The sequence below is a fragment of the Oncorhynchus kisutch genome, linkage group LG12 (genome assembly GCF_002021735.2).
Source record: "Oncorhynchus kisutch isolate 150728-3 linkage group LG12, Okis_V2, whole genome shotgun sequence".
NCBI classification, from domain to species: Eukaryota; Metazoa; Chordata; class Actinopteri; order Salmoniformes; family Salmonidae; genus Oncorhynchus; species Oncorhynchus kisutch.
In genome coordinates this window covers 40108111-40171484 of record NC_034185.2, presented here as the reverse complement: position 1 = coordinate 40171484, position 63374 = coordinate 40108111, and the positions used below count along the sequence as shown (strand labels likewise).

Below are 63374 nucleotides of genomic sequence, written 5' to 3'. Positions count from 1 at the left end.
TGTTCCTATCTCTGTGTTAGTTTGCACTAGTTTAGGCTGTTTCGGTTTTCACGTTACGTTTATTGTTTTTGTATTGATCGTGTTTCATCTTCATTAAAGATGTATCGAATTAACCACGCTGCATTTTGGTCCGACTCTCTTTCACCCGAAGAAAACCGTAACACCATGTGTAAACACGGGACCTCCACATCTGACTTCTTCACCTGCGGGATAGACTGAGGTGGAAGGGATGAGGTTGCTGGGGAGAATTTATATCTGTAATAAAGCCCTTTGACTGGGCCTGGCTCCCCAGTGGGTGGGCTTGTTTCCCAGGTGGGTGGGCCTCTGCCCAGTCATGTGAAATCCGTAAATTAGGGCCTGATAAATTTATTTCAATTGAGTTTTAATATTTCAATTTAATTTTAATTGAGTTAAGAAAATAATTTTCTTGAGTAAAGCAGCTCCAAAATGCAGGTGTTTCAGCCTAGCTCAGTGTTTTCTGTGGTGGTGGGGGCAAGCCAGCAGAGAATATTGAGTTGCGCCGTGATTGACTCAGTGTTCTATCACTCATGGGGACACTAAATCACCGCCACGTCTAAGGGTAGAGCTAGAAAATTCAAGCTGGGTGCTGCCATAGAGTTACATTAGAAGTGCCCATCCAAGAAGGGTCAAGGTCAGTGGCCACAGATAACATTACGTCAAATCACATTATATCTACAGTAGCTTTGATTGGACTGATCATGTCAACATCATACTTTCAAAATCTTAGCTAGCAGTCATCATCATGAATGAAGTCGACAATCTACTGGCAAATCCTTTTTAATCCTTGTATATGAAGAGTATTAATGAAGAGAAATTATAGATAAAATGTATCGGTGCTCATCATCCATTGGACATAAACATTACACAACAAGTTGGAAATCACAAATTCAAACAATGAATGATTTGGAAGGAATCAGTGTGGCTAACTGCAAGCATTGCAAAGCAACCATTAGCCTGCTATTCAGTGGAGTGGCTGTGTGGTCCCAAGTCTAAGATTAAGGCTCTCTTTAACTATTTTAAAATGATAAATATTCAACATTGGCCAAGGTGTCAATGAAGCATGATTTGTTCAGCGCTCAAAACAACTGTTAACTCGTAACTGCAAAATTGTTAACTCGGAACTGCAGACTTTAGTGAGTTCAAGACTACTGGGAACTAGGGAAAAAAATGAGCTACGACTGGGAAAATACGTTTGTGTATGGACAGACGCTGGGAGATGTGAAGCAAGCACAGGGAGTGAATATTTAATAAATAACAGACATGAAACAAAACACGGATAGCTTCTGGACAAGGGAAACATAACATTAATGCTGACACAGGGATCAAACTGAGGAATAGACAAATATACTCTAGAGGAGGCAATCAATAAAGTAATGGAGTCCAGGTGAGTCCAATGAAGCGCTGATGCACGTAATTATGGTGACAGTTTTGCGTAAGGATGGGCGGCCTGGCGCCTTCGAGCGTAAGAGAGGGGGAGCAGAAGCAGGCATGACAGTTTGGAACTTTCATCCAACTCGGAATTGTAAATTCGGAACTCGGGCCTCTTTCTAGATCTACGTCCTGAAGATCACTGATGTCATCATGATTCAACTGTTTTTTCCCCCAGTTGTCTTGAAAGCACCATAAATCCAGAGAATGCCAGACTTTGATGGCAAAGTTTGCCTACGTATGGCCGCCACGCCACCTTCCTGTTCAAGTGAGCACAACAAGGTGACTCCAAAAATGTGTTGTATGCTGCTGCATAAATGATGTCATATGCCAAGGGGATATGTAATACTAAGTGTATGTTGTGTAGCCCATGTGCCTCACTCTAATAATTTGGTCTATTTTCACCTCTTAATTTCGCCTAATGTTCTGACTTGATGGTGCACATGTAGCCTACAACCTGTTTTTGAGAAATGTAATCATTGAATATTGTAAGTGCTTTCATTGTCTGCTTATATGCAGCCTTTATTTATCCTACCGTTCTGACTTTGTGTACAGGGAGAACACTGTAAGAACGGCCCATGTTCTGAATTCTGTCGCTGTACATTTCAAAAGTGCTGAACAAATAGTTGTATTGACTACGTTCGTCCTAGATTGCTCATTGTCTTAATTGAAATTACGGATGGCCTCTTATCCGCTTGTTGTCCCCTTACGCCATAGTATCTACATCTCAATTGTCAGTAGAAGCCACATTTGTTTAAGCAAGTCAGCCATGTCAGCAATGTTTTTTTTAAAGGCTGTAAATGAGGCTGAATGAACTGTTTCGCTGCCAACAAGGCTCCGCTGATCGCCAGGTGTCACAGTGGTAAGGTGTTGAGCCTGCTTGTTGGGACAGCTTTATGTAGGCCCTAACAGTTTGTGGGCAGCGTTTGTCACCATTATAGTGAAATTCATGCATTGTTTAGTTTTGTGTTGTGTAGTGGCTTTGCTGGCATTCCCATATGTTTTGTTTTTTTGCCTGTCAAGGTGTACATGCCAAAATCGACACTGCCTATAGGATCCTAAATTATACTTTTTTATTTCCAATACTTGAAAATGTAGGCATAAACAATACATATGGTACAGTACAATAGGGAAAATAGAATAGATGCTCCTCCCCTTTGATCTGAAAACAACGCGCTCTGTGTAGCAGGTAGAAAGTCACAGTGACACGATGCTGCTACCAAATTAAGTGATTATGCAACGCTTGCTATTGCACACTGGCCTTGGCCATGTTGTAGGGAGGGGAGGAGCGGGGTCCTAAAAGAGTTCGCTGCCTCTCACGTTTTATCACTTGAGCGCTCGTCTCGGTCCTAGGACGCATTTTAGGCGCGTGGATGCATACTTGCTATCACTGACTACCTTTTTTTAAATTGCTTTTATCGCATTTGCCGTGGTTTCCGGACGAGCAGGAGCCAAAGAGTTGAAATAAGTGCGGTTTTCGCTATGGGAGCACAGACCTCAGCGCATCGGGACGGGAAGAGCCAAGAGGATGCTTCAGCCGAGAATCTGAGATCAGCGGTGAACGCGATTTCGGAGGGAGATAGCGTCGTCGAATCCAAGGTAAAACAACGGTACCCAGTAATGGCCACTTTACAGCTGACAATGTCAATATCTACTACCCTCAGGCTTAGCCTACACCCCATGTTTATGAACATATTTTAGTTTATTTTGATAGAAAAACAAAGTATAAAATATTGGGCATCAATGTTGAATATCTTTGAGAAATTATAAACTCACGATGCTGGGATGCAGTGCAACTTTTTTTTGCTGAGTAATGCTATGAGGTGCCTGTGGTCGCTGCAGTTAGCCTGTCTGTAGTAGGCTGTAGTAGTGGACTAAACTCTACTCCCGCAGTAATAAAAACGCCAACTGTGGTCTGCCGTGGTCACGATTTACGGCTCAATACCACGGGCTCACGGCATCAACAGTCCCTGTGTGCGTTTCAATAGCCTATAGCAGCCTAACATGGATCTGCTGCTGCTGATGATGGAGAATGATACGAAGAAGAATAAAACAGATGTATTAAACATGTATATTCATAACACACATGCAGTCACAATACAGGCTGCAATATTTTGTGGCTTGTAATGAATGGCACTCCCCAAGTTGATTGACAGCGGCACGTCTTGGTCTTCAGATTTAGCCTCCACATCTAGATAGTTTCCTGCACGTTTTGAAACATATTCAAAGATACCTTAGATAAAATGATGAAAATCATAAAAAAGGTATTGGCCAGTAATAACCTTTTAGCTTTTTGTGTCACATGATAATGCCATGTTTTGATTCCAATGTGCTTGTCCCAGCTCATACATAGCTGTCAAATCAAAACATGTGCTGGTCCCATGTTAGTATGTAGGGTGCATAACTGTCACATCTGTGTTATATTGCGAACAATGAACCATGTTGACAACAAGGTCCATATGACTGACACGGATTCTGCTGTGGTGGACAGTGCAGTGCCCCGAGACTCAGCAGCGCTGGGAAGGCATGTCTCAATTTTCACCTTGTGAAAAGAAAAATGACAAGAGCACAGCAAATGTCCAAGGGGGTGCCTGGCTGGTTCTGACTTAAGATCCAGACGCACCGACGCAAACATGCGCACACACGCGCGCACACACAGACACACACACACACCTTAATTTAATTAGGCATAACAATCATTCTTTTACTGTGGCTGGTGTTCTAGAAGCCAGGCGTGGCACAGTGGGTGTCCAACACGATACACTCTGCAGCTGGGAGCTGTGGATAGGCATCAGTGATGTTTTTGTTCTACTGTAAGATAAGAGGAGATAGGCCCACTGACTCCAGATGGGTTATGGATATATTGCCTCTGTGTGAACGCTTCTGTAGGTTATGCGTGAATAATTCAGCTTTAGGAGGACTTGGCTTGGTACAAGCAGTTAATGGCTTGGTACATTTGGCCACCTGCTGTTTTTGAAGCACCATTAAACATAATGCATTTCTTGACCTTTTAGTAGCCAGAAGGTGTAAAGTCAAGTTGATCTTTATTTTGTTGTATTTTACAGGTCAACAGCTACTTCAAAGAGTATTTTAATATTACCATTCTATGCTGAACATAAAATGAATAGTAAATATTAGAGACTTTCAAAGATCCATTTCCCTTATATTTTGATGCAGCTGTATAGCACAAACTAAGCATTCCCTCAAGCTTGTTTTTCTGTGTGCTCCTGATGTCATGGTGTGGTGAGGGTATTGTGATTTGTGATTTTAGCAAGAACAGAGAAATAGGCATGTATGTATTTTGGATGACAATATGTACCCCACTGTTGCAGCTTTGTAGGACTTTTCAAGCAACTTGCTACTTCAAACATTTTTGCTTTCTCACCAATCTCAAATTTTAGTAACTTCTTGCATTTTTACTCGATATTTGACTCCTAGTATCGATTTATAAAAAGCTAGTGATAACTACCGCTAGTTGGCACTACTTGCACTGAAACTCTGTTATTTTTCATCCTATCCTTGTTCTCCATCTTCTTTTTAAATAATGATCCAACATGTTTTCAGTACTTTTATTTCCCTGACTGATAAAAACGTATTTTCTCATGCTCTCTCATCTCTCTGTAGCAGACATATAGTGAGCAATCTGTTTGGACCATCAAATTGCAATAGAATCGCTGTATCGTCTCGCAATACATATAGAATCGTGAGAATCGCAATACATATCGTATCGGCACCTAAGTATTGTGACAATATTGTATCGTGAGGTCGCTGGCAATTCCCAGCCCTACTAAATACATTGTTTTTCTCCTGACACACAATATCTGTGTCATTCAAGAAATGTATATAGCATGAACATTCCTTACACAGCACCATCCATCCGTAAGCACATACATGCATTCATAAAAACATTGTTTACACGTGCCTGTGTCATGCTACATGCAGTTCACAATAGAGGGCCATTCACTTGCTCTCAGCAGAACACAGTAGCAGGTGATTATACACATTTACATGGGAAATGTTATGTAATGTAATGAGTAGATCGCTTAAAGGCCCATACGTTCTTTTATAATGATCTTTGGCTGGTCTAGCTCCGTTATGACTTTTATTATTCTGTTTAGGACTGAAGGACGAGGCAGGCATAGAGGGATGGGAGTGGGTAGGGAGGAGGGGAGGGCGTAAAGCCAAATTGAGGAGCCATTGAGGATTGGCTGAGGGAGACAGGCTTGATTGTGCACCAGCCCAAAACAGCCAGGAAGGAGAGTGTTTTGGGTGGGGGGATGGAGGGATGAGAGACAGAGAGTGGGAGAGAGAGGTAGAGAGCGAGACCGAGAGGTGGAGTGAAATGGGGACCTGCCAGGGTGACATAAAGACCGATGAATCGGGTGATTGTTCTTGGTCCCCTTGGTTAAAAGGACCCTGATGAAAGCAGGGGTAGAGAGTGAAACAGACTCAGGTAAAGAAAGAGTCTAATGGGGAGATCTAGGCAGCCAGGCAACCCGTGATACAAGTCAGTATTCATCGTTCATCCATGTCTGAGCAAGTTGGAAGATGACGTGGAAACTGGCCACTAGGGGCAACAATGAGTAGCGTTACCTTCAAGTAGATTTCAATTTTTGATTGTAGATGGTGTTGGCAGATGGGCATAAGCATCTGCCTCTGATTCCAAATCCAGCAATAGAAAGTTGTTTTTTGAATTTTCTGTTTTAAGCATATCCCAAACCTTAACACTTACCTTGACCATTTGGAGTTAATGCATAAACTTTTTTATATTTATTTAACAAGGCAAGTCAGTTAAGAACAAATTCTTATATACAATAACGGCCTACCCTGGCGGCGCTGGGCCAATTGTGACTATGGGACACCCAATCACGGCCGGTTGTGATGACAGCCTAGAATCGTACCAGGATCTGTAGTGATGCCTCTAGCACTGAGATGCAGTGCCTTAGACCGCTGCATCACTTGGGAGCCCGAACCTAACCCTTACAATTTCAGAGTTATTGCCTTAACTTAAACACTTCAAAATGTGATGTTTGCAACAACATCGAAATTTGACGTTTGAGAAACATAGATGAACGTCTAATTCTGACATGAGACTGAGAGCTAGTTGGATCGAGTACCTCTTCTCTCATCTGCAGCTATGGGTTAATGCGAGAGTTTGGACTAAGTAGGAGTCTGTAGCTAGGTCCAAATAATCTCTCAAGGCCTCCCTCCGTTCCCCAACTTCTTCTCTTCATGACAACTGAGGGGTGGAAGGACTGGATAGGATGCAACAATATAGCATTAACCTGTCCAGGCCTGTCAGATCTTTGATCACAAAGGAAAGACAATGACAGTTTGCTATTGAAGACTACTGGGACATGCATGCCTTAGATTCAACCTTTCATTGACTAGGTTCATGTTATAGGAGCCTCACCTGATTACATAATTCAGTTAAACAATAATGGAAGAGGCTTCTGGAGGTCAAAAAAAGCCCTTTTTACATCAGCTGATGTCACAAAGTTCTGTACAGAAACCCAGACTAAAACCCCAAACAATGCAGATGTAGAAGCACAGTGGCTAGGAAAAACTCCCTAGAAAAGGCAGGAACCTAGGAAGAAACAAAGAGAGGACCCAGGCTCTGAGGAGTGGCCAGTTCTCTTCTGGCTCTGCTGGGTGGAGATTATAACAGAAGATGGCCAAGATGTTCAAATGTTCATAGATGACCAGCAGGATCAAATAATAATAATTATAGTGGTTGTAGAGGGTGCCAAAGGTCAGGTGCAGTAGAGAGAGAGTCGGAAACAGCATGTCCAGGACAGGTAGCATGTCTGGTGAACAGGTCAGGGTTCCATAGCCGCAGGCAGAAAAGCTGAAACTGGAGCAGCAGCACGAGCAGGTGGACTGGGACAGCAAGGAGTCATCAGGCCAGGTAGTTCTGAAGCATGGTCCTCCGAGAGAGGGAGAAAGAGAATTAGATGGAGGATACTTAAATTCACACAGGACACCGGGTAAGACAGGAGAAATACTCGATATACAGTGCCTTGCAAAATATACAAATAAATGGAAAAGGGGTGCATGCATATGCATTTGCTATGAAGCCCCTAATGAAGATTTAGTGCAACCAATTACCTTCAGAAGTCACAAAATGAGTTAAATGAAGTCCACCTGTGTGCAATTTAAGTGTCACATGACCTGTCACCCAATTTTTTTTTTTTTTAAATGGCTGAAAAGTCAAACTAGTACTGTATTTGTCATTTTTAGTTTCCACTGAAATAATTCAGACATAGAGCAGGATTAGCTCAGTTTCAAAAGGTGTTGATTAAAATAATAGGTCTCCCCCAAGAGACCCTTGCCGGGATACCGTCTTCTGGGCTCCGGGTCTTGCTACATCCTGTGGGGATCAAAAACTGAACTCCCTCCTGTTACCTCTGGCACCGTCCCCAACTATACGTGTGTCCAACACGTTTGGCGTTCGCTAAAAGGCATGTGGGAGACTCCCCAAATGTATGGAAGAAGGTACTCTGGTCAGATGAGACTAAAATTGAGCTGTTTGGCCTTCAAGGAAAACGCTATGTATGGCGCAAACCCAACACCTCTCATCACCCCGAGAATACCATCCCCACAGTGAAGCATGGTGGGGGCAACATCATCGGCAGGGACTTGGAAACTGGTCAGAATTGAAGGAATGATGGATAGCACTAAACACAAGGAAATTCTTGGGGGAAACCTGTTTCAGTCTTTCAGAGATTTGAGACTGGGACAGAGGTTCACCTTCCAGCAGGACAATGAGCCTAAGCATACTGCTAAAGCAACACTCGAGTGGTTTAAGGGGAAATATTTAAATGTCTTGGAATGGCCTAGTCAAAGCCCAGACCTCAATCCACTCGAGAATCTGTGGTATAACTTAAAGATTGCTGTACACCAGTGGAACCCATCCAACTTGAAGGACCTGGAGCAGTTTTGTCTTGAATAATGGGCAAATATCCCAGTAGCTAGATGTACCAAGCTTATCGAGACATACCCCAAGAGACTTGCAGCTGTAATTGCTGAAAAAGGTGGCTCTACAAAGTATTGACTTTGGGGGGGTTGAATAGTTATGCACGCTCAGGATTACTGTTTTTTTGTCTTATTTGTTTGTTTCACAATAAAAAATATTTTGCATTTTCAAAGTGGTAGGGATGTCTTGTTAATCAAATGATACAAACCCCCCCAAAATATATTTTAATTCCAGGTTGTATGCAACAAAATAGGAAAAATGCCAAGGGGGTGAATACTTTCACAAGCCACTGTAAAAGACTGACGCTATCCCCCTGACACAAACTGTTTGTAGCATAATTACTGTAGACTGAGACAGGAGGGGTCGGGGGACACTGTGGCCCCGTCCGTCGAAACCCCTGGACAGGGCCAACATGGCAGGATATAACCCCACCCACTTTGCCAGAGCACTGCCCCCACACCACTCGAGGGATATATGGAGGTAGCCTAATTTGTTAAGATTGAACTGAGATGTATGCACGAGACAGAATGCACGTGCAACACGTATACAGTCCATTTGCGATGGTACCTTTCTCATGTGCATATCAGTGCACAAGATTGTGTTGTCTATGTATTTGATTGCCATTTTCCCCCAGGAAAACTGAGCATTCCATAATTTTAGTGTCACCTCCCAAAGTGATAAGTTGTTCCCTCCTCACGTAAATAGGTCCCTGCAAACATCTCCATCTCAGCCCAATATAAGCCAAACCATGCATAGAATGCATAGATAATTGTAAGGTGATTAGAGGTGCAAAGATCAATCGCTATGGACACTAGAATGGGGATGAGTGATTGGAATTGCTCCCTTGGTTGTCAACAGAAACCAGAATTAGGGAAGGGGATTGGCCTAATTCTTTATGAAAGGCAAAAGCAGTTTGGGAAGGGAAATAGAATTCGAATTGCCTTTATCTTACAGTGCCTTGCGAAAGTATTCGGCCCCCTTGAACTTTGCGACCTGCACATGCCACAGTGCAGGTGCATTTATACGGAGACTTGATTACACACAGGTTGATTGTATTTATCATCATTAGTCATTTAGGTCAACATTGGATCATTCAGAGATCCTCACTGAACTTCTGGAGAGAGTTTGCTGCACTGAAAGTAAAGGGGCTGAATAATTTTGCACGCCCAATTTTTCAGTTTTTGATTTGTTAAAAAAGTTTGAAATATCCAATAAATGTCGCTCCACTTCATGATTGTGTCCCACTTGTTGTTGATTCTTCACAAAAAAATACAGTTTTATATCTTTATGTTTGAAGCCTGAAATGTGGCAAAAGGTCGCAAAGTTCAAGGGGGCCGAATACTTCCGCAAGGCACTGTATCTGATATGCTTATTTTCTCCCTGATTGGGAGTATTGTTGTCATCAAACATGTCTTGTTTTATTTAAACTAGTAACTAGGGTTGCAAAGGGTCGGAAACGTTCCGGAAATTTTCAATGGGAAGTTAAGCCCTGGAATTTTGGGAATTTTTCTTAAATTCATGAAAAAAGTAAGCTTATAAGAGCAAACATTTTTTGTGGGACACACATAAGGTACTTCTAGGTCTTGTGCCATATTTTGGTTTAACTATCCCCAATTCAATGGAATTGCAACCCTCTGCATGCACAGTGCATTCGTCCATCACACGTTCAGTACACTCTTCCATCACATGTACAGCTGATTCTTAAGATCTTGCACACTAATGAGATGCTATTGAGTCCACACTACTACGCTTTCTGGTAAGTTTAGATTACAATACTGGGTGGGGTGAATATATTTTATATGTGTCGTGGAAATTTCCTCTATTTACCAAATCATGAGAGCAAACCACACACAAGTCAGAGTTAGTTATAAAAGTCCATCTTTAATTATATGAGCTCTATCATAACCCTGTGACTCTCAGATCAATTCAGTGTCTATCAATGAATTCTCTGAGAGTTCCTTACACATTGCAGCTGAGATCCTTTAATAGCAAAAAACACACATAGTCAGACAGCATAGACATAATAAATCGTTCAGCTTTGTCTCCTAAACTATGTTATTTTCTCAAACTCAGAACCATAAACCAATCCTCCATATCAACAGGCATATATCAAATCCATCCTATCTTGACAAGATCACTGACTGGCACACATACATTGTGAAGCCAAGAGATACACGCTTGACCTCTCCCCTTTCTCTGGCCCAAGCAACTTAGTCTTGACATAGAACAGATACTGCAACCCCGCCACAGTATTATACAAAAAAACATTCTGATGAGATGTAACTTACAAACATATGATGAATATAAAACATCTTACCTATGTTACCAACCAATTCTGATTATTCCCCAACATACGACAAACATGATTTTTTGTTAACTAGTAAATAGAGCTCTACAACAAAGTGTGTTTAAATCATTTCTAAACAATTTCTGCTACTTAGTTTTTGCTACCATGTGGGTTTTAGCTTGCTTGAGCCTGCTAACTGAGGAGTGTTAATTCACCTGTTTCCATACGTGTTTCATTTTAAAACCGTTTTCTTACAAAGGAGTTGTCTAACTGCTTAACTATTTATCTGTACATGGAATTGTATTTTTATTTTTTTTACAGACAGGAATAATTAACTACATCATCTCCACCCCTCAACCAGTATTCTACAAGAGCACAGACACAAGGGACAACAGACACATCGGTCTCTACATTGCAGCTGAGCTTAAGGCAGTCATCAATAACCTTGGACCACAGAAGGTATTTGCACTGGTGACAGACAATACTGCGAACATGAAGGCTACTTGGTCTAAAGTGGAAGAGTCCTACCCTGACATCACACCCATTGGCTGTGCTGCTCATGCATTGAATCTGCTCCTCAATGACATTATGGCACTGAAAACAATGGATACACTCTACAAGAGAGCACCACATTGAAGCTGTTGGGGTGGTGTTGTCATCATGTTTGACAGTCTCCTGGAGGGGAAGGAGTCTTTCCAAGAAATGGCATATCACAGTCTACCGATATGGACAGCCCCATCAAGAGGATCCTCCTGGATGATGTATTTTGGGAGAGGTAAGCAGCCTGAAACTCCTGAAACCTATATAGCAGTAGCCATTGCACGGATTGAGGGAGACAATGCCATCCTGTCTGATGACTCTGCTTGCAGATGTAAGAGAATAAATCTTTACCACCCTGCCCACTTCCCTGTTGCGCCAAGCAGAGGAAACTGCAGTTCTGAAATACATTAAAAAACGTGAAGACTTCTGCCTGAAGCCCATACACGCCACAGCGTACATGTTGGACCCCAAGTATGCTAGCAAGAGCATCCTGTCTGGTGCAGAGATCAACAAGGCCTATGGTGTCATCACTACCGTGTCTCGCCACCTTGGCTTGGATGAGGGAAAGGTTCTTTGTTGTCTGGCGAAGTACACTTCCAAGCAAGGGCTTTGGGATGGAGATGCAATATGGCAGTTGTGTCAACATATCTCATCAACCACCTGGTGGAAGGGACTTCGTGGATCTGAGGCCCTTTCTCATTTTCCTCCATCATCCTCCAAATCCCACCAACAGACACCAAAGCCCGCAACAGGCTGACCAATACAAGGGTAAAAAAACTGGTGTTCATCCGGGCAAATGTGAGGCTTTTTGAACCTGACAACCAGCCTTCCACAACAAGGTAGGAAAGTGACAGTGAAGATGAGGACTCAGAGTCTGATGTTCAAGTGGTGGACATTGTTGTGGTCCAGGGAGAAGACATGAATGCCTGAGAGGAAGACAACCAAAGTGTTAGTTTCTAGACTATCATTTTACAGAATTGAATAATTTGCTATTATGTCTACTTATGATAAGGTAAAATGTTTGTTTTTCTCTCCATGTGATATGGCAAATATATCCAATGCAAAAAAATCTACATTTAAATGAGATTCGTATTAAGTTGCATATATTTCCGTTAATTCCCATATATTCCCGTTAATTCCCACGGATGTTTCCACCTCTGAATATAACCCAAAATGTGCAACCCTACTAGTAACGCTACAATGTTCTCTTCCCAGAGTGTCTACTTTGTGTTGTTTTGGTCTTTATGTCTCACTGCTCTGTACGAGCTCTCCTCTCCTGCCTCTCTTTCTCTCTTAATGGAGGAGAAATGGGAAGAAGCTTGTGTGTAATTAGAGTTTGTCCTCCATCCCCCCATTTCAGCCATGTCAGATCCACTGCCAGCTCAGCTCTGAAAATAATGGACTTGTGTATTTGGGCTTTTAAAAAGGAGAGGAGGCTCTTGTTCTTTTGTAAGTTTCTCACCCCTCGCTCCCTCTGACGGGGATTTCAATCCCGTTACATGATAATGAGTTTCAGGGAAACCCGGAATAACAAAACGGCAACAAAATAAACAAGGAACATAACAATCTGAAAAATCTATGAATATAATTACATAAATTATATTATAATTATCTTAAAATGTTCCTGAAATAGGCTTACCCCCTCTTTGGAGGCCATCCTTGAGACAGCATGAGTGTCTGTCGGTGTTTCTCTGTTAGTTATTTTGCGTTATAGGGATAAGGGAAACATCACATGGAGAGCCGTCTGGTCTGTGGCTCTCTAATCTAACAGGTTGTCTTTTGTTCTAGTCCTGTTATATTTTACACACAGCACCGGACAGGTTTATTCCACTGTGTCTGTGGATTCTCCAGTTCAGATGTCTGGTTATTCATCTGTTTATTATTGACAGATTAATCACAACATTTTTGCAATATTTTTTAAATTGTTGTAGTCTTGTCACTGTGATAAATGTGCATTAGAAAGTGTGGCATGACCCAACATAGTTACAATAAACAGCTTTGTCTTGAAGTAGGCCTAAAGATTGGCTTGTAATGAATTATCATTTTATGTACAGTAGTACCATTTTCAAGTAGGCCTTAGGGACAAGTGCACCTCTGGATCGGCACTCAGAGCTGGTTTTCCCACCGGACGCTGGAACGCTTTCTATTCAAATCCTATGGAAAATAAACACATCGCTATCTGCTTTCATTCTTGGGAAAAGGGGAAAAGGGAATTTAGATGGGTGTGGGTTTTTTTCTATCTTGGCAGCAGAGTACTGTTAACTCATGCAATGTTCCCACATTTATGTCTCTATGTAAAATACCCTGTCCCTCATTCCATCAGTCATGCCAATGTTATTTAGATTACATTAATTTGATTATAATATACCCCAGCTAGATATGGTATACCCTAACCTTTGGGGTTTAACATACAGTATTGGAAAACAGCCATTTACAGCCATATATGGTATAAATGGTATCCCAGTGAACACATAGATGCAGAATGACACAGCAGAATGCCTCGCTGTATGTCTCTCTCAAATGTCAATATGCCTTGTATACTGTTGTTCAGGTTAGTTATCATTGTTTTAGTTCACAATGGAGCCCCTAGTTCCACTCTTCATGCCCCTGATAACTCCTTTGTCCCACCTCCCACACATGCGGTGACCTCACCCATTACTACCAGCATGTCCAGAGATACAACCTCTCTCATCATCACCCAGTGCCTGGGCTTACCTCCGCTGTACCCGCACCCCACCATACCCCTGTCTGCGCATTATGCCCTGAATATATTCTACCATGCCCAGAAACCTGCTCCTCTTATTCTCTGTCCCCAACGCTCTAGGCGACCAGTTTTGATAGCCTTTAGCCGCACCCTCATACTACTCCTTCTCTGTTCCGCGGGTGATGTGGAGGTAAACCCAGGCCCTGCATGTCCCCAGGCACCCTCATTTGTTGACTTCTGTGATCGAAAAAGCCTTGGTTTCATGCATGTCAACATCAGAAGCCTCCTCCCTAAGTTTGTTTTAATCACTGCTTTAGCACACTCTGCTAACCCTGATGTCCTTGCTGTGTCTGAATCCTGGCTCAGGAAGGCCACCAAAAATTCAGAGATTTCCATACCCAACTATAAAATCTTCCGTCAAGATAGAACTGCCAAAGGGGGAGGAGTTAGCCTGCAAAGTAATGTCATACTTTCCAGGTCCATACCCAAACAGTTCGAACTACTAATTTTGAAAATTACTCTCTCCAGAAATAAGTCTCTCACGGTTGCCGCCTGCTACCGACCCCCCTCAGCTCCCAGCTGTGCCCTGGACACCATTTGTGAATTGATCGCCCCCCATCTAGCTTCAGAGTTTGTTCTGTTAGGTGACCTAAACTGGGATATGCTTAACACCCCGCCAGTCCTACAATCTAAGCTAGATGCCCTCAATCTCACACAAATCATCAAGGAACCCACCAGGTACAACCCTAACTCTGTAAACAAGGGCACCCTCATAGACGTCATCCTGACCAACTGGCCCTCCAAATACACCTCCGCTGTCTTCAACCAGGATCTCAGCGATCACTGCCTCATTGCCTGTATCCGCTACGGAGCCGCAGTCAAACGACCACCCCTCATCACTGTCAAACGCTCCCTAAAACACTTCTGTGAGCAGGCCTTTCTAATCGACCTGGCCCGGGTATCCTGGAAGGACATTGACCTCATCCCGTCAGTTGAGGATGCCTGGTCATTCTTTAAAAGTAACTTCCTCACCATTTTAGATAAGCATGCTCCGTTCAAAAAATGCAGAACTAAGAACAGATACAGCCCTTGGTTCACCCCAGACCTGACTGCCCTCGACCAGCACAAAAACATCCTGTGGCGGACTGCAATAGCATCGAATAGTCCCCGTGATATGCAACTGTTCAGGGAAGTCCGGAACCAATACACGCAGTCAGTCAGGAAAGCTAAGGCCAGCTTCTTCAGGCAGAAGTTTGCATCCTGTAGCTCCAACTCCAAAAAGTTCTGGGACACCGTGAAGTCCATGGAGAACAAGAGCACCTCCTCCCAGCTGCCCACTGCACTGAGGCTAGGTAACACGGTCACCACTGATAAATCCATGATTATCGAAAACTTCAATAAGCATTTCTCAACGGCTGGCCATGCCTTCCGCCTGGGTACTTCAACCTCGGCCAACAGCTCCGCCCCCCCCCCGCAGCTCCTCGCCCAAGCCTCTCCAGGTTCTCCTTTAACCAAATCCAGATAGCAGATGTTCTGAAAGAGCTGCAAAACCTGGACCCGTACAAATCAGCTGGGCTTGACAATCTGGACCCTCTATTTCTGAAACTATCTGCCACCATTGTCGCAACCCCTATTACCAGCCTGTTCAACCTCTCTTTCATATCGTCTGAGATCCCCAAGGATTGGAAAGCTGCCGCAGTCATCCCCCTCTTCAAAGGGGGAGACACCCTGGACCCAAACTGTTACAGACCTATATCCATCCTGCCCTGCCTATCTAAGGTCTTCGAAAGCCAAGTCAACAAACAGGTCACTGACCATCTCGAATCCCACCGTACCTTCTCCGCTGTGCAATCTGGTTTCCGAGCCGGTCATGGGTGCACCTCAGCCACACTCAAGGTACTCAACGATATCATAACCGCCATCGATAAAAGACAGTACTGTGCAGCCGTCTTCATCGACCTTGCCAAGGCTTTCGACTCTGTCAATCACCATATTCTTATCGGCAGACTCAGGAGCCTCGGTTTTTCGGATGACTGCCTTGCCTGGTTCACCAATTACTTTGCAGACAGAGTTCAGTGCGTCAAATCGGAGGGCATGCTGTCTGGTCCTCTGGCAGTCTCTATGGGGGTGCCACAGGGTTAAATTCTCGGGCCGACTCTTTTCTCTGTGTATATCAATGATGTTGCTCTTGCTGCGGGCGATTCCCTGATCCACCTCTACGCAGACGACACCATTCTATATACTTTCGGCCCGTCATTGGACACTGTGCTATCTAACCTCCAAACAAGCTTCAATGCCATACAGCACTCCTTCCGTGGCCTCCAACTGCTCTTAAACGCTAGTAAAACCAAATGCATGCTTTTCAACCGGTCGCTGCCTGCACCCGCATGCCCGACTAGCATCACCACCCTGGATGGTTCCGACCTAGAATATGTGGACGTCTATAAGTACCTAGGTGTCTGGCTAGACTGCAAACTCTCCTTCCAGACTCATATCAAACATCTCCAATCGAAAATCAAATCAAGAGTCGGCTTTCTATTCCGCAACAAAGCCTCCTTCACTCACGCCGCCAAGCTTACCCTAGTAAAACTGACTATCCTACCGATCCTCGACTTCGGCGATGTCATCTACAAAATGGCTTCCGACACTCTACTCAGCAAACTGGATGCAGTTTATCACAGTGCCATCCGTTTTGTCACTAAAGCACTAAAGTACCACCCACCACTGCGACTTGTATGCTCTAGTCGGCTGGCCCTCGCTACATATTCGTCGCCAGACCCACTGGCTCCAGGTCATCTACAAGTCCATGCTAGGTAAAGCTCCGCCTTATCTCAGCTCACTGGTCACGATGGCAACACCCATCCGTAGCACGCGCTCCAGCAGGTGTATCTCACTGATCATCCCTAAAGCCAACACCTCATTTGGCCGCCTTTTGTTCCAGTACTCTGCTGCCTGTGACTGGAACGAATTGCAAAAATCGCTGAAGTTGGAGACTTTTATCTCCCTCACCAACTTCAAACATCAGCTATCTGAGCAGCTAACCGATCGCTGCAGCTGTACATAGTCTATTGGTAAATAGCCCACCCTTTTTCACCTACCTCATCCCCATACTGTTCTTGTTTATTTACTTTTCTGCTCTTTTGCACACCAATATCTCTACCTGTACATGACCATCTGATCATTCATCACTCCAGTGTTAATCTGCAAAATTGTAATTATTTGCCTACCTCCTCATGCCTTTTGCACACATTGTATATAGACTCCCCCTTTGTTTTCTACTGTGTTATTGACTTGTTAATTGTTTACTCCATGTGTAACTCTTTGTTGTCTGCTCACACTGCTATGCTTTATCTTGGCCAGGTCGCAGTTGCAAATGAGAACTTGTTCTCAACTAGCCTACCTAGTTAAATAAAGGTGAAATAAAAAAAATAAAAAAAAGAAGCAGCATGCCCCCATGAAGAGAGTCATACTGGGGAGACATGCTCATCATCTCTAGTTTGCAGGAAGGATGTGTGTGGGATCTGATGGGAAAATGTTTCCCTCCGCCCAGCTATGGTTCCAGTCAACTTAATACTGTAAGTAGGAAGAGATCTTTGGATTGATCCATTGTTATACACTTAAACACACATCCAAATATGAATCTACTCCCTCCTCCTCCCCAACACACGTCAAATGATGGATGGTATCCCTTCGAAGAATCTAATTGATTTGTCTCCCATGTTTTAATCTCAAAAGTAATGAGACCAGATGCTGAGGTATTGGGCAGTGGGGGGGGATTTGCCTGCTCTGGACATTTGGGAGACATTGTCCTGTGATGAGGATGCGCACAGGTCTGGCCAGTGAGGGGTGCACCCTCTGCTGTTTCCTGAAGTCCACGATCATCTCCTTTGTTTTGTTGACGTTGAGTGAGAGGTTGTTTTCCAGGCACCACATTCCCAGAGCCCTCACCTCCTCCCTGTAGGCTGTCTCGTCATTGTTGGTATTCAAGCCTACTACTGTTGTGTCGTCTGCAAACTTGATGATTGAGTTGGAGACGTGCTTGGCCACGCAGTCATGGGTGAACAGGGAGTACAGGAGGGGGCTGAGAACGCACCCTTTTGGGGTCCCAGTGTTGACAATCAGCGGAGTGGAGGTGATGTTTCCTACCTTCACCACCTGGGGGCTGCCCATCAGGAAGTCCAGGACCCAGTTGCACAGGGCTCAGACACAGGGCCTCGAGCTTAATGATGAGCTTGGAGGGTACTATGGTGTTGAATGCTGAGCTATAGTTAATAAACAGCATTCTTACATAGGTATTCCACTTGCTCAGATGGGATAGGGCAGTGTGCAGAGCGATGACGCTTGCAACATCTGTGGATCTATTGGGGCGGTAAGCAAATTGAAGTGGGTCTAGGGTGACAGGTGAGGTAGAGGTGATATGATCCTCGACTAGTCTCTCAAAGCACTTCATGATGCCAGAGGTGAGTGCTACTGGGCTATAGTGATTTACCTGTTCCTTCTTGGGTACAGGAACAATGGTGGCCATCTTGAAGCATGTGGAGACAGCACACGGGGATAGGGAGATATTGAAGATGCCCGTAAACACACCAGCCAGCTGGTCTGCGCATGCTTTGAGGACGCGGCTAGGGGTGCCGTCTTTACCTTGTAGCCTTGTGAGGGTTAACACGTTTACATTTTTTTCTCACATCGGGCCACGTTGGTTGCACTGTGTTATCCTCACAGCATTTGAAGAATGTGTTTAGCCTGTCCGGAAGCAAGACGTCGGTCTTGGCGACGTGGCTGGTTTTCCTTTTATAGTCCATGATTTTCTGTTGTCCCTGCCACAAACAACTCGTGTCTGAGCAGTTGAATTGCGACTCCATTTAGAGTAAAACACATACATTTGGTTCCAACTTTGGTCTACAACCAAACTCGAACGTATAACTAGGGGAAAGAGGAGGAAGGGAAGCGCTACTAAGGTACACAATAGTACATTTTGGTAGATAGAAGGTGCTCTTTGGTAAAAGGGGTAAATTGGTCATCAAAAAGAAAGGAGGCCCAAGGCACTCTTCATATAATTGATTAAAATGCCTTTATTTAACTAGGCAAGTCAGTTAAGAACAAATTCTTATTTTCAATGGCGGCCTAGGAACAGTTCAGGGGCAGAACGAAAGATTTGTACCTTTTCAGCTCAGGGGTTTTGAACTTGCAACCTTCCGGTTACTAGTCCAACGCTCTAACCACTAGACTACCCTGCCGAATGTTCAATAGAAACAACGTTTTTAAAAACCGACACGTTTCGGCTGCATGGCCTTCGTCAGGGAGACCAAAAAAAAAGGAATACAATGTCCTCTTTTAAACAGCTTTTCAATTAGCCCTAATTGGAAGAGGGAGTGGTTACACAATTGATTGGACACACCTAGTAAGCAGTACTATACACATTAAAAGGTGAAATACTGTAGCTATGCTATCATAAAAATACAACTCCAAGATAGAAGTATCAGAACACTAAAAGGTAGTTCTAACCTTAAATATGACTAGGAGAAGTGTCAAGAATAAGAAAGCAATATATTCCATAGTACACTAGAACCCAGCAAAACATGAACAACAGTCTAAACATAGCTGAGGGCAATTGAGCAAAATGTCCACTAGATGACAGCAAATGGACCCATCACGACCCCACAGGAAGGGTGAGAAATCCATATCAGGGTATTTAGTGGCCTGTAGTTTTTAAATCCCAAGACTTTCCCTTTGGTTTAACTGTTTAAGACAGTCCCCTTTTCTAATAGAGGCCGGAATATGATCAATACCCATAGCTTGTAGGGAGGCAGGGTTGCCATGGTGTAGGGACTTGTAGTGCCTTGCCATGGGGTAGTCTTCATTGCCTATCCGTATGGCGTACTTGTGTTCTGCTAAGCGGTCATGAAGGCGTCTCTTTGTCCGTCCAATGTAGAACACCTTGCACTGTGGACATTCCAATCTATAGATGACATGAGTGGTTTTACAGTTAATGAAATGCTTGATGTAATACTCCATTTTGGAAGCTGTGTCAACAAAATACTTCTTCTGTGCAATATTACTGCAATGGTTGCATGGTTACATTTAAAAGAGCCCTTGGGTTTGTGGTCAATCCAAGTTTTTTGAGAGTCACCCGGAAGATAACTGTGGACTAATTTGTCATTTAGGGTAGGACATCTCTTAAAGCTTATGGCTGGTGGCTCAGCAAAGACTTGGCGTAGTAGCGTATCACTTTGGATGATTCCCCAATTATTTTTAATGATTCTTTTAATGTTCTCTCCTTCAGTGCTGTATTTTGTAACAAAATACACTCTCTCCGATGTGTCACGAGGCTCTCCCCTTCACAACAAGTTCTCTCTGTCAAGTAATCCAGCCCTTATACCGGCATCTTTCAGGACCTGAACGCTGTAGCCCCGATTCAAGAAGCGATTCTCAAATTCAGCAGATTTGATACTGTAGTCTGTTTCCTGATCACAAATTCTGCGGACTCTTTGGAATTGGCCATATGGAATATTCTCTTTTAGCCTTTTGGGGTGAAAGCTGTCTGCCCTCAGAATGGTATTCCCATCTGTAGGCTTTCCTAAAGAGTGATGTGTGCAAACAACATTTGTCATTTTTACTAATGTCGAGGTAAATAAAATGAATGACATCCTTGCTGTACTCCATAGTTAGTTTGATGTTAGGGTTAATGTTGTTAAGGTATTGGTGGAATGAAATAAGTTCATCTTCTGAGCCGGACCAAAACAGGAAAACATCATCAGTATAGCGTATAACGTATAACTGTTGGGATTGGCTGAAAACATGCCCTCTTTTCCAGCCATGTCTTTAATACATAAAATACATAAAATGCTGTTTGTCCAGTAGATTGGTCAGACCATCGTTTAATAGTAAGAAGCACGGGCACTTCCTGTTTGAGTTTCTTCCTATAGGATGGGAAGAGCAAGATGGAGTCGTGGTTAGATTTGCCTAAAGGATGACTCGGGGAAGGCCTTGTAAGCATCCCGGAAGTATAAATAGCAATGTTTGAGAGTCTTAGTAGAGCGAGTAGGTCAGTCAATATGTTGATCTAATTTCGGCAGCCTAGTCCTCAGATTTGCTTTGTTAAAATCCCCAGATACAATAAATGCAGTCTCAGGATATGTGGTTTCCAATTTGCATAAATCCAGTGTTCTTTGAGGGCCATTGAGGTTTTGGCTATAGATGGGGTGTAAATGGCCATGGCGATGATGGAGGAGGATTCTCTTGGGAGATAATATGGTCGCCATTTAATAGTGAGGTATTCTAGGTCAGGTGAACAAAATTACTTTAGTTCCTGCATATTCCTAGAATTACACCATGAGTCGTTAATCATGAAACCCCCCCACCCCTGCCCTTCTGCTTCCCGGAGAGACATTGTTTCCTGTCTAAACGAATCCTGCTGGCTTTACCGACTCCTACAGAGTATTAAGAGAGAGCCATGTTTCCGTGAAACAAAGTACGTTACAGGCCCTCCTGGACACCTACAGCACCCGATGTCACAAGAAGGCCAAAAAGATCATCAAAGACAACGACCACCCGAGCCACTGCCTGGTCACCCTGCCGAGGTCAGAACAGCTGCATCAAAGCTGGGACCGAGAGACTAAAAATCAGCTTCTGTCTCAAGGCCATCAGACTGTTAAAGAAGAAGTTACAGGTCTGTGAGAGCCAGAAATCTTGCTTGTTTGTAGGTGATCAAATACTTATTTTCCACCATAATTTGCAAATAAATTGAAAGTTGAAAGTCCGTGTTGCCCAGAAACAGCCCCAAAACATCACTGCTCTAGAGGAGATCTGCATGGAGGAATGGGCCAAAATACCAGCAACAGTGTGTGAAAACCTTGTGAAGACTTACAGAAAATGTTTGACCTCTGTCATTGCCAACAAAGGGTATATAACAAAGTATTGAAATAAACTTTTGTTATTGACCAAATACTTATTTTCCACCATAATTTGCAAATTAATTAATTAAAAATCCTACAATGTGATTTTCTGGATTTTTTTCTTCTCATTTTGTCTGTCATAGTTGAATTGTACCTATGATGAAAATTACAGGCCTCTCTCATCTTTTTAAGTGGGAGAACTTGCACAATTGGTGGCTGACTAAATACTTTTTTGCCCCACTGTATGCATATTCTAGCATCTGGTCCTGAGAAATAGGCGGTTTACTTTGAGAATGTTATTTTTCAAAAGAGGTTAAGACACTCCTCCTCTCCAATCCAATCCAATCCTTACATTTTATGGTTCTACAGGAAGCTAATAAAGAGGGTAACAGGATACCAAACCTTTATTGCTCATTAAGTGAATCTGTCCTCACCTCAACCCCTCCATCTAATCCACAGAGGTCCATCTGTCTCTCCTGTTTCACACGTTGCTCTCCTCTCATAGGACACATTCCACAGCTATGTCTTTCTACAGAGACCTAGTCTCTTTCACTTCTTAATATACTATGCGTCTGATCTATCATGTCTTTAATATCCCAGTGTTCCAAATGTCGAACCCAACAGTCCCTCCTCTTGAACAATAGCATCCTATTGTTCAATTCATATAAACATGGAAATGACTAATACATGTATAAACAATGATAATAAAACATAAAAAACTAAAAGGATTATAAAACAAGAATTTTAAAAACAAACAAATGAACAAACTTTTACCGCGAGGTGTACCAATTCAGAGACTTATGGCCTCCGAACTATGATCACACAACAAAATGCCATTCCAGCTGAATCTGCGGTCTCATTCAATGGCACGTGGAGCAGCTTTTAGTTTCTCCACTTCCCTTTTCTGGTTCCTAAGAGAGTGATAGCACAAGACTTGGAAAGCAACAAAAAGACACACAAAACATAACATTATTAACGATGTGATAAGCAATGCGTAAATATATATGCATGACAACCAAAGTCTAAGACCATGACAATTCCCGCTCTCTCTTCACCTGACTCTATGCCTCCAGGATACTTTCCTGCTGGGTTCCACAGAAATGAAAGCTCTAAAAAGCTTCCTCATGCTTTTGCCCTGTCTTTAGGACCCAGGTCCCAAGAGGTGTTCCCAAGTCATGTTGCCACTTTGTTGCCCATCTTCTCGATTTCACCTGATAGGCACAACACCTGATATGCAAGTGCGTATCCGTAATCCATGTTCCATCCTCTTGAGGTAAAACAGCATTGTATATGCTTTCAGATCAATGCCTTCAACATTTTGTTCACAGTACAATGGACAATCCTCTATCATATGATGCGTTAACCCATAAAGCAGTTAAACCCCAAACCAACTATGATGTTTATAGTAGTTCCCAGAACCAATCTATCCGTATGTCTTACAGTGGAATCTAGTCTCTCTCTCGCTCCGCTTTCTCTGTCATGGTGTCTTCACTCACCCATTATGCAGTTGGACCTCACTTCATGTGAGAACTATGCACCCCTCAAGGAGAGACATGACGATCTTAACCACTGCAGGTACTATTCGTAGTAGTGTGTCTCTCAAACCAAGGCTGTTCCAACAACCCCGCCTGGTGTCTCTTGATGAAGTTGATCATTCTTCATTAGGAATTTTTAATATTCAGGGCTTTCGACCCATTTAAAATGTTTCCTTTCCATTTCTTTCCCTGTCCTTTCGGAAACCCATTTAAATACCTCTTCAAAACAGTTCATCCTCTTCTCTGTAACCATCATACCACATTAAAAAAATAAAAGTTCATTTTAGGTTTGGTAACACCAATGCTAATTCCTCGTGACCCCTCCACCATTTCGTCCATTCTAGAATCCCATTCCAGAATAAGACGACATCAAACATGAATGTATTTAAAAATAAAACCACACAAAATGCCTACTGATTTAAACAAACCCTAAAAACTTCTGAATTTGCAAGGAGTATTTGGCCATATCATTTAAATGTGTTCCCTTTAGAATCCATTCCCCTGGCATTTCGCCTAAAATCTTCAACCCAAAATACGTTTTCGTGTGGCAAATTTAGCCAATTTCTCATTGTAGGGAATACGCGGTTCTATAACACTTTCTCTCACCAAGGCAGCCGCCTTAACCATTTTGTCTGCTTTACGATTGCCTATGGCGATTGTATCTGTACGACTAGTATGAGCTTCACAATTTCACCACTGCTAATTTACTGGTTAACTGACATTCTTCTGTCGCTGTTAACTTCTTGCGTCGAGCAATCCCGTATCCGGGAGCGTAATCATAGCCTCAAGCTCATTACCATAACGCAACGTTAACTATTCATGAAAATCGCAAATGAAATGAAAGAAATATATTCACTCACAAGCTTAGCCTTTTGTTAACAACACTGTCATCTCAGATTTTCAAAATATGCTTTTCAACCATAGCTACACAAGCATTTGTGTAAGAGTATTGATAGCTAGCATAGCATTAAGCCTAGCATTCAGCAGGCAACATTTTCACAAAAACAAGAAAAGCATTCAAATAAAATAATTTACCTTTGAAGAACTTTGGATGTTTTCAATGAGGAGACTCTCAGTTAGATAGCAAATGTTCAGTTTTTCCAAAAAGATTATTTGTGTAGGAGAAATCGCTCCGTTTTGTTCATCACGTTTGGCTAAGAAAAAAAACTGAAAATTCAGTCATTACAATGCCGAATTTTTTTCCAAATTTACTCCATAATATCGACAGAAACATGGCAAACGTTGTTTAGAATCAATCCTCAAGGTGTTTTTCACATATCTATTCGATGATAAATCATTTGTGGCAGTTGGGTTTCTCCTCTGAAGCAAATGGAAAAATACACGCAGCTGGAGATTACGCAATAATTGCGACGGAGGACACCAAGCGAGCACCTGGTAGATGTAGTGTAAAATGGTCAATCAATGATATGCCTACAAATACGGCACAATGCTGCAGACACCTTGGGGAAACGACAGAAAGTGTAAGCTCATTCCTTGCGCATTCACAGCCATATAAGGAGACATTGGAACACAGCGCCTTCAAAATCTGGGGCATTTCCTGTTTTGAAATTTCATCTTGGTTTCGCCTGTAGCATCAGTTCTGTGGCACTCACAGATAATATCTTTGCAGTTTTGGAAACGTCAGAGTGTTTTCTTTCCAAAGCTGTCAATTATATGCATAGTCGAGCATCTTTTCGTGACAAAATATCTTGTTTAAAACGGGAACATTTTTTTATCCAAAAATTAAAAGAGCGCCCCCTATATCGAAGAAGTTAACATGCCCCGTGATGACCACAATGTACCGAAATCATGATCTACTCGAAATGCATACCACACACAGCCTACCCCGCTACTCTATTCTCGTCTGTGTTCATGTAACTAGAGCCATCTTTATACAATATTTTTCCCTCTTGCAAATCAGGTCTAGGTTTTGGAGTCATTTGATCTGGGTCACATGTATGCGATTCACCTTCCCCATGCAACGGCATTAATAACGCAGGATTCAAAGCACCAATCTTGTAGATTTTCCCCATTTAACGTTAATTCCCATTTTGTCCATCTTGCACTATTAACATGTTGTGCTTTCATGCTGTTCACTATGGTTGCTACTGCGTGTGGTATATACATATCTACTTTTTGACCCATTGTAATGGAAGCCATGTTATGCAACACCATTTCAGTCGCCTGTATCGCTCTAAGGCACGGTGTGACATTCCTTTTGCCACCGAGTCTAGCGATTTACTCCAGTACATTACTGGTCTTTCTCTACCCCCATGATTTTGCATAACCACTGCTCTACAATGTCCCTCTTGTTCATGAACACATTTTTTAAATGTCATTTTAGGTTTAGCAATCCCAATGCTGGCGCTTGACACAATTGCTTCTTTACCTCGACAAACACTTCATCTTCTCATGTGGACCCTTCCCCCCTTACGTCAACTCTGTAAGCGGCTCAGCAATTTCAGAGAATGATGGAATAAAATGTTGAACAAAATTGAAAACTCCTAAAGTTTTCCTGAGAAAAAATGGAAAACCCCAAAATATGTTACCTTTTGCTTTGGTAGTTGTGCTTTGTCATACGATGCTTTATGACCCCGTTCCACCAAATTGTCTACTAATCTGGTGCGGTCTCGCATGTGAGTTTCTTTCATCCACGTATTGTACCAACACAGAACCTACAATTGACACCCTTTTAACGATTGTTTCAATGCAAAATGATACCAGGTGGGACTGTTTTTAAATCCCATCAGTACTCTACTAAAAATGAGGTAAAACGTGATCTTATACGTCTTCCATCACATAGAAACCGTAATCTCTAATCTCTTTGAAAAAGATGCAAACTCTTGTATAGCTGCATTTCCTGCTAATGCCAATGCCCGATTGTCCCACATCTAAAACAGGGAGCCATCTCCTTACACTTTGATGTTTTTTTCGCTACGTTTCTTAGTTTTATCCTGGCCATTGAAACTATAGTTAGTGATTTCCTCTATGGCTCTACTAACCCTTCACAGGTCTGTGAGGCGAGCGGAGTCATATTCCACTCTCAAAACATTGTCTCGAATTAAATTTACTACCCCCGCAATTATCGTTTTGATCACAGGGTTCAACCCCGTCATAAAAGCAGAAGCGCAAATTCTATTCAATTCACTCCCGTTCCCAGGCCTTCTATAGTAAAGTACCGGTGTTACACTTTCTGGGTTTATCATTATGCAGTTTCTGTTAATAGAATGCTGACATTAGAACTCTGGTATATTGAGCTTTTGATTCTGGTTTTATGTCCTTGTGCCAAGTCATAATTGCCTCCCAGAATTCTTTATTTGATTTGAATTCACCGTCAGCAGGAAAATATTGTCCAATTTGATCTAATTTGCTAAATTTCTCCCATATTCCAGCCGAAATGGTATAATGCTCGTGCACTTCTTTTAGCGCCTCCATGGCTTTATTACATTTCGCTATTGTAACGGGTGTCGTCATCGGGTGAGGATGAATCGGACCAAAGCGCAGCGTGGTAAGTGTTCATGACTTTTATTTAACTGAACACTGAAACAAAAAGAACAAAGTGCAAAACGAAACCGAAACAGTGCTGTCAGGTGCAGAAAACACTAAACAGAAAACTTCCCACAAAACATAGGTGGGAAAAAGCTACCTAAGTATGGTTCCAAATCAGAGACCATACCCGGCCAAAACAAAGAAATACAAAACATAGAAAAAGGAACATAGAATGACCACCCAAATCACACCCTAACCAAACCAAAATAGAGATATAAAAAGCTCTCTAAGGTCAGGGCGTGACAGCTATCTCTATATTACAGGGAGAAACAAGTCTGTTTGTCGCCATATCAATAGTTATTATTCCGTGAACACGCCTGACGGTGTTCAGGGTATTTTAGATTTCTTCACTCCCGTCTATAATACCCACCTTCTATTAACTATTTTCTAAGATAGAACAAGACACTTCCCCGGATAATAATGAATTGGTCACGGCACTTAATACCTTGTATTATAACTGATACCATAGTTTCTGCAAATGTATTACTGGAGAACACGGACAATAGTTTGTCCTATTCGAGTACTTCCTCAAATATCACTATTATTGATAACACACATCATCAAAATTATTCACAATTATCTTCTTATTTCCACATACTCTGCCATGGTTCATCACCCCAACAGGGCTATGCAGGGAACCAACCCCGCTGGTATTTACCCCCTAGGACTCACCCTTCGCAGGTTCCAGCCTGCTCAGGTTTACCTTCTGGGACTCACCCTATATTAATAGTAATCACAGGTATTAATCCACTGGGATTAACTATTGTCTTTATAGTACTAGCAGGAACCAACCTACTAGGGAGCTACCCCCTAGGACTTACCCTACAGGTACCAGCCTGTATGAGTTTCTTCCGGGACTTACCATTTACTATAAAGCTATGACCGGTCGTCACACAATGGGCCTATAGAATTAAACTTAGGCTCTCCAGGTCCAAATCCCATAATTAGTTCAGCCAACGATTCTCATCTCCCCAAGATGTGAAAATGAGTGGAAACAGATATTGGAACTAGCCTACCTTGCTTGTTGCCAGCTCTGCTCCACTGATCTGGACTCTTTTGTTTGACTACAAATTGTGGTGAACTCCTGGCTAGCTCGCCATCTGTTAGATTCTTATTTTTCAGAGCTGATAACCCACAGACTCTAGAGAAGCTTGAACCAAATGTAATTATTCCCAACGGTTCTGTACAGCTGTAATCAGACAACCCAACATTTGTCACATCCAGATATTTATATCCCACTTAAGGCACTCCTTCTCTCCAATCCTTACATGTTATGGCTCTACAGGAAGATAATAAAGAAGGTAACAGGATACCAAACCTTTATTGCTCCTTTACACATTCCACAGCTATCTGTCTTTCTACAGAGACCCAGTCTCTTTCACTCATTAATATACTATGGTGTCTGATCTATCAAGTCTTTAACCTTTCTGGCGCAGGTGTTCCGCTAGCGACCCACCTCGACAACATCCGGTGAAATTGCAGCACGCCAAATTCAAAATACAATAAACGCAATATTAAACATTCATGATAATACAAGTGTCATACATGATTCTTTAGCTTAGAATCTTGGCAATCTTACCGCATCGTCTGATTGCAAAAAGGCTTTACGGCGAAAGCACAGCATTCAATTATCTGAGGTCAGCACCCCACAACAGCATAATATCCCAACAGGCACAGGCATCACAAAATCCCATATATCGACAAAATAAGTCACTTCCCTTTGAAGACCTTCCTCTGATCGCGTTCACAAGAGTCCCAGGAACACAATGAATGGTAATTTTGTTCGATAAATTCCTTCTTTATATCCCAAACAGTCCGTTTAGTAGGCGTCTTTGAGTTCAGTAATCCAACCGTTCAGAATGCAGACATAGGAGTTCCAAAAGTTACCTGTAAAGTTTATCCAAACAAATCAAACAACGTTTCTATTCCATTATTAGGTACTCTAATATCTAAATAAACAATATTTAATACGGAGCAAACTATTTTCAAGAGGAAAGGAAAAGAACGCAGCGCGCTCCCTCGGTCACGCGCGCAATGAGACTAGTTTTGCCATTGGACTCCCTGAGGATAAACAACTATTCTTTGTTGGTTTTTCAGAATACAAGCCAGAAACCATATATAATGACTGTTGACATCTAGTGAAAGCCATAGGAACTGCAATTTGGGCAAATTGCTTAGAGTTACAACCAACCACATATTCACCCCAATTTTAATTGGTGCTTGGTGTGTGGGATGTGCCCAGAAATCTGGAAAGAGTTAAAGGTCATTCCACTACCAAAGGAAAACAAATCTGCCTTCACAGCATGCTGCCTGTGTTAAGATGTGTTAGGACTCGGCATGGGCCTTCAGATCCTCAAAAAGTTCTACAGCTGCACCATTGAGAGCATCTTGAATGGCTGCATCACCACTAATTGAGGGCCTGATGATTAGTTGACAAGTTGAATGACGTATGCTTCAATAAAACTGTGTACTGTTGGGGGTACTCGAGGACCAGTTGGGAAGCACTGGCCTAAAGTATGATGGCATTAGCATTATGGGCATTTGCAAGGCACATTGTTTACATATTGTTGAACCTCCAAATTGTGATCAATTTTAAAATGATAACAGTACAAAATGTAAACTCAGCAAAAAAAGAAACGTCCTCTCACTGTCAACTGTGTTTATTTTCAGCAAAGTTAACATTTGTAAATATTTGTATTAACATACAAAGATTCAACAACTGAGACATAAACTGAACAAGTTCGACAGACATGTGACTAACAGAAATTTAATAATGTGTCCCTGAGCAAAGGGGGGGTCTAAAATAAAAAGTAGCAGTTAGTATCTAGTGTAGCCACCAGCTGCATTAAGAACTGCAGAACTGCAGCTCCTCCTCATGGGACCACACCAGATTTGCCAGTTCTTGATGTGAGATGTTACCCCACTCTTCCACTAAGGCACCTGCAAGTTCCCAGAACTTTCTGGTGGGAATGGCCATAGCCCTCACCCTCCGATCCAACAGGTCCCAGACGTTCTCAATGGGATTGAGATCCGGGCTCTTCGCTGGCCATGGCAGAACACTGACAGTCCTGTCTGGCAGGAAATCACGCACAAGACGAGCAGTATGGCTGGTGGCATTGTCATGCTGGAGGGTCATGTCAGGATGAACCTGCAGGAAGGTTACCACATGAGGGAGGAGGATGTCTTTCCTGTAACGCACAGCATTGCGATAGCCTGCAAGGACAACAAGCTCAGTCCGATGATGCTGTGACACACCGCCCCAGACCATGACGGACCCTCCACCTCCAAATCGATCCCGCTCCAGAGTACTGGCCTTGGAGTAACGCTCATTCCTTCAACGATAAACTCGAATCTGACCATCACCCCTGGTGAGACAAAACCACAACTCGTCAGTGAAGGGCAGCGATGGTGGGTTTGTGCCCATAGGTGACGTTAATGCCGGTGATGTCTGGTGAGGACCTGCCTTACAACAGGCCTATCAGTCCTCAATTCAGCCTCTCTCAGCCTATTGCAGACAGTCTGAGCACTGATTGAGGGATTGTGTGTTCCTGGTGTAACTCGGGCAGTAGTTGTTGCCATCCTGTACCTGTCCCACAGGTGTGATGTTCGGCTGTACCGATCCCGTGCAGGTGTTGTTACACGTGATCTGCCACTGCGAGGACGATCAGCGGTCCGTCCTGTCTCCCTGTAGCGCTGTCTTAGGCATCTCACATTGCAATCTATTGCCCTGGCCACATCTGCAGTCCTCTTGCTTCCTTACAGCATGCCTAAGACATGTTCACGCAGATGAGCAGGGAACCTGGTCATCTTTCTTTTGCTGTTTTTTCCAGATTCAGTAGAAAGGCCTCTTTGATGTCCTAAGGTTTCTTAACTGTGACCTTAATTGCCTAATTCCCTATCGTCTGTAAGCTGTTAGTGTCTCTAAGACCGTTCCACAGGTGCATGTTCGTTAATTGTTTATGGTTCATTGAACAAGCACATGAAACAGTGTTTAAACCCTTTACAATGAAGGTCTGTGAAGTTATTTGGATTTTTACGAATTATTTTGAACGACAGGGTCCTGAAAAAGGGAAGTTTCTTTTTTTGCTGAGTTTTTATATCCCTAAGTTTTCAGACTCCTTGACTTTTCCCACATTTTGTTACGTTACAGCCTTATTCTAAAATTGATTATATTAGTGTTTCTCCTCATCAATCTACACATAATACACCATAATGACGAAGCGAAAACAGGTTTAATTTTTTTTTTTGCAGATGTATTAAAAACAGAAGTACCTTATTGACATACGTATTCAGACCATATGCTATGAGATCTCAGGTGCATCCTGTTTCCACTGATCATCCTTGAGATGTTTCTATAACTTGATCCACCGGTGGTAAATTCTATTGATTGGACATGATTTGGAAAGTGTCACGTTCGTCGTATTGATGAGACCAAGGCACAGCGTGATTTCAATACATACTTCTTTTAATAAAGAAAGAACACTAAACAAAATAACTGTGACGCTATATAAACCGAGTGCTGACAGGCAACTACACAGACAATAACCCACCAAACCAAAATGGGAAATGGCAACCTAAATAGGATCCCCAATCAGAGACAACGATAAACAGCTGCCTCTGATTGGGAACCAATTCAGGCCACCATAGACCTACATTTACCTAGACAAACCAAAACCCCATAGATGTACAAAAACCCTAGACAAGATGAAAACACACATACCACCCTTGTCACACCCTGACCTAACCATAATAATAAAGAAAACAAAGATACCTAAGGTCAAGGGCGTGACAGAAAGGCACACACCTGTCTTTACAAGGTCCCACAGTTGACAGTGCATGTCAGAGCAAAAACCAAGCCATGGCTTGGACAAAAAGATTTGTCCGTAGAGCGCCGAGACAGGATTGTGTCGAGGCATAGGTATTATTACTGCACTGTTTTAAGTCTGAGATGGCACTTACCCTTGTGCACCCTATGGGCATGACACCTCTGGGAGGTGTATAGCTACTTTGTTATGAATTTGAAATTATATGTCATTGTTGGATGGAGGAATATTATTATGATACATGTTTCTTTATTTTGAAACCTTGATGAAAACCATTTGTTTTTTCTGCTCTCTTGACATGACAATTTGTGGATTGAATACTGTGCAGATGCTGTGCTTTTACTGATGAGTATCTCTGCTGTGTTGTTGAAGTTATCTTTCAGTGCTCTCTCTCTACTCTCCTCTCCCCCTTCCTCATCAGTTCCAGCAGAAGAATGGACAGAATGGACACGAATGGCTCAATGACCACTCAGAGGACAACACCCTAGCAGAGGAAGGTTAGAGAGACAGTTGTTTATTTATCTATATGATTGTGATTGTCTGTGAGCTTGTGTTTATGTATGGATGTGTCTGTTTGAGTTTGTCCCTGATCGTATTTGTGCATTCGATGTGCAGGTGGGTGGGGGGTGTGTGAGAGAGTGTGTGTGTGAGTGTGGTATGGCCCCTGACTGACACAAAATACAATGTCACCCATGTTCAGCCTCTGGCCCTTCGTGTGTGGGTGTCTGTGTGGTCTGTAGATCCCTGCAACTATGTCCCTCGAGAGCCTCTTGATCCTTCACTAATCTTTCTGTCAACGCTGAAGGGACACCTACAGTCTCCTATTGGAGCTTTGAAACAGGTCCCTCACACGGTGACCAGACCGTCCATGTGCAACATCGCGCACATAATTTTATTCACCCACACCAGACGCAATCAGGACACGCAGGTTGAAATTTCAAAATTAAATCTGAACCAACTATATTAATTTGGGGACAGGTCAAAAAGCATTAAACATGAATGGAAATGTAGCTTGCTAGCTTGCTGTTGCTAGCTAATTTGTCCTGGGATATAAACATTGGGTTGTTATTTTACCTGAAATGCACAAGGTCCTCTACTCCGACAATAATCCACAGATTAGTTTGATTCTAGTAATCTCTCCTCCTTCAGGATTCTTCTTCTTCTCTGGACTTTATATGGCGGTTGGCAACCAACTTTAAGGTGCATTACCAACTGGACTGGAGTGAAGAACTCAGTTCATCTTTCAATCACCTACGTGGGTATATGCTCCTAAAAACCAATGAGGAGATGGGAGAGGTGGGACTTGCAGTGCGTCAAGCGTCACAAATAGAACCAAGTTCTATTTTAGCGCCTGGCTACGCAGACGCTTGTTGACGCGCGCTAGCAGTGTGGTGCAATGATTGAATAACATTTATGTGTACATTTATTTTGCATCCCTCGCGCATGCGAGCCATGTGGTCAGCATGTCACACACTCACATAGCCAATGCACACCTGGACTGCATGGAGGCTTAGTTGTTCTAGTTAATCGGGTGTAAGACTGTGTGTAGACACCTGCCCATTAACTTGAACTAGCCTGAATCAGGCCTTTATGGTAGAGTGGCCAGACGGAAGCCACTACTAGTAAAAGGCACACCACTTAGAATTTGACAAAAGGCACCTAAAGGACTCTGATCATGAGAAAAGAGATTCTCTGGTTTGATGAAACCAAGATTAAACTCTTTGGCTTGAATGCCAAGCGTCAAATCTGAAGGAAACCTGGCACCATCATGCTGTAGGGATGTTTTTCAGCGGCAGGGACTGGGAGACTAGTCAGGATCGAGGGAAAGATGAAGTGAGATACTTGATGAAAACCTGCTCCAGAGCGCTCAGGACCTCAGACTGGAGCGAAGGTTCACCTTCCAACAGGACAATGACCGTAAGCACACAGCCAAGACAACGAAGGAGTAGCTTCAGGATAAGTCTCTGAATGTCCTTGAATGGCCCAGCCAGAGCCTGGACTTGCACCCGATCGAACATCTCTGGAGAGACCTGAAAATAGATGTGCAGCAACACTCCCCATCCAACCAGACAGGACTTGAGAGGATCTGCAGAAAAGAATGGGAGAAACTCCCCAAATACAGGTGTGCCAATCTTGTAGCGTCATACCCAAGAACACTCGAGGATGTATTGAGTAAAGAGTGTGAATACTTGTTTATTTATACATTTGCAAAAAATTAATAAACATGTTTTTTCTTTGTCATAATGGGGTATTGTGTTGAGAAAAATATTTTATTAATTTTAGAATAAGGCATAACAAAATGTGGAAAAAGTCAAGGTGTCTGAATACTTTCTGAATGCACGGTATATATTTTGTTTAATTTAAATTGAAACTTTATGCTCCAATGTCTTATGTCTTTAGTTTAACGTTTCTTTTGATATATTACCTTGTGTATTTCACATTCTTTCATCCCTTAGAGAAATTGATGAGAGATTTTTCATTAGTTGGCTCGAAAAAGATAGTTTTTAATACATGTCTGAAGATAATCCTAACATTAGCAAGGTTGTCAGAGGGAAAATTATTCATATTGAACTGTATTCTAATACTGTTGTTTTATGGGTATATTGTGTGTGTGTGTGGTGGGGGGTTAGGGGCATGTGTTTGTAAGTGTTGATCTGGCAGATAGACAGTCAGAAGAGAGAGTGACAGGGTCACTATGAGGATATGGGAATGTTTGTCTGATTAAGAGACTGTCTGGGTGTGTATCTAGGTAAGGTGATATCCATTAATTAAAAATGCTGGGAGCTTTCTCCTGCTGTAGGGGGATGTCACAGGAAAGGGGGCATCAGATGTTTCCAGAGCCTGTGAACTTATCCCACCCCCAGCCCACTACCTCCACCCCACTTCTGTCAAAACACAGATACACATGGCAGGAATTTCAGGCAGTGTGTGCGTGTGTGTGTATGTTTATTTTTATCTCACCTGTCACTAGTTCAACAGCCAAATTTTTTTCCTGTCAAATCAAAGTTTATTTGTCGCATGCGCCAAATATAACAGGTGTAGACCTTACAGTGAAATGCTTACCTACCGGCTCTAACCAATAGTGCAAAAAAGGTATTAGGTGAACAATAGGTAAGTAAAGAAATAAAAACAACAACATGTTGATAGAAATTAAGTAGAACTGATTTAAGTTTCCCTGCATTAAAGTCTCCGGCCACTAGGAGCGCCGCCTCTGGGTGAGTGGTTTCCTGTTTGCTTGTTTCCTTATACAGCTGACTCAGTGCGGTCTTAGTGCCAGCGTCTGTCTGGTGGTAAATAAACAGCCGCGAAAAGTATAGCTCTCTAGGCAAGTAGTACGGCCTGCAATGTATCACAATATACTCTACTTCAGGCGTGCAACATCTAGAGACTTCCTTAGATTTCGTGCACCAGCTGTTTTTACAAATATGCACAGACCATTTTTTTTGCTGTAAGATACGGTTGCAGAAACATTATGTACAAAATAAGTTACAAATAACGCAAAAAAAAACACATTGGTGAGGCGCCCGTAAAAACTGCTGCCTTTTCTTTTGCCGCCATTTTATAACCTAAACAATAGAGAAAATACGTCTTACAGTAGATGCATGAGTGGATAAGGTCAGCTATAATTTTGGAAAATGCAACATAGCTGAGAAGTTTACAGTATACCCTTGTCTGTAAGCTTTCTTTGTTTTGAGACTGAATCTTTGTTCAAGCGATGGCAATGGAATTGCTTTCATTGTTAAACATGCTGCAGTCTCCTTCAGGGCTTGTTGTTGGCTGGTGTCAATGATCAAACCATTCTTTTTTTAATTTAATCTGACTGCAATTATCAAATGATTGAATCCACTCAGGGGGTCAAAATCTCTCAGCTATTGTTTTTGTAATGTGGTGATCTTCAAATGTTGAAGATTAAATCTTTAGATACAGTTGAAGTTGGAAGTTTACATACACTTAGGTTGGAGTCATTGAAACTTGTTTTTCAACCACTCCACAAATTTCACAATTTGTAGCTTGCTAGCTGACCTGTTTTGGCAAGTCGGTTAGGATATCTACTTTGTGCATGACAAAAGTAATTTTTCCAACAATTGTTTACAGACAGGTTATTTCACTTATAATTCACTGTATCACAATTCCAGTGGGTCAGAAGTTTACATACACTAAGTTGACTTTAAGCAGCTTGGAAAATTCCCCAAAATTATGTAATGGCTTTAGAAACGTCTGATAGGCTAATTGACATAATTTGAGTCAATTGGAGGTGTACCTGTGGATGTATTTCAAGGCCTACCTTCAAACTCAGTGCCTCTTTGCTTGACATCATGGGAAAATAAAAAGAAATCAGCCAAGACCTCAGAAGAAATTGTAGACCTCCACAAGTCTGGTTCATCCTTAGGAGAAATTTCCAAATGCCTGAAGGTACCTTATTCATCTGTACAAACAAGTACGAAAGTATAAACACCATGGGACCACGCAGCCGTCATACCGCTCAGGAAGGAGACACGTTCTGTCTCCTAGAGATGAACATACTTTGTTGCGAAAAGTGCAAATCAATCCCAGAACAACAGCAAAGGACCTTGTGAAGATGCTGGATGAATTAGGTACAAAATAATCTATATCCACAGTAAAACGAGTCCTATATCGACATAACCTGAAAGGCCGCTCAGCAAGGAAGAAGCCACTGCTCCAAAACCACCATAAATAGCCAGACTACTGTTTGCAACTGCACATGGGGACAAAGATCTACTTTTTGTGAGAAATGTCCCCTGGTCTGATGAAACAAAAATAGAACTGTTTGGCCATAATGACCATCATTATTTTTGGAGGAAAAAGGGGGAGGCTTGCAAGCCGAAGAACACCATCCCAACCGTGAAGAACAGGTGTGGCAGCATCATGTTGTGGGGGTGCTTTGCTGCAGGAGGGACTGGTGCACTTCACAAAATAGATGGCATCACGAGGCAGGAAAATTACGTGGATATATTGACGCAACATTTCAAGACATCAGTCAGGAAGTTAAAGCTTGGTTGCAAATGCGTCTTCCAAATGGACAATGGCCCCAAGAATGCTTCCAAAGTTGTGGCAAAATGGCTTAAGGACAACAAAGTCAAGGTATTGGAGAGGCCATCACAAAGCCCTGACCTCAACCCTATAGAAAATGTGTGGGCAGAACTGAAAGTTTGTGTGTGAGCATTGAGGCCTACAAACCTGACTCAGTTACACCAGCTCTGTCAGGAGGAATGGGCCAACATTCACCCAACGTATTGTGGGAAGCTTGTGCAACTCTACCTGAAATGTTTGACCCAAGTTATACAATTTAAAGGCAATGCTACCACATACTAATTGAGTGTATGTAAACTTCTGACCCACTGGGAATGTTGAAATAAATAATTTTCTACTATTATTCTGACATTTCACATTCTTAAAATAACTTACCTAAAACAGGGAATTTTTACTAGGATTAAATGTCAGGAATTGTGAAAAACTGAGTTGAAATGTATTTGGCTAAGGTGTATGTAATTACGACTTCAACTGTACATTATATCAGTTTTATATTTTTTATTGTTTTCTACCCATTTTCCTTCTGCCCTGACAGTCTTGTTTCTAGTCTGGTTCCACCCTATGTGCCCGTGTGAGAGAAAGGGTGCCTGCTGTTTTTTGTTTGTGGGAATGTGTATTACCTCAACCTAAAGATGAATACTTATCTCTGTCATTTCAGTTGATGGCGTGTCCGTGTCTCGGAAGGAGGATGTTCTTGAGACAATGGACTCCCTCCAGGCTGTGGTGGCCTCTCAGGTGAACAGAAAGGAGGAGGAGAATGAGTCTCCTGATGCCAACAACATCACCAGGCCTGAAGAGAAGGTTGTTGAGGAGGAACCGGGCGAGGCCAATGAGGTGGGCTTCAAGAAGATCTTCAATTTCATTGGCTTCAAGTTCACTCTGAAGAAGGACAAGAATGAGAAGACTGACCCGGTGCAGATGCTGAAGTTGATGGACAAGGAAGTGGAAGGAGGGACTAAGGGGTCAGAGGAAACTAAGGAGGAAGCCGCCACTGCAGAGGAGGGGAAGGCAGCTGAGCCAGAGACCGCCACTGTTGAGGCTGACTTCTCTGAAACCACAACTGAGGCTGCAACTCCAGTGGATTCCCCATCTCAGACTGTGGATGGAGAGGCTGCAGAAAAAGAGCCCTCGGACCCAACTGCAGCTGCAACTACCCCACGTGGCCAGGAGGCCCCCCTGTCCCCCTTCAGAAGGTTCTTTACACAGGGAATCTTCTCCAATCAGCGCAAGAAGGCAAGTATCAAAAGAGCCAAAGAGAAGGAACCAAAAGAGAAAGCTGCTGAGGAGAAGATAAAGGAGGGAAAGGAGATAGCAGAGGATGGGCTGGAGGAGGAGCGAGAGAAAGCAAAGGAAGAGGTGAAGGAGGTGGAGCCAGTGACAACACCAGAAACTGAGACACCTGAAGTATCTGCGGTAGAAATCAAAGAGGAGATCCAAGCCGAATTTGCCATGGAAACCTCAGAAGCTGCTATTACTGATGACGCCAAACAAGCGGAGGAGAATGTTGAAGAAGCTGTGGAATCAGACAAGGCCCCAGTTGAGGTCACCACCGAGGCTGAGCTTTTCTCATCCCAGAAGAAGGTCAAGGCCCAGGGTAGCCCACTGAAAAAGCTGTTTACTGGGTCTGGCCTGAAGAAGCTCTCTACCAAGAGACAGAAGAAAGACAAGAAAGATACGGAGACCAAGCTGACCGAGTCTGGGGAACAGGCGGCTGAACAGCTCCAGTCCTCTACAGAGTCGGCAGAGGTCCAGAAACCTGACAGTGGGGCATCATCTCCAGAGGAGTCTGGTGAGCATGCCATCGGGGTGGAAGCCACCCAAGCTGAGGCCAGCCAAGAGGCTGATGAGGAGGTAACAAGCTCAGACGAAGGGAAGAAGAAAGAAGGTATCATGCCCTGGTCCTCCTTCAAGAAGCTGGTGACACCCAAGAAACGAGTCAAGAGGCCTTCTGAGAGCGAGGACGAGGCAACTGTTGAGAAGGCCATGTCGGCCACCCTGTTCTCCACTGACAGTGCCGTGTTTGTGGAGAAAAAGAAAGAGGAGCCAGAACTCCCTGAAGAGGAGCCAAAAGCCGAAACCACAGAGGACCTGGAGGGCACCACAGAGGACACCAAAAAGATGAAGATGGACACCTCACTCTCCTGGGAGGCCCTGATGTGTATGGGTGGAAACAAGAGGAGGACCAGGAAGACCTCTGACTCTGAAGATGAGGAGACCAAAATCGAAGAGGAGGCACCACCAACTGGGGAAGAGCAGATTAAGACAGCAGTCTCTCCTTTTGGCAGCTCTGGAGAGGCAGATCAGGAAAACACAGTGTCATCCCCCGAACCATCCACTAGCCCCGCCGCAGGAGACTCCACATGGGATACTCTCAAGCGTCTTGTCAGCCATAGAAAGAAGCCCAAAAACGAGGAGATGACAGATGAATCTGGTGGTGAACAGGTAATCTCAGACAGTGAAATTCCCAAAGAAGATTCCTCCTTCTCTCTGAGGAAACTCATTCCTGGACGCAGAAAGAAGAAGCTGCTTTTCTCCAATCTGGGGTCTGGCGAGGAAGATTCCGACACACCAGCCGTGGTCCCTCTCTCAGAGTACGACAACGAGCACGCCGAGAGTAAAGAAGAGGCTGAAGCTGAAATGACAGTGGAGACAAAGGACTCTGAGGAAGCAGCACCAATCACTCAGGTCCAATTGTCCATTGAAGAGAGATCCCCCTCTTGGATCTCAGCCACGGCTGTCATGGAAAACCTCCAGGAGATCCCACATGATCAGCTGAGTGACATCCCAGAAGAGGGTGCCGCCACCCCCAAATCTGCTGACACCACCATCGCAGAGGACATTGCAGAACAGACCTTAGAGGCAGTCCCATGCCAAGAGCAGGAACCTGAGTTATCTGTTGTCGAGGTGACTGCAAATTCTGATGCCAAGAACATTTTAGAGCAGATCCCAGAAACAGTCACTTGCCAGGAGCCTGAGCTGTCTGTTTCCGAGGTAACTGAAGAGATGATCCCAGCCACGTATGGCAAAACCACCCCTCTGCCCAATGAGCCTGAGACAGAGTCTTTGGAGGTCCCGCAGGAGGCTGTGGAGCTGCTCAGTGATCTTCCAAGCCTGACTTCTATGGAAATCATAGAGATCCAACTGGAGGAGGCTGCTTCCATCCCAGAACCCACACCGCCGATCAAGTTCACCGAAACCAAATCAAAGGTTGTCTTGATGGTGCATGAAGAAATTGAGGGTTCTGCCATCTGCACTGACCTGGGCACCAAGGAGATCACCAAGGTGGCTGTGGAGAAGCTTGTAATTCCCACCATGGAATGTCTACCTGAGATCAGCAATGGTCTGTCCACTGAGATGCCGGTAGAAGATAAGGCTTATCCAACTGAGGCGGCTGACGCTAATGAAGACCCAGTATTCAAGGCTCAAGTGGAGCAGGTCGAAAGCATATTCCTGGAGCCGCCACTAGAGAAAACTATTGAAGACATCCCAGATCCTGATATAGCCACTGAGGGTAAAGAGCATGAAGATGAAAAGGTCGCCACAATCAATAATATCAAGATGGAGGTTGAAATTGTTGAGGCCCCTGCGGTGAATGAGAACATTGTGGACCCCATTGTACCAACTGTCGAAGACTCCATTGCCGCTAACATTGTGGATGGCTCTGAGGCACCTGTCATTGAGGTCAAAAGTAAAGAAGAGATGGCAGCTGTCGAAGAGATTGCTGCTGTAGAGGAGGTGAATGAGCCTGCTGCCCAAGAAATGGTCCCTTCACTAACTGATGCCAACCAACCCACAGTCACTGAAGTGCGCGAGGCAGCCATTGTTGCCCCTGCTTTAGAGTTTGCCATTGTAAAGGAGACCACGTACCTCGTCTGCCCAATGTCCGAGTCCTTGGAAACCCAGCAAGTGGAGGTCACAGAGGCTGTGGCAGTGGAAAAGCTCTCAGTGGCAGTTGCAGGGCCCGATGGCGATGACCAAATTCAAGTGCAGGTGACTGAGGTTGGCATTACAGAGGCTGAAGAGACAAAGGAGGCAGAGGCCATGGAGGAGACAGGCTTGGTCATCGCTCAGGTGGTTAACCAGAGTGCTGTGGAGAAAGTGTCTGAAGCAGAGTTTGAACCCAAAGCGCCTGCCTCTGCCACTGCTACCATCACAACTGAAGATGCACTACCAGTCCAGGCGGTAGCAACGATAGAGAAAGAGATTGAACTAGTTGCAGAGGAGAAACCTGTCATTGCTGAAACATCTGTAGTCCAAGTTGAGGAACCAGCACCAGAAACCCCAGCAGAGGTGTCTACTACTCCAGAGGCACCAGCCGAAAAACCACCAAAGGAAGTCCACGAGGCTGTCCAGGTCATTGAGACCGTTCCAGTCACAATTGAAAATACAAAGAGTATCATGGAAGAGGTTACCAAGGAGGTGGAGTATGTTCTCAAAGAGGAAGTAGAGGAAATTAAACATGAAGTGGAATTAAAGCAAGCAAAGGAGGTCAATGTAAGTGTGGAGAAAGTTGTAGAGGTTGAAGTTGTAACAGAGGTGGAACAGACAGAGAGTGAGACAGATGGAAAGAGAGAGGATGAGATCAAAGTGGTAGATGGCAACATTGAGACATTAGAGGTTCAAGAAGTTCCACAATCTGAGGTAGAGGAAGTAGTTAAGGAATTCCAACTTGAGGTTCAACAAGCTGAGGTAATAACGGTGGTTCAGGAAGTGATAGCAGAGGTTCCCACTCCAGAGACAGCTGAAGAGAAGTCAGAAGCAACGATTGTGACAGAAGAGACCCCAGTCCCAGATGCCCCCACAGAGACTGCTGAAGCCCCAGCCCAGCCAGAGGGGACAACTGCAGAGGTCGTGAGCAGGTGAGCAGTCTATATTATACAATTACCAGTTTTAAGCAATGAGTGGATGTTGTCAAAGAGTTCCAAAAATATTTCCCCATAATTACTGTAAATGCATTTAGTTAATGTTAGTCATCTGATCATACCCTCTGCCTTGTCTTCTACCACAAGAAAGTGAAAGAAAGTGTTTTCTTGTGTTTTACCAAGGTATCAATTCTAGATGTTATTATGGTTATTTTATTCCACTAGAAAAGAAAGAGTGATAGAAAAGAGTACCCACATTTATTTTGTTGTTTCCAGAATTCCTTTGTCAGGTATTACACAATATTCTCATGGTGGCTTTTTAAAAATAACAATGGGCCCTATTTTTATTAGAGGGAAGGGAGAGAGAGAGAGAGCAAGAGATGTAATCTACAATATATCCCAAAAAACATTCTCCACTCAGACACATGAGTCATAAAGTTATTCTGTTTTGAACTACTCTGAGTGCTCAAAGTATAACATCTTAGAAAGATCTATTAGAAGAAAATTCAATCACCGAATGGACTTTTCTAGATAACTCAATTGCCTAATTGCTATCCACAGGATGGGAGATGGAGACCAGTTCCCTTTCAGTCAGCACTCTCGGTACAACACAACTTTGGGGAGTCAGACTCTCATGACTTTGACAAGTGTAAGCGTTAGGCTCAGATTCATTAGTAGAATTTTCCCACCCTTCAACTCGATGTGAGCAATAACGTTCACGCTACTAAAAACTACATTTTTCGGAACACAAGACTATCTAACTTTCGCCATCCAAACTAGCCATCCAAAAAGTATTGTGTATCCCACATGTGATTTCAATCATTCATGTCCCTCCTCCACATTCAGACAGTTGTCTTCCGTGTCTTGGTGCATAAACTGAAATTAGGTGAACTATTCAAATTTTTGCAACTAGGAAATGGCAGAGCGATTTCTGCATAGTGCATCCTTCAGGGATGGTTCTTCTGTCGGAGGCCCAGAACGACTGGTACAGTCAATATTCTGAAAAGGGAAGGGTCTACGTTCCATTCTAGACCTTCGTACCCTAAACAAGCAACTCAGGGTTTGCACATTCAGGATGCTCACAAACCAGAGGCTGTTATGGTCCATGCGTCCCGGCGATTGGATCACCACAATCAACCTGAAGGAGGCATATTTTAATGTACCCCTGTACCCCAGTCACAGGAAATGTTGGGAGGTTCCATTATGAGGCAATAGCCTACGGGTTTTTGGTCCTGTTGTGCGGTCTGTCCTTCTCGCTTCATGCCTTTTTAAAGGTAGTGGAGGCAGCTCTGGCACCCATGAGGGGCCAGTGGCTGAGTGTGTTGGCCTATCTGGACGATTGGCTGATAGCAGCAGAGTCAAGGGAACAAGCGATGTTGCACACATCCAGGCTAGTGTTCCATATTCAGTCTCTAGGTTTTATTGTAAACCAGAAAAAGAGCTGTCGGACCCCATTGCAGTGCATTCTGTTCCTGGGTCTCGAGTTAGACTTGCACGTGAATCACAATTTTTATATCCATGCAGAGGCCTTCCTCACCTGGCATAATACAGGTATGGAAGGCTCTTAGAGATTTACCCAGAAAGACTCACAGCTGTAATCTCTGCCAAATTGGATTCTAACATGTAATGATTTAGGGGGTTGAATACTTATCTAATCAAGACGTGTTTTTTGTGTGTTTTTTTAATCTTCTACAAATGTTAAAAATTTTCTAAGGGGTGTGATTACTTTCGGAACGCACTGGAGCATCAGCAAATCAACATAATTTAGTTGAGAGGGCCGGGCCCAGACTATTCAGTCTGCAAGGGCACCCTCCATTAGAGGGCTGTATGTGTATAAGTGACAGGCGTTTGAGCTCTGGTGCCAAGATAAAGGACTTGTTCATTTTCAGTTCTTTGTGAGAGACATCCTAGTGTTCCTGCAGGAGCTTTTCGAGCAGTGTCGGGCATTCTCCACACTGGGGGCCCTACCCCTGGTTGTTAGGTTCCTTAAAGGTGTGTGCTGTCTCAGAGAAGTCTCTAAACCTATTGCGCCAACATGGGATTTGGCTATGGTTTTGGAAGCGCCCTTTGAGACTCTGGAGTCGGTGGATCTTAAGATTCTCTCCTACATGACCTTTCAGCTCATGGCTTTGGCCTCAGCTAAACGTGTTGGGGACCTGCATGCGTCACCCATATACCCTTCCTGTACTCAGTTCGCCCCTGGCAACGGTAAGAGGGCGTTGCATCCGAATGCTGCCTTCTTCCTGAAAGTCATGGTTATATCCCACAGGTCTTTAGATTGAGCAATTTCCCTTTGCTTCTGAAGAGCAACAGAGGTCACATGCCCTGTGTCCAGTACGAGCTTTGCGCACGTACATTGAGCGGACCTGGGATTTCCGGTTAGGTGACCAGCTTTTTTTCTGTTTTACCAGCTCACGGCAGGGCACTCTCTAAGCGTCTCTCCCACTGTATTGTGGAGGCTATCTCCCTGGCAAATAGCAGAAAGGGCCAAGGGTTACATAGCGGTGTTTCGCGCCCACTCCACCAGGTGTCTGGCAGCGTCTTGGACATGATTTAAAGGGTTGACTGTAGGGCATATTTGTGCTGAGGCGAGCATCACCACTCACATTTGTGAGGTTTTATCGCTTGGATGTCACTGCTCCCAGCATAGCCCACAGCATGTATACAGCTAGGACAGGAGAGGGTCATTAGGCAGCGTGTCCCATGTGCACAATACCCAACTACTGCATCTTGAGGGGTGGAGGTCTGGGTGGTCTGCCATGGGCCATTTAATTTGGTATCCGTTGGGGCCAGCTTGGGGCGGGATTCTAGTTCCCCATAGTTGTGTTGTACCACGAGTACTGACTGAAAGGGAACGTAATGTTATTAATATAACTACTGTTCCCTGAAGGAGGGAAATGAGGTACAACACCTGTTTGGCCCCGCACCGCCCGTTCCTAGGCTCTGTGAAGTGCAGTACTGAATTGAAGGAATTAATCCGAGCATCACGCTTATCACCTGTGTGTTTTTTTTATCACCCATGATTTTTGGCCTGATTATTGTTCTTCAATCGAAGTCGCTAGAGTGCAACTGCCCATAGTTGTGTTGAACCTTGTTTCCCACCTTCAGGGAACAGTAGTTATAGTTATAACGTGTGTTTCCGAGGATAATGGTATCCATTTACTAATAACATGTATTTCTCTCTACTCCAGCTGTAGATGCAAGATGGTTGACTGGAAGACCGACTGTCCTGACCAGGAAGGGAGTGATAGTGAAAAAGGGAGCGAGAGAATGCTCTATGGAGAAACACACTGAGACTCAGCTCCAACCCACCCTGCCCAGAGTGACTGAGCGACAACTTCACCCCTCTCCTTCCCCCCTGCCCCCTTCACCCCCTGCCCTGCAGCACCAGCCCCTTCACACAGAGGTGACCCCTCCCCACCCCTGGGGTGAAGCATCAATCCCCCTAAACACACACCAAGCCACTGTCCTAGTCCCACACATCTGAAGCTTCCCACCTGGCTGATAATCAATGTGATGTACGCTTCCTGTCTTGATGAGCTTCCATCGCCCTTGCTGCAACTCGGGAGTAATCTGTCCCCTGGAGAGTGTGTGTGTGTGTGTGTGTGTGTGTGTGTGTGTGTGTGTGTGTGTGTGTGTGTGTGTGTGTGTGTGTGTGTGTGTGTGTGTGTGTGTGTGTGTGTGTGTGTGTGTGTGTGTGTGTGTGTGTGTGTGTGCAAAGTGAGTTTGAGAAAGTGTGTGTGTGTGGTCTTAGAGTTGGAGGATTAATATCTTGTTTATTGTATTTATATTTTGTGAGTATTTTCTCATTCTCCCCATCCTTTATCTTTTCTATTTTTGATTGTATAGAATATATGCCCTATCTTCTCATATATATGTAAGACAATGTCTGGATTATGCAGAAATTCTACCTTAACAATGGTACAGATGTGATTTCAATGGCAGGGTCCGGTATCATTGATTACAGAGGATGACTTAATGTGAATAGACAGGGCGTGAGGTGAAAGCCAATAGAAGTGCAACAATCTTAAACTTTAACCTTTGACATTGTACTTACCTTCAGCTTTCAGCCTGACAGTATATTTTCTGCTCCTACTGTAGATAAAATATACTTCACTGGCTGACTGACTGTGAAAAAAGTATTGTTACTTTCTGAAATATATGGTGTGTAGAAATACAATAAAACACTATAATACACTACAATGCAAATTTTGCTGAGATAACAAGGCCTAGTAGGATGTAAAGTTGCATAATGGTAAAGGCCACGTACTCTCATGCAATGCCATGCCAATTGGCCACATAGTGGCTCTATAACAAGCGATTGAAAAGGGAAACACCCCTCACCCCATGTGACCTAAAGTCCTGAAAAACACTCGATACTCCTCTGACACTGAATGACCGATCTCCACAGAACATGGTACATGGCATCTATGAACGAATTTAGGAAAAAACCAAGGCTAACAGTTCTTCGATGAAGGGTATCTATATTATTATGAAGGTAAGTTAATGTTTTCATTATGAAGATTGCATTTACACTGATTTGTATATCTAAATAACTAGGGTTTTGAAATGTCACCCTAAGGCTTGCTTGATACAGTGTACAGTACAAGTACGCCAATAGTTTTTGCAATAATGTGTTTTAAGAACAAGAGTACTAATGCATGCGCTGTGTAGCATTGATATAGTCCATCGGAAAGGTTATTTCTCAACAGGTTACATCTGACACAAACATTTCTAAACCATCTCGAGTGGCGCAGCTGTCTAAGGCACTGCATCTCAGTGCTAGAGGCATCACTACAGACACCTTGGTTCGAATCCAGGCTTTATCACAACTGGCTGTGATTGTGAGTCCCATAGGGTGGCGCACAATTGGCCCAGCGTCATCAAGCTTTGGCTGGTGTAGGCCATCATTGTAAATGAGATTTGTTCTTAACTGGCCACAACGGTGATCTTTTAAATGAGCAAAGTAGGCAATGCATCTGAAGTTATGTTAAACAACATTTTTTGCTATTTCAGTCATGTTTATATGAGGCGAAGTAGTGTGAAATTCTGTCATAAGCAAAATATAAATCAATGTGTTTTTTTCCTGGTGCCACACCAGTAATGCTTTCTTGGCCTTAAGTAACCAATGGAGTAAATTAGGCCAAATTTTACCAGAGCGAATATGGACAAAGGGTCTTGGAGTATGTGTTCATGTAGGATAACAGTGATATACCATACATTTTCTTTGTTTGATGGCAATGTCAATAAATAACATAGTCATAACATAATAACATAGACCTTTGTTTCCAAGTATGCATGTAACAGTTAAACTGTTAGGGTTGTTACTGTCATTCCAAAAGCATTACCAACATTTTCTATCTTCAGAGTGTTGCCAAGTATGGTACTATGTTGCAGAAAACAGGAAGGGAAGCACTGCTAAGGTACACAATAGTAGGGTTTGGTCGACATGAAGGTGCACTTTCGTAGAAGGGTACACTGGTAATCAAAAAGAAAGGAGGACCAGGGCACTCTTCATATAATTAATTAAAATGCCTTCATTTCTATGACTGTTCAAGGGAAATAAAGGTGAAAAACGACAACGCGTTTTGGCTGCGTGGCCTTCGCCAGGGAGTACAAAGATATGATAAAACCATGTCCTCTTTTGAACAGCTTTTTCCAATCAACCCTGATTTGAAGGGGGTGAGGTTACAGAATTCATTGTAAGCAATACTATACTCATTAAAAAGTGAAATACTGTAGATATGTTATCAAAATGCAAATAAAGTCTAGAAGTATCAGAACCCATAGAAAGGTAGTTCTAACTTTGAATATAACTGGGTAAAGTAGCCGTAGCAATTTTAGCAATCTTGGTGGGGCAAACTCCCCCAAAAAGTTTTAGATGCATGCCAGCAAAGCCACTACACAGCACAACACAAAACAATACATTAATTGAACTATGACTGAGACAAACGGTGCCCACAAACTGTTAGGGCTTACATAAATCTGTCCAAACAGCAGTCCCAACACCTTACCACCACTACACCTGGCTATCAGCGGAGCCTTGTCTGGCAGCGAAACAGTTAATTCAACATCATTTTTTGCCATTAAAAAAAACATAGTTGAAATGGCTGATTTGCTTAAACAAATGTGGTTTCTACTGACAATTGAGATGTACACACTTTGGCATAAGGGGACGATAAGAGGCAATCCATAATTTTGATTAAGACATTAATTAAGGATTGGACCCTTTCAATTTCCACGTAAAATGACATACCCAAATCAACTGCCTGTAGCTCAGGACCTGAATCAAGGATATGCATATTTCTGATACTATTTGAAAGGAAAAACTTTCAAGTTTGTGGAAATGTGAAAAGTATGTAGGAGAATAACACATTAGATATGGTTCAAGATAAAACAAACAAAATAACACGTTTTCTTTGAAATGCAAAAAGAAGGCTATACATTAGGAATATGGGTGTAATTTAGATGTTGTCCAGAAGATGGCGGCAGTGTGTGTGCATCAGACTGATTCTACATAATATTTTTTATCCCTGTCTGAATTGGTCAATTGATAAATTCCCAAGTACGTAACTATAGAGAACATGCAAAAATATTATGGTATTAAATTTTTTTAGTTTACACACTTCAAGCAATGTCATACATGATGGATCATTAGCTTCCCTACATAACCTTCACACATCTAGATGTCCGGACGGGGTTAGTGTGGAGCCAGAGACAGCCGAATGGTCAGACTGAAGGATCCAGATCAGTTAGAACTCAAGTTTACTATTACTTATTTGATTTAACCTTTATTTTAGCATGAGATGAGCATCAACCATTTTACGTATGAGCCCTGCATCAATACATCAAATAAACATATTATACAGAGTATGGGGAAGAACTAATTGAGCTATACATAATGCAAACTCCTCTTCGACCAGTTTATTTTCAATGGAGAATGAATCCCGTTGCGCATGGGCTTAGCACAATGGCCTTTACTCATACAAAGGGCCATCACATACTCATGTAAAGCCCAGCTCATTGGCTAACTAGTTATGTTTCAAAGCGATCGGTGGTCATTGGACCAAGATACAGTCAATCAAGTGAACACTGCCTGTCTTATTGGTGCGTAATGTCTGTCCTTCATGGGCTAAAATAGGTGTTGTGTAGCCAATACTTAATGTAGAATGGTGAAACAAAGTTTGGTTGCCTTCTAGAGTGTCTGAGGATTGCACAGTAATTGAACTTGACTGGGTAAAGCATGGTATAGTGTTTATATTTCATCAATTGTTTTGATGGAAGTTGAGTCGGAATTCATGAGAAACGCTGTATACAACATGGATCATGATAGGATATAAAAATGTATTTTATCAAACAAAACTATGCTACATTGTATCTCGGGGACCCTCAGGATGACAAATCAGAGCAAGATTACTGAATGGAAGTACATGATTTACCTTCATAGGTGAATGTAATCAAACCACTTGATAAGTGTTTTGTTGTTGTGCACTATCCTCAAACAATAGCATTGTCATGTTCTGACCTTTATTTCCTTTGTTTTGTATTTATTTAGTATGGTCAGGGCGTGAGTTGGGTGGGCAGTCTATGTTTGTTTTTTCTAGGTTTTAGGTTTTCTAGGTTTCGGCCTAGTATGGTTCTCAATCAGAGGCAGGTGTCATTAGTTGTCTCTGATTGAGAATCATACTTAGGTAGCCTGGGTTTCACTGTGTGTTTGTGGGTGATTGTTCCTGTCTCTGTGTTTGCACCAGATAGGACTGTTTTTGGTTTTCCACATTTATTGTTTTGATAGTTATTTCATGTCTAGTTCCTTTATTAAAGAACATGAATAACCACCACACTGCATTTTGGTCTGCTTCTCCTTCACCACAGGAAAACCCTTACAAGCATGGTATTTTTTTCGCTGTAATAGCTACTGTAAATTGAACACTGCAGTCAGATCAGCAATAATTTAAGCGTCCTGCCCATACAATAATTGTCTTTGTCCCGGAAAGTTGGCTGTTGTTTACAATGTCAATTCTAGTCACATGATTGAATATTGATAAAAAACTGTCCCGATTGTGGGACACCGCTCCAGAGCGAGCTAGGACAGACGTAGTTAATATAACTATATGTTTAGCACTTTTGAAGTTTAAAGCGTCAGAAATCAGAACATAGGCCGTTCTCCCTGTACACCAAGTCAGAACCCTAGGACAAATACAGGGGGCATATAATGGTGAAAAGAAAATGAGCAGACAATGAAAGCTCTTAAAATATTTGACATTTCTCTAAAACAAGCTACAGGCTACATGTGCACCACCAAGTCAGAACAGTCGGCTAAATTATGAGGGGGAAAAGGGACCACATTATTAGGGCGAGTCACATGGGCTACAAACAGCTTACTACACAACATACACTTAGTATTACTTTCCTAGCTTACAGTATACATATCTCCCTGGCATATTACATAATTTATGCAGTAGCATACAATACATTTTTTAACTCCTCTTTTTGTGCTGTGCTCACTTGAACAGGAAGGTGGTGCAGTGGTCCTTCGTGGGCAAATTCTGTCATCAGTCTGGCATTCTCTGGATTTGTTTTTTTCAAGACAACTGGGAACTCTGGGTGGGTACGAGGTCAAATCATGACATTAGTTATCTTCAGTTTGAAACTTGGAATTCCAAGTTTTCCCAGTCTGAGCTAGTTTTTTCCCCCCAGAGTTTCCAGTTCTCTTGAACTCCAGTTGTTCCCAGTTGTTTTGAACACGGCAAAAGTCATGCTGGATTGACCAATGCTGAATGTTTAACCTTTTAAACTTGTAAAAGAGACCACTAAACCCAGACTTGGACCACACATCCACTCCACTGAATAGCAGGCCAGTGATTGTTTGCAATGCTTGCAGTTAGGCACTGATTCCTTCCAAATCACTCATTGTTGAATTTGCGATTTCCAAGTCTGTTGTGTAATGTTTATGGCCGATGCGCACTGATACTTGATCTGTAATTTCTCTTCATATGACAAGTATTGATTAGCCAGTAGGTTGTCAACTTGATTCATGATGATTGACTGCTAGCTTGCTAGCTAAGATTTTAAAATTATGTGGCCAATGACCTCCACCCTTCTTGGAAGGTTACTTCTAATGTAACTCTATGGCAGCTTGAATTTTCGAGCTCTCCCTGTAAATTTTGCGGTGACGTAGTGTCCCCATGAGTGACAGAACACGGATCCAACCACGGCGCAACTAGAGAACATTACCAACCCCTAGGCTCCGTATTTTCCGTTGGAAGCCCCACCACCACAGAAAACACTGAGCTAGGCTGAAACACCTGCATTTGGTAGCTGCGTTACTCAAGAAAGCAAAAAAGAGACCACGTTTGTATACGGCTTTATTAACTAAATTATTATTTTTAAAAATGTTGACATTGTCTGCAAACTTTTATATTTGACACGTATTAATGCCAAAATAACATTTTTAAAAAACGGTAGGGCTTTTCCCTGAAAGACGGGTCACCACTGCAAAGTGGTAAGAACTGGCAGTGGTGTAAAGTACTTACACCCAAAAACTACTTAAGTATTGCTTTACAGATAACAGATTTATTTATATTCTTCGCAACTTTTACTTCACTACATTCCTAAAGAAAATAATGTACTTTTTACTCCATACATTTTCCCGGACACCCAAAAGTACTCATTACATTTTGTATGTTTAGCAGGAGAGGAAAATGTTCCAGTTCACACACTTGTCAAGACAACATGCCTACTGCCTCTGATCTGGCGGACTCACTAAACACAAATGCTTTGTTTGTAAATTATGTGTGAGTGTTGGATTGTGCCCCTGGGCATATGTACATTTAAAAAATAATACGTTATTGTGCCATCAGGCTTTCTTAATATAAGCAATTTGAAATTATTTAAACTTTTAGTAAAGTATATTTTTGCAATTACATTTGATACTTAAGTAGATTTACAAATTTTGATACTTAAGTAGATTTAAAACCAAATACTTTGAGACTTTACTGGGTGACTCATTTTTACTTTTTATATTAAGGTATCTTTACTTCTACTCAAGTATGACAATTTGGTACTCTTCCACAACTGAGAATAGGAGAGCCATCTATTTTTATAGTACGCTAGATAACAGCAAACATGGGCCGCATCAGTCTAAACATACCTGGAGGGCAATACAGCATTATGTCCACTAGGTGACGGCAAAGGGACCTCTCTCAACCCTATAGGAAAAGTGAGAAATCCATATCTTTAAACTAGGACACTTAGTGGCCTGTAGTTTGTAAATCCCAAAACCTTCCCTTTGGTTTAGTTGTTTAAGACGGCCCCCTTTTCTAATTGAGGCCGGAACATGATCAATACCTAAAACTTGTAGGAAGGCATGGTCGCCAAGGTGTAAGAATTTGTAGTGCCTTGCCATGGGGTAGTCTTCAATGCCTACCCTTATGGCGTACTTGTGTTCCATTAAGCGGTCTTGAAGGTGTCTCTTACTCATGGACGTTCAGTCCAACCATTATAATCAGTGCTGCGGGTGCACAGCGGTGCGGCTCTACGCCTCTTCTTAGAATGGTGCTTTGTCTTGCAAGATCACTTCATTATTAATTATACTCTTCATAACAAACCAAATATAATAGCATGATAATATCAGGCTACTGTTATAGCAAAAACACCATGTCATTTCTTATGACAATTTAGGATGATTGTGCTGAAATGCTGCATTTTTTTCCTCATGCGGTGGCTGTGTTTGACTTCATATTCTCTAAAATTAGATTAGTTAGGCTAGTTAGTCACCTTTCCTTACATCATTCAAGAAGATTGACATGAATATTCCCATGAAACGGAATGGGATAAAATGGTTAGTAATGATTGCAGCATGGACGTTTCACCTGTAAAACGTGAAGAATTATCCTTCACGATTGACTGTGATGATGTCATAATTTACAATAAAATGGGCGTAATTTGGTGTTTTAGGATCTGAAAAATAAAACAAATTCCTAAAGGCAGCGGAAAGAATGCAAGTTGGATGATGCATTGTATGTAACCTATATTCTAAAATGATTTTATACAATAAACTTCATGTTGGTACTAACTTTCATTCAGAAATTATGGCTTAATAATACAAAATGGTGCTCCGGTAGGCTACCAAAAAATACCACTAGACCACCGGTTAAAATAAAGGTAAAGCAATTTCCATGTGTGGTCAGCTGATGATTCCAGCACCATTTTGTTTGGGAAAGCGTCATGGCAAAGCATGGGAACTCATCTTGATAAATCTACACACATTAGGCCTATAGCCTACCTGATGAGCTTCCCTGATGTTTTCCTGAACTTTCCAATACTTTTCCGATGCATTTCAGGTACTTAGCCTACTGACGTGAAAACACATTTGACAACTTTCCAATAGACTATTCAAGTCATTTGACATATTTTATTGTTGAAAAAGTTAATGAGGCCTACATCGTTTCAATAGCAATATAGTTGAAACCACTATTGGCTTCATTCATTTACTGAATCTATTCTCGTAATTTTATCCTAGGCTACATGCTGATAGATTATTTTAAGTATTATTGTAACAGTAGGCCTACCTACACAATAACCTCATATGGGGTTACTGACCACGATCGATTGAATTAATGATAGTAAGTGTTGATACATTTATTTGGTCTTGGCGAGCACAGCACATGGAAGAAAACAGCGTTGCAGGAAGGGGTGCTGAAAGTGCTGCAGAAAAATTTAAATACGTATTTGCGTGACCCCAAACACTGGAGACCACTCGGAACCCATCTGTCCTCTTACACGACATTCCCAAAGCCGGTTGTCAATCCGGATGGCCAGAACGATGAGCTCATCCAGAGGGTCAGGGTTGTACCGGGAAGACAGTTCACCCTTGAATGTCACCGAGTCTGTTCAGAATGGCTGAGTGAAGTGCCTCTGTATTAAAGGTCGACCAATTCATCGGAATGGTCGATTAATTAGGGTCGATTTCAAGTTTTCATAACAATCGGAAATCGGTATTCCAATTTTTTCTTTTTTTATTTGATTATTATTATTTTACGCCTTTAATTAACTAGGCAAGTCAGTTAAGAACACATTCTTATTTTCAATGACGGTTAACTAGTCTAATGCTCTAACCACCTGCCTCTCATTGCACTCCACGAGGAGCCTGCCTGTTACGCGAATGCAGTAGAAGCCAAGGTAGGTTGCTAGCTGGCATTAAACTTATCTTATAAAAAACAATCAATCATAATCACTAGTTAACTACACATGGTTGATATTACTAGTTTATCTAGCGTGTCCTGCGTTGCATATAATCGATGCAACGCTGGGGGGTTATTTAACAAAAGTGCATTTGTGAAAAAAGCACAATCGTTGCACGACTAACCATAAACACCCATGCCTTAAAATCAATACACAGAAGTATATATTTTTAAACCTGTATATTTAACTAAAAGAAATCCAGGTTAGCAAGCAATATTAACCAGGTGAAATTGTGTCACTTATCGTGCGTTCATTACACGCAGAGTCAGTGTATATGCAAGTTTGGGCAGCCTGGCTCATTGCGAACTAATTTGCCAGACTTTTACGTCTATTATGACGTAACATTGAAGGTTGTACAATGTAACAAGAATATTTAGACTTAGGGATGCCACCCGTTAGATAAAATACCGAACAGTTCCGTATTTCACTGAAATAATAAACGTTTTTCTTTCGAAATGATAGTTTCCGGATTCAACCATATTAATGACCAAAGGCTCGTATTTCTGTGTGTTATATTATAATTAAGTCTATGATTTGATATTTGATAGAGCAGTCTGACTGAGCAATGGTAGACAGCAGCAGGCTCATAAGCATTTTCGTGTGTTTTGCCAGCAGCTCTTCGCAAGCACAGCGCTGTTTATGACTTAAAGCCTATCAGCCTAATGGCTGGTGTAACCGATGTGAAATGGCTAGCTAGTTAGCGGGGTGCGCGCTAATAGCGTTTCAAACGTCACTCTCTCTGAGACTTGGAGTAGTTATTCCCCTTGCTCTGCAAGGGCCACGGCTTTTGTGGAGTGATGGGTAATGCTGCTTCAAGTGTGGCTGTTGTCCATGTGTTCCTGGTTCGAGCCCAGGTAGGGAGAGGAGAGGGACGGAAGCTATACTGTTACACTGGCAATACTAAAGTGCTTATAAGAACATCCATTTGTCAAAGGTATATGAAATACAAATGGTATAGAGTCCTATAATTCCTATAATAACTATAACCTAAAACTTCTTACCTGGGAATATTGAAGTCTCATGTTAAAAGGAACCACCAGCTTTCATATGTTCTCATGTTCTGAGCAAGGAACTCAAACGTTAGCTTTTTTACACGGCACATATTTCACTTTTACTTTCTTCTCCAACGCTTTGTTTTTGCATTATTTAAACCAAATGGAACATGTTTTAATATTTATTTGAGGCTAAATGGATTTTTATTGATGTATTAAGTTAAAATAAGTGTTTATTCAGTATTGTTGTAATTGTCATTATTACAACAACAAAAAATTTAATGGCAGATTAATCGGTATCTGCTTTTTTTGGTCCTCCAATAATCGGTATCGGCGTTGAAAAATCATAATCGGTCAACCTCTACTCTCTATTCCAACCGCTCTCAGCCGCGAGTGTCCGAAAGTCAATGGCGTAATCGGCTACGCTCCGGCTTCCCTGTTGAAGCAGTCTTTGAGCAGCGTTCCTGCCACTGATGGGGTGATCAGAAACCCTATTCTCCTCGGTGAAGCTTTGCCAATTAAAACAAATGTCTGATTGTTGCTCCCATATGGCAGTGGCCCAGGCCACAGCCCGCCCTGAGAGCAAGGAGATGCCACTCTGGAACGCTCGGTGGGAAACGATGCCTGCAGCTCGAAGACCAGAGAGCATTGGAACAGGAACCCACAACACCTCTCAGGATGCCCCTCAAAGCCCTCCGGTGCCGGGAGATGAGGCTCCCGTAGTGAGGAAGAAGCTGAGCTGGTAGGGAGTGGAGGATTAGGAACAGCCACAGGTGAGGCAGCCGTTGCTCCAGTATGTCCTGTCTGCAGAGCGGACACAAGTTCATAAATCATCTGACAATGCAGCCGCGCCTCATGGTGGCCAATCACAGTGGGTGGGTGAGAGCCGACTGTAAATGGAGTTCAGCATGTTCCTCAGATGACTGAGAAATCTCTGCTGGGTCCATTGTTGGCTTAGGTCTATTGTTACAATGATGCTTGTACAAACTCAAACCCAGTCACAGAGAAACACAGCAAGCAGAGGCAAGGGTAAATCCAGATCTTTACTTAAAGTCTTGACAAAAACAAGGCAACAGCACAAGAGTGCACTAAACAAAACAAGGTCTAAGCAAGGATCCAGGCCAACAGAGGAACCTAAAATAGCCAGGCAACCAGGTGAACAGAAGGGGGAAACAAACACAGGTGAAACCAAAAAGAAACAATCAGGGTAACCTGGAAACAATAAACAAGGTAAGGGTGCCCGCCAGTGGTAACCTAAGGAAGCGCACTAAAAATAAAACAGAAAATGTAACAGATTGGACGCTGGGCATTCAGGATAGAGAGTTCAATCTTGGCTTCATCAGATCAGATAATGTTGTTTCTCATGGTCTGAGAGCCCTTTAGGTGCCTTTTAACAAATTCCTAGTAGGCTGTCATGTGCCGTTTACTGAGAAGTGTGCTCCGTCTGGCCACTCTACCATAAAGGCCTGCTTGGTGGAGTGCTACAGAGATGGTTGTCCTTCTGGAAGGTTCTCCCATCTCCACAGAGGAACTCTGGAGCTGTCAGTGACCATCGGGTTCTTGGTCACCTCCCTGACCAAGATCCTCCTCCCCTGATTGCTCAGTTTGGCTGGGCGGCCAGCTCTAGGAAGAGTCTTGGTGGTTCCAATCTTCTTCCATTTAAGAATGATTGAGGGCACTGTGTTCTTGGGACCTTCAATGCTGCAGACATTTTTTGGTACTCTTCCCCAGATCTGTGCCTCAACACAATCTTGTCTTGGAGCGCTATGAACAATTCCTTCGACCTCATGGCTTGCTTTATGCTCTGACATGCACTGTTAAATGTGGTACATTATATAGACAGGAGTGTGCCTTTCCAAATCTAGTCCAATCAATTGAATTTACCAAAGCTTGACTCAAATCAAGTTATAGAAAAATCTCAAGGATGATCAATGGAAACAGGATGTACCTGACCTCAATTTTGAGTCTCATAGCAAATGGTCTGAATACTTATGTAAATCAGGTATCTGTTAATTTTTTATAAATTAGTAAACATTTCTACAAACCTGTTTTCGCTTTCTCATTATGGGGTATTGTGTGTAGATTGATGTGTGGGGCAAAAAATGAAATCAATTTTAGTATAAGGCTATAACGTAACAAAATGTGGAAAAAGGGAAGGGGTCTGAATACTTTGCAAACACACTGTATATCTAGCAATAAACATCTGCCATAAAAATACAGTGACTCAAAAATGACAGAAATTGCAACAACTTAGCAAGCTAGCTAGCATAAAAATTAGTGCATAAAATGCTGTACAATGACAAAATGTGGTCAGGAAACATAAGAAAACAAATATTATTCTCAACGTTCTTGCATTCATGCACAGTGAAGGACAAAACATAATAATAAACCCTCACCCAGGTGGTGAGGGTAGGTAACAACATCTCCCCCCCGCTGATCCTCAACACTGGGGCCCCACAAGGGTGCGTTCTAAGCCCTCTCCTGTACTCCCTGTTCACCCACATCTACATGGCCATGCACGCCTCCAACTCAATCAAGTTTGCGGACGACACTACAGTGGTAGGCTTCATTACCAACAGGAAAATAAGCTCACACTCAACGTCAACAAAACAAAGGAGATGATTGTGGACTTCAGGAAACAGCAGAGGGAGCACCCCCCTATCCACATCTACAGGACAGTAGTGCAGAGGGTACTAAGTTTTAAATTCCTCGGCGTACACATCACGGACAAACAGAAATGGTCCACCCACACAGACAGTGTTGTGAAGAAGGCGCAGCAGCGCCTCTTCAACCTCAGGAGGCTGAAGAAATTTGGCTTGTCACCAAAAGCACTCACAAACTTCTACAGATGCAGAATCGAGAGCATCCTGTCGGGCTGTATCACCGCCTGGTACGGCAACTGCTCTGCCCACAACCGTAAGGCTCTCCAGAGGGTAGTGAGGTCTGCACAACGCATCACCGGGGGTAAACTACCTGCCCTCCAGGACACCTACACCACCCGATGTCACAGGAAGGCCATAAAGATCATCAAGGACAACAACCACCCGAGCCACTGCCTGTTCTCCCCACTATCATCCAGAAGGCGAGGTCAGTACAGGTGCATCAAAGCAGGGACCGAGAGACTGAAAAACAGCTTCTATCTCAAGGCCATCAGACTGTTAAACAGCCACCACAAACATTGAGTGGCTGCTGCCAACATACTGACTCAACTCCAGCTCACCTTAATAATGGAAATTGATGGAAATATGTATATGTATATACTGTACTCTATCATCTACTGCATCTTTATGTAATACATGTATCACTAGCCACTTTAAACAATGCCACTTCATATAATGTTTACATACCCTACATTACTCATCTCATATGTATATACTGTACTCGATACCACCTACTGCATCTTTCCTTTGCCGTTCTGTACCATCACTCATTCATATATCTTTATGTACATATTCTTTATCCCTTTACACCTGTGTGTATAAGGTAGTAGTTGTGGGGAATTGTTAGGTTAGATTACTCATTGGTTATTACTGCATTGTCGGAACTAGAAGCACAAGCATTTCGCTACACACGCATTAACATCTGCTAACCATGAGTATGTGACAAATAACATTTGATTTGACAAGCAAAGCGTCAATACAGGATTAAGATTGAATCCTAATTGTATGTGGCAGGGCTTGCAAACTATTATGGACTACAAAGGGAAACCCAGACGTGAGCTGCCCAGTGACGCGAGCCTACCAGACTAGCTAAATGCCTTTTTATGCTTGCTTCGAGGCAAGCAACACTGAAGCATGTATGAGAGCACCAGATGTTCTGGATGATTGTGTGATAACGCTCTCAGTAGCCGATGTGAACAAAACCTTTAAACAGGTCAACATTCACAAAGCCGCAGGGCCAGACTGATTACCAGGGAGTGTACTCAAACCATGCGCGGACCAACTCAAGTGTCTTCACTGACATTTTCAATGTCTTCCTGACTGAGTCTGTAATACCTACATGTTTCAAGCAGACCACCATAGTCCCTGTGCCTAAGGAAGCGAAGGTAACCTGCCTAAATTATTACCGCCCAGCGGCACTCACGTCGGTAGCCATGAAGTGCTTTGAAAGGCTGGTCATGGCTCACATCAACAGCATCCTCCCAGACACCCTAGACCCACTCCAATTCGCATACCGCCCCAACAGATCCACAGATGACGCAATCTCAATCGTTCTCCAAACAGCCCTTTCTCACCTGGACAAAAGGAACACCTATGTGAGAATGCTGTTCATCGACTACAGTGCCCACGAAGCTCATCACTAAGCTAAGGACTCTGGGACTACATCTGCCACGCTGATCCTTAACACTGGGGCCCCTCAGGGGTGTGTACCTAGTCCCCTCCTCTATTCCCTGTTCACCCACGACTGCGTGGCCAAACACTACTCCAACACCATTAAGTTTGCTGACGACACAGCCGTGGTTAGCCTGATCACCGACAATGATGAGACTGCCTTTAGGGAGGAGGTCAGAGAACTGGCAGTGTGGTGGCAGGACATCAACCTCTCCCTTAATGTGAGCAAGACAAAGGAGCAGCTAGCTAGCTGCAATCCGAGTGGCTTTTCCTTGCTAAAGTCTCTGTCCTCCAGCTAATTCTTGGGCTACAATACCTCTCTTGCCAATTGCCTGGATCCTTTACTGCCGACACAGAGCCCCGCCGATCCATCACGACTCAACAGGCTATCCCGTTACGACGTCACCGAAGGCCCATCTGCTATCCCCGGCCCACTAGCTTTCTGAAATGCCATGTCTCCTGCTCGCCTAGTGTAGTAGCGACAGCTGAATCGGCTCCTTCACTCACCTATTCCTACTCATTGGACCCTTTGATCACTCAGCTACACATGCCTGTCCCTAATGTCAATTTGCCTTATCTATTGCTGTTTTGGTTAGTGATTGTCTTACTTCACTGTAGAGCCCCCAGCCCTGCCCAATATGCCTTAGATAGCTATTTTGTCCAACCCACATGCGGTGACCTCACCTGGCTTAACTGGTGCCTCTAGAGACAAAACCTCTCATCGTCATTCAATGCCTAGGTTTACCTCCACTGTACTCACATCCTACCATACACTTGTCTGTACATTATGCCTTGAATCTTTTCTTCCACACCCAGAAATCTGCTCCTTTTACTCTCTGTTCCGAACGCACCAGACGACCAGTTCTTATAGTCGTACCCTTATCCGACTCCTCCTCTATTCCTCTGGTGATGTAGATGTTAACCCAGGCCTTGCAGCCCCCAGCACCACTGCCATTCCCAGGCGCTCTCATTTGTTGACCGTAAAAGCCTTGGTTTCATGCATGTTAATTTCAGAAGCCTCCTCCCTAAGTTTGTTTTATTCACTTCTTTAGCACACTCCGCCAAACCTGATGTCCTAGCTGTGTCTGAATCTGGCTTTGGAAGGCCACCAAAAATCCTGAAATCTCCATCCCCATCTACAACTTTTTTCGACAAGATAGAACTGCCAAAGGGGGCGGAGTTGCAATCTACTGCAGAGAGAGCCTGCAGAGTTCTGCCATACTATCCAGGTCTGTGCCCAAACAATTTGAGCTTCTACTTTTAAAAATGTACCTTTCCAAAAACAAGTCTCTCAACGTTCCAGCTTGTTATAGACCCTACCTCAGCCCCCAGCTGTGCCCTGGACACCATATGTGAATTGATTGCCCCCCATCTATCTTCAGAGTTCGTACTGTTAGGTGACCTAAACTGGGATATGGTTAACACCCTGGCCGTCATACAATCTAAGCTAGATGCCCTCAATCTCACACAAATCATCAAGGAACCTTCCAGGTACAAGCCTAAATCCGTGACCATGGGAACCTCATAGATATCATCCTGACCAACTTGCCCTCTAAATACACCTCTGCTGTCTTCAACCAGGATCGCCGTGATCACTGCCTCATTGCCTGCGTCGGCAATGGGTCTGCGGTCAAACGACCACACCTCATCACTGTCAAAAGCTCACTAAAACACTTCCGGCCTGGCCCAGGTATCCTGGAAGGATATTGACCTCATCCCGTCAGTATAGGATGCCTGGTTACTCTTTAAAAGTGCTTTCCTCACCATCTCAACTAAACATTCCCTATTCAAAAATGTAGAACAGACATAGCCCTTGGTTCACCCCAGACTTGACTGCCCCTGACCAGCACGATTCCGTCCTGTGGCATTCTGCATTAGCATCGAATAGCCCCCGCGATATTAAACTTTTTAGAGAAGTCAGGAACCAATATACACACACAGTCAGTTAGGAAAGCTAAGGCTAGCTTTCTCAGTAAAATTTGCATCCTGTAGCACTAATTCCAATAGGTTCCGGGACACTGTAGTCCATGGAGAATAAGAGCACCTCTTCCTAGTTGCCCAATGCACTGAGGATAGGAAAAATCTACAATAATCTATCATTTCAATAAGCAGTTTTCAATGGCTGGCCATGCTTCCCACCTGGCTACCCCTACCCCAGCCAACAGCTCTGCACCCCCTACAGCAACTTGCCCAACCCCCCCCCCTCTCCTTCACCCCCCCCCCCCCTCTCCTTCACCCAAATCCAGACTGCTGATTTTCTGAAAGAGCTGCAAAATCTGGATCTCTACAAATCCGCTGGGCTAGACAATCTGAACCCTCTTTCTAAAAGTATCAGTCGAAATTGTTGCAATCCCTATTACTAGCCTGTTCAACTGCTCTTTCATATCGTCTGAGATCCCTAAAGATTGGAAAGCTGCTGCGATCATCCCCCTCTTCAAAGGGGGAGACACTCGAGAGCCAGACTGCTACAGACCTATATCTATCCTACCCTTGCCTTTCTGAAATCTTCGAAAGCTAAGTTAACAAACAGATCAATGACCATTTTGAATCCCACCGTACCTTCTCTTCTATGCAATCTGGTTTCTGAGCTGGTCATGGGTGCACCTTAGCCATGCTCAAGATCCTAAATGATATCATAACCACCATTGATAAAAGACGGTACTGTGCAGCCGTCTTCATCGACCTGGCCAAGGCTTTTGACTCTGTCAATCATCGCATTCTTATAGGCAGACTCAATAGACTTGGATTAATAATGACTGCCTCACCTGGTTTACCGACTACTTCTCAGATAGAGTTCAGTTTGTCAAATTGGAGGGCCTGTTGTCCGGACCTCTGTCGGTCTCTATGGGGGTGCCACAGGGTTCATTTCTCGGGCCGACTCTTTTCTCTGTGTATATATCAATGATGTCGCTCTTGCTGCTGGTGAATCTCTGATCCACCTCTACACAAACAACGGCATTCTGTATACATCTGGCCCTTCTTTAGACACTGTATAAAACAAACCTACAAACAAGCTTCAATGCCAATCGACACTCCTTCCGTGGTCTCCAACTGCTTTTAAATGCTAGTAAAACTAAATGCAGCTCTTCAACATATTGCTGCCCGCACCCGCCCGCCCGACGAGCATCACTACTCTGGACGGTTCTGACTTAGAATATGTGGACAACCACAAATACCTAGGTGTCTGGTTAGACTGTAAACTCTCGCTCCAGCAGGTATACAGTGGGGCAAAAACGTATTTAGTCAGCCACCAATTGTGCAAGTTCTCCCACTTAAAAAGAAGAGAGGCCTGTAATTTTCATCATAGGTAACCTTCAACTATGACAGAAAAAAATGAGGAAAAAAAATCCAGAAAATCACATTGTAGGATTTTTTATGAATTTATTTGCAAATTATGGTGGAAAATAAGTATTTGTTCAACAACAATAGTTTATCTCAATACTTTGTTAAATACCCTTTGTTGGCAATGACAGAGGTCAAACGTTGTCTGTAAGTCTTCACAAGGTTTTCACACACTGTTAGTGGCATTTTGTCCCATTCCTCCATGCAGATCTCCTCTAGAGCAGTGATGTTTTGGGGCTGTTGCTGGGCAACACGGACTTTCAACTCCCTCCAATGATTTTCTATGGTGTTGAGATCTGGAGACGGGCTAGGCCACTCCAGGACCTTGAAATGCTTCTTACGAAGCCACTCCTTCGTTGCCCGGGTGGTGTGTTTGGGATCATTGTCATGCTGAAAGACCCAGCCACGTTTCATCTTCAATGCCCTTGCTGATGGAAGGAGGTTTTCACTCAAAATCTCACGATACATGGCCCCATTCATTCATTTCCTTTACACGGATCAGTCGTCCTGGTCCCTTTGCAGAACAACAGCCCCAAAGCATGATGTTTCCACCTCCATGCTTCACAGTAGGTATGGTGTTCTTTGGATGCAACTCAGCATTCTTTGTCCTCCAAACACGACGAGTTGAGTTTTTACCAAAAGTTATATTTGGGTTTCATCTGACCATATGACATTCTCCCAATCTTCTTCTGGATCATCCAAATGCTCTCTAGCAAACTTCAGACGGGCCTGGACATGTACTGGCTTAAGCAGGGGGACACGTCTGGCACTGCAGGATTTGAGTCCCTGGCGGC

The 63374-nt window shown here is 43.1% G+C and overlaps 1 protein-coding gene across 1 annotated transcript; it reads left to right on the top strand.

Moving 5' to 3' along the window:
• Positions 1-2636: 2636 nt before the first annotated feature.
• Positions 2637-47589, top strand: LOC109900995 (A-kinase anchor protein 12). The gene is made up of 4 exons (XM_020496951.2): positions 2637-3048; positions 32180-32255; positions 37469-41669; positions 44864-47589. Exons 1-4 carry the CDS (start codon positions 2932-2934, stop codon positions 44964-44966), a joined length of 4497 nt encoding a protein of 1498 aa, XP_020352540.1. The 5' UTR covers positions 2637-2931; the 3' UTR covers positions 44967-47589.
• The last annotated feature ends 15785 nt before the right edge of the window (positions 47590-63374 follow it).

Bases quoted from the DNA above. Each gene is read 5' to 3' on its own strand.
- LOC109900995 (XM_020496951.2), top strand. From the start codon at position 2,932: ATGGGAGCACAGACCTCAGCGCATCGGGACGGGAAGAGCCAAGAGGAT. The intron at 3,049-32,179 runs GTAAAACAACGG...CTTCCTCATCAG, and splicing joins ATAGCGTCGTCGAATCCAAG to TTCCAGCAGAAGAATGGACA. The intron at 41,670-44,863 runs GTGAGCAGTCTA...TCTCTACTCCAG, and splicing joins ACTGCAGAGGTCGTGAGCAG to CTGTAGATGCAAGATGGTTG.